Source organism: Dendrobium catenatum, unplaced genomic scaffold (assembly GCF_001605985.2).
Source record: "Dendrobium catenatum unplaced genomic scaffold, ASM160598v2 fragScaff_scaffold_1178, whole genome shotgun sequence".
In the NCBI taxonomy this organism is placed as follows: Eukaryota; Viridiplantae; Streptophyta; class Magnoliopsida; order Asparagales; family Orchidaceae; genus Dendrobium; species Dendrobium catenatum.
The window spans coordinates 742,280-808,772 of record NW_021319640.1 but is presented as its reverse complement, the minus strand read 5'-3'; the positions used below and the strand labels follow the sequence as shown (position 1 = coordinate 808,772).

At 34.0% G+C, this 66,493-nt stretch overlaps 1 protein-coding gene across 1 annotated transcript; it reads right to left on the bottom strand.

The window, feature by feature from the left end:
- Nucleotides 1-18,365: 18,365 nt before the first annotated feature.
- Nucleotides 18,366-33,416, bottom strand: LOC110115213 (multiple organellar RNA editing factor 8, chloroplastic/mitochondrial-like). Its single transcript, XM_020848385.2, has 4 exons — nucleotides 32,925-33,416; nucleotides 24,482-24,579; nucleotides 24,328-24,393; nucleotides 18,366-19,537 (listed from the first exon to the last, which is right to left on the bottom strand). The coding sequence occupies exons 1-4, from the start codon at nucleotides 33,299-33,301 to the stop codon at nucleotides 18,522-18,524; spliced, it is 1,557 nt and encodes a 518-aa protein (XP_020704044.1). The 5' UTR covers nucleotides 33,302-33,416; the 3' UTR covers nucleotides 18,366-18,521.
- Nucleotides 33,417-66,493: the final 33,077 nt, after the last annotated feature.

The window sequence follows — 66,493 nt, the reverse complement described above, 5'->3', positions numbered from 1 at the left end:
TCTAACTCATAATTTTCTAAATCAAGAATTTGCTTTATCAATATGATGGATTTACTTTTGTTTTTAAAGATTTTGGAAAGGTATCATATTAAAAAAAATTGGCCAATGATGCCAAACCAAAAGATGCGCAATGACGCCAAATTAAAAAAAAAATACACAAAGTGTATTAAAATCATAAGATGCTCAAAGAGTCATTCAAGTGATAAAGGGCATAAAATGAGCCCACAAATATATATATATATATATATATATGCTTATCTTTTTTCTTATACTATTAAAAACTTAAGAAAATCCTTGATATGTTTGAAACTTGTGCTTGAAAATTTTGGTTCCTGATTCAGAAATTCGTCCATTGATCTTCAATTAGATATGTTTTATGGAAGGAGTTTTGAAAAATTGATGTTTCTTTTTCCCGTTTATTCCTTGATTTGGATATTGGATTAAAATGTTTTTGAGCCTTTAAAAGAACGAGTTCGGATTATCAAATTATGAATTTCTAACCTTTTCTGGGCTATGCGTTGTCAATCCAATTCTACTAAGTTTTTGATTAAAACCAAGAGGTAACTTTATCATTTTAAGAATATTTTTTTTTCTCACTAGATTAGGGAACGTTCTTTGTGTTTTGTTTTTTCGTACCTCCACTCTTTTTGATAATGTCAAAAGGGGGAGAACATACTTGTATATTTTGTTTTTCTTTTCAAAAAATTTTAAAACAACAAAAATATGATTTTTATCTCCCCTAATTTTATTTTTAAAATTGTTATTCAAGTGAGGGGGAGATTAGGAGAAAATAATCTTTTTGAAAATTGAAATGTTTTGCCATCATCAAAAAGAGGGAGATTGTTGCGGATCTATGGTTTATGATTTTGATGATAGCAAACATTCCTTATTTCTCTACGATTGCCTTATGTGCTAACGTTTCAGGTTCACACGATCGGACTACATTTTGGAATCAGCTCAAGATTGGGTAGACTAGGTCTGAGTCACTTTGTAATCTTTTTTCCTTTTTTGAGTCTGATGTATTTCGTGTGGGACCTATTGTTTTGTAACTTGGAAGATTTCCTGTTTTTCCCTAAAAGATTTCTATTTTTGGTAATATCGACCGGGATGATATTTATATCATCCTGGATGATATGTCCAAAAATAGAAACCCTATTTAGGGCATCCTCATTAAGGCAGCCGTCATTAACGGATCGGCCTGGATGATTTGTATCGGCAAGGATGATAATCTCAATTCAGAAAGAATCAACCGCCATAATCAGTTTAGGAATTCTTTGTTTTAGGAAATTGGACAGGATGATATTCTTATCGTCTAGGACGATCTAACTCAATTATGCCTAAATTGATCTGGTATCTTTGGAAAGCATTAATGGTTGATTGATACGATCACATCGTCCGGGACGATCGTGGGATCGGCCAGGACGATGTCCTTGACGATTGACTTCGGCCAGCACCAAATCAGAGTGATGATCAGGACGATTAAAATCGGTTTTAAACTAATCGGCCCGGACGATCATGAGATCGGCCAAGACGATATAACCAATTTTCTTCTGATCGTCCCAAATCGTCCCAGGCCATTGAGCTTAATATGAACTAATCGGTCAGGACGATATGCCTATCGTCCTGGACGATAATGTCGGCAACTTGCATTAATGAGCTCGTTTTGAGAGCTTCTATTTAAGCTATGGCAAGGCACTTTGTAAGTGTCTTTGGTAGCCATTATAGCTTCATTCTTGTGGGGGAAACTTGAAGAGAAAGCTTGAAAGGGAGTGAGGAAAGGGTGGAGTTTGAGAGAGGGAGAAGATCCTATGAGGGGGGACTCAAGGGAGTGTGGTGGGGGATCCACACGGTTTCTCCGGCAAGCTCGCACCTAAATATCGTCAGATTCAAGGCTTGTCTCGAGGGAAGTTCACCAAAGAAGAATATCTCTTTGGTGTCAAAGGACCCGGCGACTCCGCCGCACCGGGGAAGGTGGAAGTGATTTTGTTAGGGCTTCTCCGCCTAACTGTGGGAGCTAAAGGAGAGTCACGATTTTAGTGCAATACTTGGAGGGTGCCTCCAAGGAGTGGACGTAGGTCAAGATTTGATCGAACCACTATAAATCCGATGTGTTCTTTTCTTATTATCGCTTCCACATTTTTTTTTGCATTTTTTTGTGGTGATTTTGGTTTGGGTTTTTGTCTTTGTTTAAAAGATTATTTTTTTCCAAATCACCTCTCTCTTTATTAGCCTTGGGCCTGTTCATATAGGGCCTAACATCCCTAACGAACTTTCAAGTGGTATCAGAGCACTTTCTAGTGTCATCTGAGCACCTTCACGATTAAATGCACTTTAGTTAGATTATGGCTTGCAATAAGAAAATGTGCATGTGTTAAAAGAACAAAAAATATATAGTATCTCTTTTAAAGTATTAACTGCTTTTGCACAATTTCAAGTTATCTACCTAGATTTAGTTTACAAATTATTTTTATAGCAAAAACAAAAAATCAATATTTTTGTTTAGTATTTGACTTATAAATTATCAATTCACCCCACCTTTTGGTGCACCTTGGGCTAGTTCATTGAGGTCTCACAACCTCCTCGAACTTTCATTCCCTTTATGCTTAAATTATAATTTTCCTAAAATTATTATTATATTATGATTAATTAATTAACCTTTATAAAAATGATAAATAAAAATTATGAAAAAATAGGATAATAATAAAACCTGAGATCCTAGTTTAAATAAACTCTATTTATACTTTATGTGATGGAAAAACTAATAGTTAACTCATTCAATCATTTAAGCTATTATCCTAATTTGAATTTATAAGCTATACATTTATGAATTTGAGTTTTAAAAATTATAAGATGAATAATTAATATTAAAAATTAGATATGAGTAGATTAAACTTTAAAATCATAGTTAATATGAAGATGAAATTAGTAATCTCATTAAGTCCATATATTAAAATTATTAAGACTATATAAGAATCCTAAAGCAAAAGTTGATATTTAAAATCATTAATTATGTATTCCATAAAAGAAAAAAGAAAAAAAACATTAAATAGTTCTTAAAAAGAAAAAAGAAATAAAATAATATCAAAAGAAAAAGAAGAGTACATTCAAAAATTTGAATCAGTGAAAGTTTAAGATTTGAATTACAATATTATATAAAAACTATAAAGGATAAGATGAGAAAGAGCTAATGCAAGGGATGGTGAACTAATGAAAGTGCACTTTAATAATAACCACATCCAATTATTAAACTATATTATTTACTTCAACATTCAAAAGTTAAAGATTAAATCTATAACCTATAGTTTCAAATTAGATAAACACAAGAATGATTGATTAATTTTAACTATTGGTATTTTTTTAAAACTAGAAGTATAGCTTTGATTCATTTTTACTAATTCTAGAGAGTGATATGTTATTCAATATTTTAGTAATTTTAAATTATCACTTTTTATTTTTGTTAATCACTTAATTAGAATTATAAAGTTTTATTTTCTTGAGGATAAACTAGAGTTTAAGTTGGGGAGGATTTAGTAAGTGTAAATAATATTATATTTTATGTGTTAATTTGTTAGTGAAAATAAGTTATTTTAGTTGTGTTTGTGCAGAAAAATACAAGATATGGATAAAATTTTTAAGTATGGTACAACGCCTCGGCGTCAAACATAATACCACCGCGGCACCATCATTAACAATGCCGGAGCACCTGAATATGGACATGGAGGCACCCAATCCCTGTTTAATAGTGTCGTAGTGTCAAAGGAGTCAGCCCCTTAAAGCTCAACCAGCTATCACTGCACCGCAGTATCAAAGGAGTCAACACTGCAAAGTTCAATCTCTATCTGCATAGTGCCACAATGCAAAATTTTAGCAATGCTAAGTCAAGGGAGTGTCACATGAATATCATTGAGCTCAATTGTCAACAACACTATGGCACTATAGTCATAATTATTTAGGTCATGATCTGCTAGTGAAGCGATGCATCGATTCATTAAACAACGATCCATATTAGCAAGCATCGCATTGGAGGAAATCTTAAGCGTTGTAATATTAATTCATTATATAGGCACAACGGCGCAAGTGTCTCGAGCATCGCTAAAATCCATTTTCTATATTTTTCTATAAATAGTGTATCTATAATGTTAGTAGAGAGTTCAGTTACTTATTTAATTTCAGTTTTCATAGTACTCATTTTTTTAATAGGTGTGACAACTAAAAAAAATTAGAGAAGTACTGGATACATTCCATTAAAGTGTTTGGCTTGTATTTATGGAAGTAATTCTATAAGTTCAAGGAGTAGTAAAGAGGAGATCATTGAGCCATCTAGTGATGTTTAATCTTCAGAACTTTCTTTCTTTTGTGTAATTAATAAAAATGAATATGCTTCACTTGTTCATTATGTCTAGCTAAATTCTCTAATTTTGTATTTATGGTGTAAATAAAATATGGAGTACTAATGAGTTCTCTACATCAATAATTTCATGATATTTTAAAAATACCATGTCTTCATTTAATGCACATAGTAGTCATATGTGTAGTTAATATCATGTATAATATGGAGCCTAGGAATAGGAAAGCAGATACAACCAGCTATATTGGATTGGTATGATGTAAGAGTAGACATAGTGCTTGTCATATACCAAATTTATAGAGATGAATTGTCATGAGAGAATTTTAATTGTACACGCTTTACTTACTCTTTTATGATTTTTATAGGATGACAGACCTTAGGAGTTTACAGTAGTATTGAGAATGGAAAAGTTTAATCTATAATTTGTCTCTTCACACTTGAATAAGTGGTTGGTGATGTATATGCTCTAAATAACATCAATATATAAGAAAATCATTAGGAAGCATATTGTATTTACATCCCATCAATCCAAAATAATGTATCTCAATAATATTTCATTTAATTATTTTTATTTTAAATTAAGTGATTAAAGTTTCATCAAAATTTATTTTAATTGAATAGGATAATTACTGTAGTTGAGGTAGGCAGTACTAGTATTTGCAAGTAAACATTCTTCCTCATGGGATCAATACTCTACTCTATCACTATATTACTTGATTTGACACATATACTTGTGTATATTAAGTGAGATTTTTATAATTTTTATATCAAAAAAAAAAAAGATAAGCATTATTTAAGGATTGATAAAGCCCTAAATAATTTACTTAATTCTTTAGGTTACTCCACCCCTACCCCCAATCACACACCTTCATAAAAAGAATTAAAAGATTAGTAAAGATGGGGTCATTAGTATTCTACATTCTATTGATTTTTTAGACTTTTTTATATATTTTTACTTAATGCAACCTTGATACAAGATAGGGAGTTATAAGAGGATAAGATACACTGATGATTATGAGTGATAACTCTTACAAGTTAGCCACTTGAGCCTTGATACCTAACACTAACCAAAGATACAGGAAAACATCATGTACCTAACTAGAAGTCCTACCTTGTTATTCATAATTGAATTCATATTCATGTATTTATTATTGTAGTCCATGACCCCTAGTCTGAGATATTAATGATGACAAATAATATTATTTGAATTACTATTCATTGAATACTTTTAATTTCTACTCTTATCTGTGAGTACTAACATTTCAAGAAAATTACAAGTTACTCAGGACAATAAGAAGACTCAAGATTGGATAGAGTAGGAGTTGGAGTTCATAACATTATGATTTTTTATTTATTATTAATTTTTATTTTCTTGAGTCTGGCCACAAATTGTATGCAAGACTGACCAACCATGCACACACACAGGGGGAGAGGGTTTTAAAAATGAAGAAAATTTTTTTCTCTGTTGATCATATTGTACGAGTTTAAATTGTATTGCACGATTTGATCTGGCACAAATAGTTATCTATAAACAAGTCGTATTATACAATGTATATCATATTATACGATGTGTTTATAATTAAAAACCATAGCCACCAGATAAATTTAAGTAAGTTCTTAATTCATAAATTTTGAATTGATCGTACTATATGATCATACTATACGATATTTTGGAATACTTACTTAAATTAACCCCATGATTAGTGTGTAAATCAAGGATTAATTTTTTATTGTTTATCATACTATACAACACTATTTATATTATACGATCAACCAAGGTTATTTTTAGTCGTCCCAGACATCATACCAGATGATCCCTTGATTTTGAACTAATCATATTATACGAAGTGGTTCATACCATACGACATACAAAGATGAGTTTTCATCATCCCAGCAATCATCCTGTACGAACAGAAGGATTTTATATATCGTATTGTATGGGTTTATATCATACTGTATGATAATATTAAAAAATTTTGCCTGTTCGTAAACCTTCGTACCAGGATGAAGGCTATTTTATACTAATCATAATGTACGATCATGATGGCTAAATTGAAATTTTTAGGGTTTCTTGGAGCCTATTTTAAGTATCAAAACTTTTATTTTTTTAGAGAGAATCTATGAGAGAGGAATGTGATTAGGGGGGGATTCCTTTAGAGAGAGCTCTTGAGAAGATTTTGGGGTTTGTGAGAGGAAGGAGAAGGTGGGCTTTATGAGGGAGAAGGACTGTGAGGGAGATAACATGATTGCTCCTAGCTTGCTGCACATTGCTCCTCCTATGGCCCGAGAAGATCTTATGGGAGGCTCTCTAAGGGAAAGATTCTTCTACATCCGGGTCCTCTAAAGTACTTTGCCTTCTCTAGGAGGGAGAAAAATGAGAAGGTGCGCTATAGTTACTAGGAGGGTGATAAAGCGCTTGGCACTTCGCTAAGCCGGGTTGGTAAAAGTGAGGTTTGAAAAGGTTTTTCCACCTTGCTGTGGGAACAAAAGGAGAACTACTATTTAGTTGTGAAATTCTCAAAGTGGAGGACTTCGGGGAGTGGATGTAGGTCAAGTGACCAAACCACTATAAATTCTCTGGTCTGATTTTTCCCTTATTGCACTTTATTTACATTTTGCATTTTATTTTCGTTAAAATTGCTTAGTGAAAATCATTGTGAAATTTGTTGTTGAGCAAGTTAATTTTTCACTGCCTCTTATTGTAAATTATGTTTTAAGCATTCACTTCTGTATCAATTAATTTTCTTATTTAAATTTTAAAAATGTAAAAAAAATTAGAACACCTATTTAGGATTATCTTTTTATTGCAACAAATTTCCAATTCACCCCTCCCCGTCTTGGCACATCTCGTAATTTCCATTGGTATTATAGCAGGGTTTCAAAAATAATGGTTTAGAAAATCTTGAAAAATTGATCTTCTCATTTTGGTAATTGTAATACAGCAGAGGGTTATTCAATAACCTGTCCACCTCTGTTTGATAATATTCCATTTGATTTCTGGAAAATTATAATGTCTAATTTTTTACAATCTATAGATTATTGTATGTGGATGTTGGTTAAAGAAGGTTACATTGCACTGTTTAAACTTGTGAATGTTGTAAAAACTCAAATACCTTTTAGTGAATGTAGCAATAAGGATAGAGATTTGGCGTAATTAAATGCAAAGTGCTAAACTGTTTCTTTTGTGTATTAAAATCTGAGGACTACATGAGAGTATCTACATGTGCTATTGATAATGAGATTTGGGATATACTGTGCATCACGTACGAAGGAACTAGTGAGGTTAAATAGTCTAGACTTAATATTTTATTGCATGATTATAAACTCTTTAGTATGAAACCTAGCAAAATAATATTTGAAATGTACACTAGGTTCACCCAAATAGTGACATCCTTGCATGATTTAGGTAGAGAAATTTCTAATTCCAAAAAAGTTAATAAGATTCTTAGAAGCTTACCGAGTTCCTATGATGCTAAAATTACTACAATCATTGAATCTGAAAATTTAAACATTTATTCTATTGACAATTTTCTTGGATCACCCATTAGGAGATAAGAAGGAGCAGATAGTGGCATTAAAGCAAACAACTCAGAAAGTGAAAGTTCTGCAGTGGAGGAAGAAGATGACATAGCCTTGATGACCCGACAGTTCAAGAACTTTTTGAAAAGAAAATAAAGGCATCATCAAAATAACTGGAATAAAGGTAAAAGCTTGATAACTACTAAAGTTTCATCTGACATGATTTGTTTTGAGTGCAGAAAACCAGGTCACCTCCTAAATGATTGCCCCAATTTAAAGAGTCAATCAACAAAGGAAAAGGAGAGGAGAAAGCTAAATATAAGAAATAAAAGAAGAAGATACAAAAGGCATTTTAGGCCGACTCTACCTTAGAATTGTTGAGAGAAGAAGAGGAGGAGTAGATATAAATTTGTGTCTATTGGTTAACGATAATCTTGATAAATTGGATCAAGATGAGGTATCTCAACTTTTATATGAAGATTTGTACCTTATTTTTTATAAAATTCATGACTCATATAGGAAGTTTAAAAAAATTCATGCTAGTCTTAATATTGAGTTTAGTACTTTACAAACTAAGCATGCTAACTTATTTAAAGAAAATTTTGATTAAGATTGAGATCATATGTCCCTGCTTAATGAGTTTGATGCATTAAATAAGAAGCATATTGAATTAACTGATGCACATGAATCCTTGAAAACATCGCATGTTGATTTAGAAATCAAGTATAATAGATTAGGGGAACTTGCATGGGAGTTAGATAGCACTGAACATCATTTGAAATTTTAGAATGCAAATCTTAAACATGCAAACAAATTTTTACAAGTTAATATAAAGGCTTTGAATGAAAATAAAAAACCATCTTCACTTGAAGAATTTTGCAATCCATCACAGTAGCATGAATCATTCAAACCCCTAGCATTGTATGCATCACACAACTTTAGGAAGAGGCATCACCACCTATATAGATTACTGAACCCGTTTCACGATGTTAGGTGCTTCTCTTGTGGAATGTTAGGTCACATAGCCTGCTCATGCATGATTCACCGTAGGACACACTTGGTATGGAGACCTAAATTGCATTCATCATAGCATTGCATGTATACATCTCATTCATGCAAGCATAACGAGGAACCCAAACTCACTTTGGTTTCTAAATTTAACCCTTGAATGACATTATAGGGATGCTCTCACAAAAGACCTAGTGAGAGCATGTGGTACCTAAACAGTGGCTACTCGTGACATATGACTAGAGACATGAAGAAGTTCATTATACTAGAGACCAGGACCAGAGGCAAAGTAACGTTGGGAGACCACCACCAGGAAAGTGGTGGGCTCAGGTATTATTGGAAATGCTAAGAATGTTTTAATTGAGAATGTTTTATTACTTGATAGTTTAAAGTATAACTTATTAAGCGTTAGTCAATTATGTGATAAAGTATTTCACATAAAATTTATTTTCGATAAATGCCTGATTAGTTTTAAATGACAAACTTGTTTTAGAAGGAAAATGAATGAATAATATTTATATGTTAGATCTTGATTTCATTAAAAATTCAATTTTACTTTGATTAAAAATAATAATAGATGACACATGGCTATGTCATAGGAGATTATGTCATGCTAGTGTGAAAACACTTAAAAATATCACTCGGAAAAAACCTAGTTAGAGGCGTACCTAAGTTAGACTTCACTACGGATCATTTTTGTGATGCTTGCCAATTAAGAAAACAAATAAAATCATCATTTCATTCAATCAAAGATGTGAACACATCTAGGCCACTAGTAATCCTTCACATGGACTTATTTGGACCCATTAGCATAAATAGCCTAGGTGGGAAAAATTATGGATTTGTAATTATAGATGACTTCACTAGATTCACTTGGATAAAAGTCCTAGCACACAAGAATGAGTCATTTGAGGAATTTAAGATTTTCTCCACTTGGATTCAATAAAAATTAGGAAGTGAAATCTCAATAATCCATAGTGATCATGGTGGAGAGTTTCAAAATGAAAAATTTAAATAATTCTTTCAAGAGATATAAATAGAGTATAATTTCTCAGTCCCTAAAACACCTCAACCAAATGGAATAGCAGAAAGAAAGAATAGAACCTTGGTAGAAGCTGCTAGGGCAATGTTAGCTGAGAACACCCTTCCTGGATATTTTTTGATAGAAGCGGTAAACACGGTGTGTTATGTCTTAAATAGGATGAACATTAGATCGAAGCTGAATAAAACTCTTTATCAACTCCTTAAGGGTCAGACACCGAATCTTTCACACTTACATGTCTTTGGTTGTAAGTGTTTTATCTTAATTAATGGCAAACTTCCCTTAGGAAAATTTGATCCCAAATCTGATGAAGGTGTCATCTTAGCTTATTCATCTATAGGTAAGGCCTATATAATCTTCAATAAGAGAACCCTAATAGTAGAAGAGTTCACCCATGTAGTGTTTGATGAATCGGATAAGTCCTCTGAATCTAAAATTGAAGAAGATGAAGTAGAGGTAATTCAAGGAGTAGAAACTATAACCATAGAAGAAAGGGTAGAATCTCAGGAAGATTTGTCTAGAGAATGGATATATTCTTCTAGTCATCCTAAATAATTAATTTTAGGAGACACGTCAAAAGGCGTGAGAACTAGGCACAAACTTAGAAAGGAAGTTAGTCATTCTACATTCATCTCTATGATAGAACCCATAAATATAGATCGAGCTTTAGGAGATGAATTCTGGATCCTAGAAATGTAAAAAGAATTGAACCAATTCATCAGGAATGATGTTTGGGAATTAGTTAAGAGACCTAAAGAGTAGAGTGTAGTTGGAACAAAATGGGTCTTTTAAAATAAGGTTAATGACTTAGGAACCATAGTAGGAAATAAGGTCATACTATTAGCTAATGGGTATAACTAGATTGAAGGCATAGACTTTAAAGAAACCTTTGCCCTAGTAGCTAGACTAGAAGCCATAAGGGTGATCTTAGCCTTTGCATGCTTCAAAAGTTTAAACTATATCAAATAGACATAAAGAGTGCTTTTCTGAATAGGGTAATCAAAGAGGATGCTTACGTTGAGCAACCCTCAGATTTGAAAGTTCACAATTTCCAAACTATATATTCAAATTAAAAAAGGCACTATATGGGTTAAAGCACCTAGAGCGTGATATGAAAGACTTAGCTCATTCTTACTGTATAGAGGATTTGTTAAGGGTAGTGTGGATACCACACTCTTTTTATAAAAGGTTAAAGATGATATTCTCATTGTTCAGACTTATGTGAATGACATTCGGTTTGAATCTTCAAATAAACATTTATGTTATGAATTCTCAAAAATAATGAGTAATGAGTTCAAAATGAGCATGATGGGAGAGCTTAATTACTTTCTTGTCTTTAGATTAAAATAAATGAATAATTGAATATTTCTTAGCCAAATGAAATACATTAAGGATATTCTGAAAAAATATGAAATGGATAGTGCTAAACCCATAAACACTCCAATGAGCTCTACGATTCAACAAGACAAAGACCTAAATGGAAAATCAGTATACTAGAAAAAATATAGAGGATTGATTTGATCTCTCCTCTACATGACTGCCAGTAGACTGGACATAATATTTAGCATGTGCCTCTGTGTCCTTTTTCAAGGGATCCTAAAGAGTCTCACTTAATTGCAGTCAAAAGAATCTTTAGATTTCTACTAGGCACCCCGAACTTAGGAATTTGGTATCCTAGGCATAGCACTTCTTTTGAAATCTTATGATACTCAAATTCTAATTTTGTAGGATATAGGATAAATAGAAAAAGCACCTCTGGTACCTGCCAATTTATAGGATAATCTTTAGTTTCTTGGTCCAGTAGAAAGCAAAATTTGGTAGCCCTCTTCATGGCGGAGGCAGAACATATTACAGTAGGAAGTTGTGTTGCACGAGTAATATGGTTAAAATAACAACTTCTTGATCTTGGATTTCCGTTAGGAACCATCCCACTCATGTGCAACAACACGAGTGCAATCTATATTTCTAAATATTCAATTCAACACTCTAGAACAAAATACATAGATATTAGATATCACTTCATAAGAGATCATGTAGTTAAATGAGATATAGAATTATATCACATAGCTACATGAGATCAATTGACAGACATTTTCACGAAACCACTAGCCTACAACACCTTTAGCACTTTGAGGATAAGACTTGGTATCATAGACATTAATGCATAATAAAAAAATTAAAAATATATATTGTTTTGTCATAGGTGTTTCCTGATTATCACACACTCACCACACAAAAATTCAAAAATTGACAAAAAAAATTCCCATTGTACTGTACGATCCATGTTCGTAATGTATGATTTATCAAAATTACACAAATCACAACCCAGCCTCAAGTTTGACTCTGCATATCGTACTGTACTACCCTCATTGTATTGTATAATTCGCATGGCTGTATATTCAAACTGTTTGGTACGACATAATTGCATATCGTACTGTACGATATCTCCTCTTCATATTATACGATCCATGTCAACAATGGATTGGGACGAACTAAAGCTATTTGGTACAATATTATTTAACTTCGTACTATACGATTCATTTGATTCGTATTGTATGATCCACGTTAGTAGAATGAATGAGGATGACTTAAAGTGGGTCAGTATTATATTATTATAGTTCGTACTATATGAACACCCTTTCATACTGTACGATGCTTTTTGTCAAAAGTAGTATCGAGGACCCTCGAGATAATCATAATTCCTTCATATCGTATTGTACGATAGGTATCATACTGTACAATTTGACCACCTTTTCCCAACCGTTCATCCAGATGACATTGTTTCCCTTCATACTGTATGATCTTCGATTGTACTGTACGATATGTCCAAAAGTTTATAAATTGGTTGAATCCAAAGCTCATTTCACTCACTCTTTAGCCACCTCACTCTCTCTCACAAGCTTTCACTAAATGGCAAACTCTAGCAAGTGCGTCTCATCCTTGGAAACTTGTCTTCCTCTCACTGCCCCAACGATCGTTTCCTGACCCCCCAAGATGAAGAAGCCTACCATAAATACAAGGCATGCAAAATTACACCATCTCGGATGCTAAATAAAGCTGCCTTAAATTTTGATGTAATGAGCCTATTTGCATCCACCACTCTGCAATTCCTCCTTACCCTAGCCTTCCCGTATAATTCTGAACTCTTATTTGAATTTCTAGCCAACTTAACCATGAATGTCAAAAACCTGACCTTCACCTGTTTTGTCTACCGACAATGCGTAGAAATCACTAAGGTAGATCTCGCCCAATACATTGGGCTGTCTACTGAAGGTCCTATAGCTCATTCCTTCCTCTCAAATGAGTTTAACTGGAGTGCTACAAATCTAGTCCTTAGAATTGTAGCTTTCTACCAACACCAACCACTTGTGCAATCCCTAATCTGAAATGCCATAATTATTCAACACGTTCTTTGAACTTTAATCATACCCAAAGCTGGTGATAGAATCCGCATGACCCCAATCTTATCTATCATTACCTACCTTATAATGTCAAACACCAAATTTGATGAGATGGATTTAATTATTGACTATATCCAAAACATGACCTTAGTTTGTCTCCCTACCACCTGTAGAAAACAAAATCTAGCCTTTGGCCACCTCATAGGTTACATTCTTCAAAACAAATATCAATTAATCTATCCTAGTGAACCTAACAATCTACCTCTTTTCTATATGGATGCCTCCTTTCGTATTTTGTTTCATCTTGGGCAAGAGCCAGATGAACCAAATTTTGATGAAGAAGAAGGAGAAGCTGCTCCAACAGCAGCTCCAGTTCGACCAAGACAGCATACACCACCCCGAGGACCTACACCATCCTATCCTCATGATGACTTAGTCGAATGATTCGACCAACTACAAATCCACCTTGACACTCACATACAAGAACAGCATCAACAACACGAGGATGACATGCGGTGGTTTGGGGAAGGCTTTTCCTCAATCGATCAATATTTCGCGTCCATCCACCACTACTTTAAACCACCTCCACCTCCACCTCCACCTCCATCTGATCAGGATCCTACTTTTTGACTTGTCTTTATTTTGTGTTGTTTTTCTTAGTGTTGTTTGTTTCTCCTTTTTTTTGTGATGTCAAAATGGGAAGAAGTTTGTTGTGCACTTTAGTTAGTATGTCTTGTCTTATCTATCTTATTATCTCTAATTCAAATGAATTGCATTTTCTTTTTGTTTATGCTTCTACTCATTTTGTTTTATTTAATTAAAAAAATAACACAAAAAATTCTTTGTTAATTTCTTTAATAAGAACATTATTTGATATCATCAAAAAGGGGGAGATTGTTGTAGTCCACAATCCCTACTTTGATATTTTGATGATGACAAATAATATCATTTCAATTACTATTCATTAAATACTTTTGATTTTTGCTCTTATCTATGAGTACTAACATTTCAGGAATATCACAAGTTACTCAGGACAATAAGAAGACTCAAGACTAGGTAGAGTAGAAGTTGAAGTTCATAACATTATAATTTTTTATTTATTATTATTTTTTATTTTCTTGAGTCTGACCATAAATTGTATGCAAGATTGGGCAACCATGCACATACATAGGGGGAGAGGGTTTTAAAAATAAAGAAAATTTTTTTCTCTTTCGATCGTGCTGTATGAGTTTAATTCGTACTATACAATCTAATCTGGCACAAACGGCTATTTGTAAACAAGTTGTACTATATGATGTATATCGTACTGTACGATGTGTTTCTAATTAAAAACCCTAGTCGCCAGATTAATTTTAGTAAGTTCTTAATTTGTAAATTTTGAACTAATTATAATATACAATTCTATCATAATGTACGATATTTTTGAATACTTACTTAAATTAACCCCATGTTAGTGCGTAAATCAAGGATTAATTTCTGATTGTTTATCATTTTGTACGACACCGTTTGTACTGTATGATCAAGCGAGGTTGTTTTCAATTGTCCCAGACATTATACCGAATGATCCCTTGATTTTGAATTAATAATACTATACAAAGTGGTTCGTACCATACAACGTACAAAGATGAGTTTTCATCATCCCAGCAATCTTCTTGTACGAACAAAATGATTTTACATATCATATTGTACATGTTTATATCATAATATATAATAGTATTCATAAATTTTGCCTGTTCGTAAACCTTCGTACCAGGATGAAGGCTGTTTTGTATTGATTGTACTGTATGATCATAGCGGCTAAATTGAAATTTTTAGGGTTTCTTAGAGCCTGTTTTAAGTATCAAAACTTCTATTTTTTAGAGAGATATGAGAGAGGAACGTGATTAGGGGGGATTCCTTGAGAGAGAGCTCCTGAGAAGATTTTGGGGTTTGTGAGAGGAAGGAGAAGGTGGGCTTTATGAGGGAAAAGGAGTGTGAGGGAGATCACACGGTTGCTCCTAGCTTGTTGCACGTTGCTCCTCCTATGGCCCAAGAAGATCTTATGGGAGACTCTCTAAAGGGGAGATCCTTCTACATCCGTGTCCTCTAAGGTACTCTGCATTCTTCAGGAGGGAGAAAAATGAGAAGGTATGTTGTCGTCACCAAGAGGGTGACAAAGGGCTTGGCACTACGCCACGTCGGGTTGGTGAAAGTGAGGTTTGTGAAGGCTTCTTCGCCTTGTTGTGGGGATAAAAGGAGAATTAATGTTTAGCAGTGAAATTCTCGAAGTGGAGGACTCCGGGGAGTGGATGTAGGTCAAGTGACCGAACCACTATAAATTCTTTGGTATGATTTTTCCCTTACTGCACTTTATTTATGTTTTGCATTTTATTTTCATTAAAATTGCTTGGTGAAAATTATTATGAAATTCATTATTGAGCAAGTTAATTTTTCACTACCTCTTGTTACAAATTATGTTTTAAGCATTCGCTTCCATATCAATTAATTTTCTCGTTTAAAATTTAAAAACACAAAAATTAGAACTCCTATTTAGGATTGTCTTTTTATTACAACAAATTTTCAATTCACCCCCCTCTTGGAGCATCTCGTAATTTCATTTTTGATTTATAAATACACATGATATAGATTTTATTGAACTAGCCTTGACACTAGCATAACATGACATAACATATTAGCATGTGATGAGGACCACTGATAGATATTGATACGACATATTGGTATGATGTATCAGTATAATGATAAAAGCAGATAATAGAACTATCAACATAAATATAACTAATTGAAATATAGGTGTATTCCACTGTATAGTACTTATTATTGATCGATGGACTTTTTGTTGATTCTATTGTATATTGGTGGATTTCTTTTGCTTCCTAAGATATTTTGGCTTTATTGATCATGTTGATTTTACATAAATTTATTGATATTCATGTTGATGGTAGAATAATTGATATTGTTTAAACCGGGTATACATATTGATTTTTTGTCTTGCATTATATGTGGTGGTAAGTTTTGGCTACTTGTTGTGGTATTTACTCATTATGTGGTTTAATATGATTTCAAGTAAAAGTAAGAAGCATGTAGATTAAGGGTAAGTAGTAATGATAGTTAAGCTTTTATGATCAGCTTTTTTGGCTTTATATATGTATATATTATTTTGAACTTTAGACAATAATTAGGATGTAAATATTGAGAGTAGTAATAAATTTTTTTTTTTTTTATGTTCGAATTTTTTTCTTATTGCAATTAGCCAGCTCTAGTTGTCCATATTCAGTTGATAATGAATAGATACAAAGATTATCTAAAGAAAAGAAAATGAAATTCTTCCATTATAGACACTGACATGTCACACCTCTATAAAGAGAATTAAAAGATTAGTAAATTATGGGGTCCTTAGTTAGCTACATTCTCTTGATTTTGAGACTTGTGTAGGTTGCATTAAGCAAAAAAACACAAAAGTTCAAAAAGGGCGCTAATAGAAGTTTCAACAAAGGCTGACCCAAAAGCACCAATTGAATTATTCAAAGATTGGAAATCAATTTTTGTGACATATACATGTTTTGGGATATTCTTCTAAAATGAGGATATATAGCCTATAATAGAAGAAATTGGATCCGATGACTATTAATGAATATTTTATTGGATACATCAAAATGTTTAAAGAATATATATTTTATTACCCATCTCACACTACTATAACTGTTAAATAAATAAAAAAATGTTAAATTTCTGAAGAATGACTTCATTAATAGAAGTGATTAGCTTTGGAATAAAGTTTCTGAATATGATCATGTGAACTGAAAACTAATCATATTAAGTGATATTTCGTTATATTTCATAGCACCCTTCAGGTACTAACGATCAATCATTAAGTTCCATAGGGTATTGATAAGATTTCTAGAAATCAAATAATTTAGGAATTACTAGGATGTAATAAAGCTAAATTTAATTCCATTAAAATTTCTAAAAATTGACTGAGATAGTGCTGTGCCACTGAGCCTATTAGGTGCTGCAACGCCAAGCTCTCGGATTTTTTAAAATTTTAGTGTGTAGCAGTGCTAGGGCATTGAGTGCTGCAACACAGTTAAAAAATTTTATTTTTTTTAATAAATTGTCAGAAAGCATTTTTTAAAAAATCTTAATGTAGTACAACAATTAGATCAACAACTACATCAAATTTAAATAAAAATCTCATATATATATATATAATTGTAAATAAACAAATTAATTAAATATAATAATATTATACTACACCTTTTTTTCCTTCAACATTATTTTAAAATATACATACACTTGACGCACTTAGACTCGAAATACAAACAAAAAATAACTGAACAGCTGAAATCACAAGGTCGCAAATCAAATCGGTTTAATCGCTCATACCAAGTAACAGTAACCAGGAAAATCACTTTGGATACCTGAAAATATTTAATAGTATTTCGCCAAAGCCTTCTAACTTCAACACTCAACAGAACCACACCGACCTCTAACGATATTGAAATTAACCAAGCTTAAAATAAATTTCATAAATAAAATGGAATTATTACAGACACATTGGATAGCATTATCATTTGAAGAATCTCTTTATAATATTTAGTAAAATATCGCATTAAAATCTATTAATATGATAAAATTGATCCAAATATAACACTAATTAACTAACAATTCTGACAATTTAATAAAAAAGATTTACAAATATAGTGGTAAAATAAGCTATATCTTACAAAGCATCATCGATTCAAATAATTTATCAATTCCTCTCACAGCAGATAACAGGATCGAAAAGAACAAACACAAATAGTCACATAAGAAAAAATAAATAAATAATCAGCAAAACAAAAACTTATTAAATATAAAATACTTTAACAAATCCAACAGAGGTCAGCATTGTAGAACCTAACAAATTTAGGCTTCGTTTGGAACTTCTTTATTACTGATTTTTTAAATAAATTTTTAAAACAAAATTTTTTTTATTTTAAAAAGTATGAAAACTGCTCCTGGACAACTCACATTAGAAATCATTCCAAAAAAAAAACTTCTAAGTATGTAGTCATAAAAAATAAACCAGTAAGTAGAATTACTTCGGTATTAAAACCATCCGAAAGACATAAATTCAAGCACAAGTTACATGCAAGAGGAGTTCAAGTAGGTTTATATAATTATATTCAAGGTTTTCTAGATTTATATACCGATCTCTCTTCATTTAGATATCTCTACCAGGAATATCTCTGGCAGCGTTAGGAGGATTTCCTCCCTGATATGCTGAAGCGCCAGGTTGACCGCCCTGAAAACCTCCATTGCCGCCACCCTGGTTGTAAGCACCATTACCACCATTACCTTGATTAGAAGGGCTGCCATTTAGGTAATTGGTGGAGCCGAAGTTTCCTTGTGAGGAAGCTGGACCACCACCACCAGTAGGGCCTCCTTGGGACGCTTGATTACCTCCATAATAAGGGGTAGAGCTGCTAGGCTGGCCTACCGGATACATTGGGTTGCGGGGAAGACCAGCTTGATATCCTTGGCTGACAGACTGGCCGGCTTGATATGCCTGACCAACCGGAGGTCCGGACTGATAACCCTGGCCACCAGGTTGACTAGCTTGATAACCCTGGCCGCCAGGTGGACTCACTCGATAACCCTGGCCGCCAGGTGGACTAGCTAGATAACCCTGGCCACCAGGTGGACTCACTTGATATCCCTGGCCATTAGGTGGGCCAGATTGATAGCCCTGGCTGCCAGTAGCACCTGCTTGATAGCCCTGGATGCCAGGTGGACCAGCTTGATAACCTTGGTTGCCCATCACACCTGCCTGAAATCCATGGCCGGAGGGTGGACCAGATTGATAACCCTGGCCACTGGGTTGAGCAGATTGTGGTGGCCCAGTTTGATATCCATATCCAGGCTGAGCATTGGGCGCTTGATTAGAGAAGGAATTTGGGTTTGAAGGCATCGGATTGGGTGAATTCTGTGGTGGCACATTATGTCCAGACTGTGTGGGAGATGCAGCATTCTGAAAATTTGGCATGGGAGGAGCTTCTCTACTTTGGTATTCCCGACTCTGCATATTCTCCCTACGTCGTTCGAAATTCCTTGACCGATCAAAGTTGCGAGGTCGGTCTGGGCGTCTGTTCCTCTCATTGGCCCGACTATTGTTCCTCACCCACTCTTCATGGTATTTTGGGTCATATGGAACAGCTTGCCCATCAATAAAAGGCTCTCCTGTGGGATAAAAGCAGAAAGAGTGCCAAAATTAGTCTAATTTAGAGAACAATGAACTTCCAGCATAGCAATAACACTCACACCAAATAAATGAAAAAAGCGCAATTGCTAAAGCCAAAGCTGTAGATAACTAATAAAAGAGATTATATATACTATAGCCTCTTCACATTTACCCTTCAACAGCATAATCATACTATTTTTAACGTTTTCATTATTGTTTGTTGTATCAATAGGTTTTGGCAGGAGACTAATAATCAGAGTGGCAAACTTTCATTCAAAATGTTCTATAAAGTTAAATTTATATGTAGCTACTAAGCTCAATTGCAACCGTGAAAAGATTTACACAACTTAGCGAACCGAACATGGCTTAAAATTGCACAATTGGATATTGAGGTATTTTTTTATTTGTAAGGCGAGGTATAAACCTCAAGGCGTTGAAGCGTAAGCCTATTAGACATCAACCTATACATCAAGAAGGGTTAGACTACGTAGTTTTTTTGTCATGCATCAACCTATACACCTAAGAGTAGTAAGTCTGTTAGCCTCAAGGTGTTTTTTGTTATGCTTGTTAATCTACATCAATATGGGGAAGGCGCATTTTGAGTAGGTGCAGACTCCTTAAGGAAGAAAAGAAACTAGAAAGGAATAAACCAAAAATCTTACTTCCTGAATTCAATTACATCATTTGGGATCTATTTATAGTATTTACATAAACCGGTTTTGGGTTTAATAAAAAAATAGACCAGCTGGTTCAATACAAAAATAAAAGAACATGCATTGGGTTTAGGACGGGTTTAATACCAAAATAAATATAACCACGAGTTGTTGTAGTGTTATCAATCATTGGAAAGTTTGCTTCGTCTTCTATGATAAACTTTAAATATTTTATTATCTTGATATCAATTTTCTAAATTGTTCATCCATTCTTGACATTGTTGTTGTACTATCTTTGAATCCAAAAGAATATATTATTGCTTAAAACTCCCATCATCATGAAAAATAATCTTACCCTCAAGGTTGAGAGATGGAAAAGAAATAGAAAGAGCTTTCATGTGTAACCCTTGGTACCAACTAGTTGCATGTCCTTCAAGATGAAAGGAAGCTATGCTAACACAATGATAATCAAGTGTTGTGAAAATCGAAATATTCTCATGCTTTAAAGGTCCATGTTTGACTTCGAATCCATTAAAGCAAGGAAGTTTAATTTTCATTGATTTAACAAAAGATAAACTTGTAGGAGATGATGGCGGTTGTGAAGAAGGGATTCGATTGGCAGAACAAAGGATGATGCCGGAAAAAGAAGGATATTGATGGAGTGGAGTAGGGGGTCAGTCAATGAACAAACTATCAAGTTTCTTGTCAATAAAATGCATGAAAGCGTTGAATGGTAGTAGTGATAATAGAGACAATTTTAACATTGGCTTGTTGTAAAGATTTTTGGATTTGGGAGAATTGTAATTCTTGATTGGTTTGCATTGTTCGGAGAGCTCAGGCCAAATCTGCATTTTTCATGTTGAGAGGTCTTTGGTGACTACCGAAAGGGAATAAAAGATGTGGTTCTTGATAGAAAGAATCGGGGGACCTGATGCAGTCTTGAAAAGGGGAAGGAAAAAAAAAAGGAAGTTCTGGCATAGCAACTGGCCGAATTTGTTGCTGTTTGGGCTGTCAAAGGACCTCCTGGTCTTGAAACTGATGTTCTTGATGCTCAAAATGTTGTAGGTTGGTAAAACCGTTGCTAGAATGTGCTGGCTGAAGGTTTAAAGCCGTGGCTGGAACATGTTGGTTGAAGGGAGGCTGTCCAATGGGAAGACGTGAAGGGGGATATTGAGGATCCTTGCAGGAATCTTGAAGTTTACAAGTAAATAAGGTGGTGGAAGGAGCTGGAAGCAACAAACTGCAGCTGGCAGTAGAGATACCAGCAGTTGACTTGCGTTGCAGGCGACAATGAAAGCCCTGATGAAAACAATTTGATGAAGAAGGGCAAGAGTGAAAGACCAGCAAGCGTAGAAATGGCCACTATTTTTAATGCTGCAGGAAGTGATGTTCTTGATGTCTACTTTTAAAATCAGCAGGTCTCCAAATTGCTGGTCTTGATGTTTGCTGTTAAAAGCAGCAAGTCTTCAAACTGTCCATCTTGAAAGGAGAAGAAAGGCTGCCAAATGCTAGAGCGAAGGTACAGAATGCAAGGACTGATCTAGCTACCGAGAATGTGAAGGTTCAAGGGTGCCACATGCAGGTTGGCTGCAGTAGATTTGCAGCTGGAATGTTCATGGCTGAACTGAAATCTGTAGGGAGGTCTCCTGGCAAAAAGGAGAAGAAGGTACAGGGAAGACTTCAAACAACCCAAGTTGGCTGGAAATAGGCTGGCAAAGGCGGGTTGTGGTTAGCTTGTTCAACTGAAGAAAAGTGGCAGGAAAATGAGGTTCTTGTGCAGTTGAAACGGTAGAGTATTGAAGGATAGAAGCATCTTTGAAAGAGGAAAAACATGTACCTAGGTGGCTGGATAGACCTGCAGTTGAAAAGAAGGCTGCAGTCAGATTGGCTGAGGACAGATTGAAGGCGGCTGAAACACGCTAGAGAGGCTGGTGGCCAAGAAACTTGAAGTAGAACCTGAAGGCTGAGGTAGAGCAGTGTTTTCTGATGGAGAAACAATATCTTGGCGGCTAAAATGAAGGTAGGCAGTAGTGGAGGAGACTGGCCAGATGAAGAATGAGGTGAAAAGATGAATTTAGCACAACAAGAGCACCAATTGTTATGCTTCTTGATCTACGCCAAGAAGAGGAAGGCATCTTTTGAGTACATGTGGACTCCTTAACGAAGAAGAAGAGAGACTAGAAAGGAAAAAATCAAAACTTATTTCCTAAATTCAATTACAGCATTTGAGATCTATTTATAGTGTTTACATAAACCGGTTTTGGGTTTAATAAAAGATTAGACTAATCGATTCAATACAATTAAAATAAAAAAACATACAATAGGTTTGGGACCTGTTTAATGTTGAAATAAATATAACAACTAGTTATTGTAACCGGACCATTGTTGCAATGTTCTCAATCTTTGAAAGATTGGCTTAACTCTTCTTCTATGATAGACTTTAACAATTTTATTATCGTGATGTTGATTTTCTAAATTGTTCACACATTCTTGATATTGATATTGTAATATCTTTAAATCCAAAAGAATATATTATTGCTTAACAAAGCCTCAAAAAAAATTTGTGTAAAGTGAAAATAAAAGTTATAAATGATTTTTATATAATACTCAAATAATACAGTAAAGAATAACATATTAACTTTTTATTGAATTTTGAAGTAAAAATAATAGTATACATATAAAATAAACAATTGCACAATACGTAAAGTACAAGTGATAAATTGCATTTAAAAGAATTAAATCCAAATATTAAAAGATCAAAACAATCTTAAATATAGAAATTGCATAAAAGTATCATATAGCATTAAATTCAACTCAAAATTCCTTGTTTCTCATTTCCCGACTCATCAATATTTAATTTCTAAAGAAACTGAAATAATAGTCAATAATTCAAAAATCATATGCACTGTCATCACTAAGAAAGATCATATTTGAGTCATCATTATAACAAATTGGTCTCCCACGTGCCGCATCCTATGGAGTACATTGCCTCCCAGTCTACTTCTTCATTTATTTCAGTCATCTTCCTCTTTCATAAATATTTTTCATCAACTAAAGATTAGATTAATAATCCAAAATTTTAGATGAGGTAGTGGTGGTGTACAGCTTTTGAGTGATCCCCGACGGTGGCTACGACAGTGGTGGTTATGGCGAAGGTGGCGGGCTAGAGATTTGAGGCAATCGAGAAGAACTTGATGAAAAGGATGGATGCATATAAAAGGCAAAAGATTAGAAGCAAAGCAATCTTCCGAAATTTAATACGCAATCAGTGAAGGTCAACAAGATCAGCATATATATATAAGAATGCACTCCGCAACAAAGAAAGTAAGCTTTTCATAAATAATATTTAATCAACTTTTCATTAAAGTTAGATGGTATCAACAAGAAATGCATCACTATTAAATGTGCCGTTGTTTTGTAGAAAAAACAAAGTATAAGCATATAGTTTGGAAAACTAAGTACTTGACTAGAGTAAAAGACCATATTTATCAAACTGGAAATAAAAAAAAAAAACTGATCATAGTAAATCAAATTAATATGAAATCAGATATGAGGTTCGTTTGGTTGATTGAAGTTAGAAAACATGTTTTGAAAAAAAAATGAATTTATCAAATTCCATCGTTTAATGAATGTAGTACAAAATAAATATGACCAAACTGTACAAACATCTTCAAAAATCCTCAATACTAAGGAGTTCAATTCCACACTCAAAATTAGTGAAAACAAAAGTATCACCATCAAAAACATTATTCCATCAACTAACAACCAAATGAACCCCTAGAGAAAAATCAAAAAAAAAAAAAATACATGAACATTATTTTACTCCAACGCCATAACAAAAAAATAATTGCAAATCAAGAAGAACATAAAGCATGAAAAAAATAAACAAAATCTAAAATCTTATAAAATATCTTAAAACTAACCTAACAAGTTGAAATTTGAATTATACTGCATAAAGACTTAAAAAGGATTAAAAAGAGTAATGATAGCTGTATAACTCACAAGGCACGCCATATTGGAAATGTAAATCATAAGAATAACCAGCTGATTGTTCAGTAAATGTTAAGAACTTTTATGAAAAAACTTCAAAAATCAAAACTATCAAGCAAAAACAAATAATCATATAAGAATATCACCTCCATAGTCTTTCTCTTTAACATTAAGATAAGAATCTGGAAGTACCCAGCGGACACCTGGAAGAGCTGCATTGACCACAATAAAGAAGATTAAGAGTATGAGTTGTAATTTTGGCCATACCTTGGGATAAAGAAGCAGCTTAAAAAACCATACCCTTGATTTTGTACGATAGTTCTTCAGAAACAAGAGCTCCAAAGGCGAAGTAATGCTTGGTCGAAACAGAATATATTTTCATTCTTGCCTCCTCTTCGCTGCAAGAAAAAAAAATCTCATGAAACTGAAAGCATGAGAGCTATGAATTAAAAGCAGTACATTTATTGCAGCAAAATAAAGAGTTAATTTAATGGACAAATAAGCAATACTAATGTCTATAAAAAAGCACATATGGCTCACAACATAACCAAAGAAAATCTCCAAGCCACTAAATAGATGATAAATGATATGCCCTTCCCAAGTTTCATCCATTCAAATGTCCTAACACTTATTTTAGGGGATGTTTGGTAGCAGGTTTTAAGCAGGATTTGCTGTAAACCTGCCAAACGAAATAAAAAAACTGCTCATAAATCCCAACTCCATGTAAATTCCAGATCTATCATTTTTTGTAGTAAATCCGGGATTTGGTAAATCCCATCATTTGATGGATATTACGGGATTTCGAATTTCTGAGAACAAACTCCCACATCCTTGTTACCAAGCGTCACCTGATTCGCATATATATAACATGCAAAAGGGTAAAAGATTGTTACCTCGCACAAGCTCCGATCAAACTTTTGATCCTACAAGAAAAACGTTTTCTAAGGAAGCTAAAATCCTTTAGTGACTTTCAAACTATGCTTTATGCAAAGCAGGTGAGGTCAAAGATAGGAGGAGGAAAAGCAAACCCTAGATATGCCTAAGGCTATAGGAAGAGCAAAGACAATTACCAAATAGGATAAATTAAAGAAATAAATAGACAATTTCAGAGAAGAACACTACCTACCCTCTCCCAACTCCAATCTACTTCAGCTTTTCTTGTTTTTACCTTTTTATTTTCTTCATTATGGGCTACAACAATGGTATATGATATGGGAAATACAACTAGTCAATTGGATAATAAAAGAATTAATATCATGGCATTATAAATAATAATTTTTTGAGGTCCTAATTTTTAGGTATTACTCTATCATACAATTTATAATTAATATTTAGGCCTTTATTTAGAAGGTAAAGATTAAATGATAATTTTTTGTTTCATTATTTTTGATATATCATAAAAAAATTAACTTGTTCGGGCATGAACGTCGAGGCAAAATCAAGTTAGAAACTTCCGAAATTAAATATGGGACCATCTGAACTCCGATTTCAGCAAATTTATAGTCCAACTGAACATCTCTAAAATACGAACCCAATGGCACTAAATTCGACTCAATCCGAGCCCAAATGGGTCCAAATTGAAGACCCAAAGCACATTTGAAAAGTTCAAACTATAAATTGGATGACCAAAAATGTGACATGCTTATAGTAAAATCAAGTGGCTCGACGAAATGAATCCAAAGAGTCCAAGATCATTGAATTTTGATATCATTAGAACATTCAAATGCTTAATAAACAGTCCACGATCAATATCGTCCGTACATTCAAACCAGTCTCAACTTACCCTTGATCTTCCTCGTATTTACTGGTCATGCCACTCTCAGAAAACTATAAATAATCCCTCATTCTTCATGGAAGTGGGATCAAAAAAGGAAGGAGGAAGTGGGGGAGAAGAGAAAAAATAGAAGAGATGAAGAGAAACTTGAGATCTAACTTGCCACCAAGCTCCTCCTCAACCACCGCCCGGTCACTAACTATCGCAAGACTTACTCTCAACCACCAATTGTCGCCGGACTTCCGCCAATATTGCCAGAATTACACTCGGCCACCGACCATTGTCAGACTTCTGCCCAGCCACCAATTATTGTTGGACTTCCGTCCAGCCACCGACTATCGTAGAACTTCCCCCCGACAACCATCACCAGAAAACTGTCTTTCTCCATTGCCGTCTACCGACTACGGTACTTCCGGCCTCTGTCGCCATACTATATTTTTTCTGACCTTTGTCACCCGTCGAATATGGTCCTTCCAACCTCCATCACCAGACTATGGTCTTTCCAAACTGACGCTCACCGACTACAGTCCTTTCGACATCTGTCGCCAAATAACCGTCTTTTTTTCTACTGTCGCCAGCCGACTACGGCACTTCCGACCTCTGTCGCTAGACTTTGGTCTTTCCGACCTCCGTCGCCCGACAACGATCCTTCCGACCTACGTTGCCAAACTACGATCTTTCCGACCACCATCGTCCATCGACTACGATCCTTCCGACCTCTGTTGTCAGACTACGATCTTTCTAACCACTGTCGCCCGCCGACTACAGTCCTTCAGACCTCCATTGCCAGACTACGAACTTTCCAACATTTGTCGCCCGCCAACTACAGTCCTTCCGACCTCCGTCACCAAACTACGATCTTTTCGACCTCCGTCACCTGACGACTAATGTCCTTCCGACCTCCATCGCCAAACAACGGTCCTTCCAACCTCTGTCGCCGAACTACGATCTTTCCGACATCCGTCGTCCATCGACTGCGCTCCTTTCAACCTCCGTCGCCCGCCGACTGCACTCCTTTCAACCAACCACAATCACTCGCCTACGGTCTTTTCAAAATCTGTCGCCTGCCGACTATGGTCCTACCGACTAAACGAACATGTCAATACTAATTCTACCAATTCCCACCATGTAATGCACTTTATATGAGGTATATTTGCTATATCAAACCAAGGTCTTCCCTCAAGGAAGAGCCTCATTTGTAACTTACTGCAACACTAATGGATTCATTCAAACTAAGCCGGGCCAAATGATTTTCCCCCTTCTCAGGGATTTCCACGTAAAAGCTCTAGCGTCTTGATAGGAAGTGCTTGTATTCACAAGCAACCTATCCAAAATCGGCGAACCAACAGCAGCCAAATGGCTGTCCACAGCAGGAAAACAGCAGATTTCTGCTATTTACAGCAGGAAAACAGCACTTGTCCGGGAAAATACGAGAGAAAACTCAAGAAAAGACTTGTATTCCACTTAGACGATGAATAAAAGAGCAAGATACAATTGATCCTCAATTCGAGAGGAGGATCGATCTCTCCCAAATCTCTAGACGCCGCTAGCGCCCAAAGAAATCCTAAATCTACGAGATCTCAAATTTCAGCCAAATTCAAGATGCCCAAACCCTAGGAAAAACAACTATTTAATGCATACAAATCAAAAGGAAATCCCTAAACAGCCCCTACATTCAAATTTTCCTCTCAAAACGCTAAAAACGCTTCCTAAAATGCTCTAATGGGCTGGTCGGGCCGCTCGATCTCCGCAGGAGGCGGAGATCTCCGCCTGTTTCGCGATTTTGGCCCGTGAACCGGTCCCGCCTGGACCGGCTGGACCGGTTCAGTGGACCGGTCTAACACGTCTCTTATGAACGTTACACCCTCCTTTTATTAATAATTAATTAATTGATATATATAATAAGTATATTTTAATTAATCTAATTAGGATTGATAAAAAAATTAAATTAAAATTATTAAATTCAATAATATAAATTAGATATAAATAAAATTAATCAATTATAAAATATTAACAATTAATTTGATACTATTAATAAATTATTCGAATTAACATATTTAAATCCTGAAGTAGCAAAACAACTCATTAATAATTAACCGGATTTAACTTCTATCATACCAAACAATTTTCAGGATTTACTAAATTCATAAGTATGGGGCTATTTGGCAACGAGTAGGATTTAACTCTAGCAAGATTTAGTAAATCCTACAAATCCAAATTTAGTAAATCCTAGCTATGTTAAATCTCAAAAACTGTTTGGCACGATAATTGTTACATCTCATGAAACTACTTAAAAATATAATCCAAGATTCAAGGTGGTTGTTGATTCATTACAACAACAACAAGCTTTTATCCCACTATATGGGGTCAGTTACATGAATCCTCTTTTCTCCATTGTGTCCTATTAGGAGTCAAATTCTCATTTAAAACTAATAAAGAAATGTCATTTCTAATATTTTCTAACCAAGTCTTCGTAGGTCTAGCTCTACCTTTCTTAACATAGATAAAATTTAATACATCTACTCTCCAAACAGGTTAGATGTCCAAACCATCTAAGGCGGCTCTCTCTAATGTTATCTATCATTAAAACTACTCCAACATTTTCCCGGATATGCTTGTTTCGCATCCTGTCTCTAAGAGCAAGTCCACTCATCCACTTTAGCATCCTCTTCTCAACAATACTTAGTATTATGCTTCTCTTTTAACATCCAACATTCTGCACCATAAAGCATTACAAGTCTCGCCACCATCTTATAAAATTTTCCCTTAAGATTGAGTGGTACTTTTCTATCACACAACAAACCCGAAGCATTCTTCCACTTCCAACAATCCAACTTGAATTCTACTAATAATATCCATATCTATTTCACCATCACTCTGAATAATAGATCCAAGAAATCTAAAACGAGTATACTTATTAATGACTTGATCGCTCAAAAGTCACAAACCCCCCACTAGATCTATTACTGCTAAAATTATACTCCATATATTCGATTTTAGATATACTCAAACGAAAACCTTTAGACTCTAAGGTTGATCTCCATATTTTGAGTTTACCTTCAACTCCCTCTCTAGTCTTATCAACAAGAAGAATATCATCAGCAAAATGCATACACCAAGGTATATCTCTTGCAAATGTCTAGTCAGAACATCCAAGACTAAAGAAAAAAAGATAAGGGCTTATAAATCATTAAAACTTAAAATTTTTACATCGTAAATTGCTTTTTTAGACACCTTACGAGGCTTGTATATCTTTCTCAATTTTCAAAAATTTTACATCTGAACCAATTATTATGATAAGCTTCTTATTTTTAACTTTTTCTTGCACATTTTGATTCAACCACCAACTATTTTTATTATTATGAGTTTTTTCTTTTAAAACTTCAAGCACATCCTCTACAATATTCTTAATATTATTATCTACTTTATCCCACATAATAATCGCTTCTTCATGCACAGATAAAATGTTAAGATTTTGAATTTTATTCTAAACAATATTTTTGTTAGTGTTTTTTAAAAGCCCCCATCTAATCTTAGAAAAAAATTTTACTAAATTTTTCATATTCTGCCCCTTCATCTTAAAATCAAAAACTAATAAGTGAATTTAAAGTTGGGTTTTGAATTAAATTTTCATGCTAAGTATGCATTATTTATTAATTTCAATTTTAATTATCACTAATAAATTATAAAGATAAATAGTATAATTCATGGTTTAAAATTGCGCAATATGAGGCTCGCCTTGAGGCCCGCCTTTGCGCAATTCCAGTAAAAAGCGCCTCGATGCTTACGCCTCGAGTTTTTGTTATGAGGCTTGCGCCTCAACTTAGTTGAGGCCCGCCTCGCCTCACGAATGAAAAACGCCTCAATACCCGAATACGCAATTTTAAACATTGGTATAATTAAAAGCTAGCTTAATTATTAAATAATTTATTTACTAATTATAATATTAATTATATAATTACTTATTTAGGTGTTAATTTAATAAGTATTTAACTACTAACTATAAGTATCTAATTAATTATTTAATTATTATTTGAAATAACAAATTATTTAATTAATACCCAATATTAATAAATTAATTAATTATTTAAGTGTTATTTAATTACCTATTAATTATTAATTAATTATGTAATTATTATTATTATGTAATTAATTACTTAATTATGTAATTATTATTTACAATGCTAACTATATAGTTATTTCTATTTCAAATTATATTTAGCTAATTAGATTAATTCTTAGGGTTTTCTTCCACTTCGCATGATTTTTAGCTTCATTGTCATTTTGCTTTGGCTTCGCATGCTTCTTTGCTACTTCAACTTCATATGCATCATCAGAAGTAGAATTTTAAAAGAGTTGCCAAAGAAGCTTCTTGGCCCCTTCGACAACATTGCTCCTATCAAAAGTAAGGATGGGATCTTGTTGCATAGGTAACCACCTTTCTTCCATTTCGCACGGGTCTTAGTCCAAGTCCTATAAATCAGCCGAACTCTCAAATTTAATAAATTTGATATTTACGCCAAAAATCGGGTAACAGAGGATTTATCTCACCGTGAGATTGGCAGGATTCTCAAATCCCAATTGGCAAGATTTATACTAAATCCTGCATAAATATGGTTGATAAACAACCCTTATCAGATTTATTAAATCCTATTTGAGTTAAATCCTACTTGCAGCCAAACAGCCCCTTGAATACTTGTTAACAACAAATGGGACAAATGTCTTTTTGGAGTTGTGGCGCAAAGCGCATGCCATTTGAACATGATGCAAACCATACAATAATTGTAAACTTTTGAAAACGTATACAAATTGAAGCATAAAAGGAGAAAAATCCAGTAGGGCGGAATCAGTCGAATTAAGCAATATGGCAATACCTAACTAAATTAATATTGTTGGAGATGAAGATTCGACTAAATCAATCAAAATTAGTGGGAAGAAATATCCAACAACGACTGAATCAAAGGACAACCCTTAAACTACGGCGGAATCAAACGGATGAGGATCCAACAACGACAACGTCAGGTGATGGAGTAAACATAAGAACATAGGAGAGGGCGATAAAATCAAACGAAGGGCTCAGGCAGACCTTCGCAATCACGTCGCTTCCTTAGCGTGTGTCGAACAGCTCGAGAGTATCTTCATTTCATTTGTCACTCACGAATCATGAGGGTTAGGGCAGTAGGATAATAAAACCTAACTAATTATTTTAATAATATTTAAAATTTAAATATTAGATTATCCTATAAATATAAATATATTTATAACTATATTAAAAATCCCTAAATAAAACTGTGTACTATTTGCGCCATTGCGCACAAATAGCACACGTCATTTTGAACATTTGTGCAACGCCATACAAATAGCGCATAGGTGCACCATGCGACGCATTATTTTGTGCCATTAACATATATGACCCCTTAGGCTCTAACTGGGAAATAAATCGTTTTTCAATTGCTTAAAAACACCTGTAATGCAAATTTAAATCGACTCAAGAACAAGACGATGCTCAAAAGGTTAGCCAAGGAAATACTCACGTCACATTTGACAAAAAATTAAAAATATATACATAAAGGTATTTGCAAAATAAGTCACCAATTAGGATAATTCCAAAATTACTGCAATATGCTCATAACTTAGGAAATGCAATACAACAAACGTAAGGGGTTGTTTGGCAACTAGGATTTAACTTTAATAGGATTTAATAAATTCAAATTTAAAAAATCCTATTAAAGTTAAATCTTGAAAATTGTTTGGCAATATGAGTGTTAAATTTTGCCTATTTGGCAATGTAACCCAAAATTTAAGAAAGTTAATTCATTAAAAACACAAATTTAATTTATGATTTAATACAAATTACTTCTTTATTTTAATTTAAATTATTATAAATAAATAAAAATAATAAAAAACATAATTAAAAACTTAATTAATAATATAACTTAGGTATATTAACTAGCTTAAGTCAAATTAATTAGGGGTGCAAACGAGACAAATCTAGCTCGAGTCAGGAATGCTTGAGCTCAACTCGCTAGCCAAATATCGAGCTTGACTCACCAGAGGAAGAAGAGCTCATCAAGCAGCAACTTCGTGGCCCGTGTACGCCCTACGGGCCACAACCTAGCCCACTGCCCGTGTTAGACTCTATTCGATCCCGCGCCCCAATCTGAGGCCGAGACCTAGCTCGTTTCCCGCGTCCGACTCCGTGCGATCCTATGCTCCTACTTTGTGTTCTCGCGCTACTATTTTGCAATACCTCCTCCGAGCTGGTTTGCGAGTAATCGAGCCGAGCTTTGGTTGGATAAAACTTGAGCTCAATAAGCCCAACAAGCTCGAAATCATGTTCAAGCTCAAATCGTCGAGCCCAATAACGAGTTGAGCCCAAGTTGGCTCGCAAGTCAACTTGACTCGGTTGCACCCCTACAATTATTATCATAGATGTTAATAATTTAATTAATTATATAACTACTATTATTATTTTGAATAGTTCTCTAACTTTTATTTAGAATATTAATTATCCGAGTTAATTTTTGGGTTTTCAAGTAAACACATATTTTGGAAACGGGTCAAAAAATCCAAACCCAGACTCAACCCATTTGCCCAATTGGTTGACCCAAACCCGAATTATTCGGGTGGGGTCCGAGTCGGGTTTCAGGTTGATTCGAATATTGACACCCCTAATGAACTAGCCGCTAAAAGTCCTCCTTCGACGAAATTCCTTATTGTCGAATCAAAAGTCACGATAGTTCACCATTCTGCCTATTGGATCAGAAGTAGCGACGTGAGCTCTCTGTTCTCCTTTCACATGCTTCTTCAAACTATATCCACCCTTTGAATCTCAGCCCGGGCTAGGGTTCCAGATTGTAAAACTCCATATTACCTCCCTAATAAAAACCTACAATCTACATACAAAACACTGAGAATAATATGAAGAAAATGTACCAAGAACCAAAAGAAATAAAGAGCAAAGCTCACCTTCCCACAACTTGGGCAAGAGTTTTGATATAGGAATCAATGATTTCATCCCTAGTCAATTTCTCGTCAGGCTTCTCCACGACCACAAGCCAGTGCTCGAAGTCGCAACCATCAAGGAGGATGGTCTCTTTCGGTGGCCGGTTGCTCCAATTCGGGGACGGATCTTGGATGGACGAGGTCGTCGATCGAGTCGAAAAGCAGCGACCAGCGGCACTGCGGCAATCAATGATGAGGCGGAGGCCCTCGCTAACAGGGACTAGATTTCGGAGTTGCGTAATCTGCGAGTGGCGAACGGAAAAGGTCCGATTGGCGAAGACGCGAGAGGCGGGGGTACAAATGGTACGAAAACGAGATAGAAGAGAGTACGCCGTCGCCATTGTAGAACGCGATGTAAGGAAAAGATGAGAGAAGGATTGGAGCAGAGGAGTATTGGAGCAGATAAGAAACCCTGGAGAGAGATTCGGAATAAGAACTAGGGTTTTGGTTTCCGGCTCTGAGCTATATAGCGAGCTTTACTCTGGGCCATATGGATCGTGTCTAGGAAGCCCATTTCGTTTGTCTTACGAGGGGAGGGTATTTTTCTAATTTAGGTATTGCAAAGAAATGCAGTATAAAATAAAAAATAGAATTAAAAAATATATTTTTAAGTTATTTGAATAAATATATTGCGGGCAGCTCGGGCAAGGGCAGGAATCAAATTTTTTTAAATTAAACGGGTTTTCGGGTTGACCCGGCAACCCGTCGGGTGAACCCGAACCCAACCCGTTTTTGTAAACGGGTCGGTTTCCCGGACTCGAACCCGACCAGCTTCGGGTTCGGGTCAACCCAAACCCGAAAATTTCAGGTCGGGTTCGGGTCGGGTATTCGGGTCGGGTCCAATATTGACAGATCTAAGCAATACTAACAGTAAGAAAGTTATAATCGGGGTGGTTGGCGATTGGTGACAGCGGTATCAATGATGGTCGGTGGTGGCGGCCTACTATAGCGGGATTGGTTGTGGTTGCTAGCAGGGACAATTTTTGGTGGTGGCCAGTGGGGGATGCTGCTGGCAGTGGTGGCCAGCAGAGGCGACGGCCAGCAATGGTGGCCGGTAGTAGCGAACAACAATGATAATATTGGTGTGTTTGCAGTGTATTTGAAAATCACCCAAATTGAAGGAATTTCAAATACACTCAAAATGGGGTATTTGAAATGCACTTTTTTACACTTTATATTTTACTTCAAACCAAACACCAAAATTTCTAAAATTCCTACATTTTGAGTACTTTACACCCTACATGCATGCAACCAAATAGCCCCTTAGGTGTTTGGTTTGGTAAAAAAAGTAAGATTTTTTTTGGGAGCAGTTAGGGCAATGCCCATATTTATTAACTATAAAAACATAATTACTGCAAAGCTAACAAAAGGCAAAATTACAACTCAATGAAGAGAAAACTAGAAAAATTCAGCTACAGTAAAAATAAAACATTGCTCAAACTCAAAAACTAAAAGGTCTAAGGTTTGAAAGAATGTAGCATATTTGAAGTGTTTAAAGTTATTTTGATGAGTATAAAAAGAATGTATGAAATTATTATTATTTTATTTGGCTTCACAAAAATGAATGCAGTTTGAAGTTTAAAATGGTAGTGGTCGACTAGCGGCAGTAGTGGTGGTTGGCGGTGACGATGGAGGTAGATGGTGCTGGAGATGAAGTTAGCCGATGGGGACTCCTAGTTGAACAGGATGGCTAGTGGTCAATGGGGACTCCTAGTAGCAAAGGGTATCTGGTAGTCGGTGACAGCAACAATGGTAGGCCAAGTGCTAGTTCCTGGAGGTTGTCCGTCATGGGTGGTGGTGGTCGATGGTGGTGGTCAAATGGAGATAGGAGTGGTGATAAGATAGCGTGTTTGTCGTGAAAATGATTTTTCATTCAAAATTGGGAGAGTTTACTTTATGTGAAAAATGAGCTAGAATACTTTGTATTATATTTAGAATACTTTGCACTACATTCTTTCTTCATCCAATCAAATACCAATATTTTTAAAGCCTTGAAAAAAAAAACTTTAGAGCTACTTTACTTCTAATCACTGAGAGCATTTACAATAACTTTCTAAGTACTAAATGAAAAAAAAAAAGACTTAACGGGTATAATTTCTTCTTTAGTTTGCTTCAACATAAGTTTCTATTAATTTTTATCTTGAATAATTTTCCACATTTTAATTGATGTGGATCATAACTTATAGTCAATTTAATCATTAATAATATAATATTACCTAGTGATCAAATTTGCATGCTAATGATGATTGACCTTTGGAAAACCTTTTATAATATTATAGAGATAAGATGATAAAGACCCTCTAACATCATATTTGTTGAAGAGAATCAATCTAAGAGTTTAAAGATCATTTTTATCTTGTCCAAAATATTGTGATTCATAAGTTTAAGTGGCCATCATTGGAGAGGCAAAGGAGCGCAAAAGAGAAAAGACACAACTCTTGTAGGGTACTCAATTAATTTCTATGGAATTTCATTTTTTTATGAGTGAATATAATATAGCTTGTTATAAATCGGTGATAGCTTTAGATATTTGTTGTTGTGATGTCCTAATTCTCTTTAGTTTTATAATAATTCAACATGATAGTGCATACTATCAAAATGTTAAGGAGTATGGTTTATGCTATAATTAGTTAGAGGATTTCAACTTAGAGAGTTAGACATATTACTTGATTCAAGATTGATCCAATTACAAAGATTTTTAAATTTAAAATGTATTGTGATCCTAAGAGAATGGACTTGTTATCTCATAAATAAAGACATGTGAATTGGATTAGTCTTTCTAACATTTTAGAGACAATTAGGACGACTAACTTATATCATGTAATAAAGATTAAATAGTAGGAACGAATTAGGTTCACAGTGAAATAGTGAGTCTGATCAAATTAAGATATTATTATTATTGTTATCATTTGACCACAAATAAGGTTAATTTAACCCAATTGAGGTTATCCAAGCAATTTAATATTCTTTGACCATTTTTTAAATTCTATTTAATGAATTTTTATTATTTTTGGGTATTTCCAAGTAAACAATTACGGCTTCTACATCTTAAAAATAGACTTGAAAATATTATGAGGAATTAAATATTTTCTTAGATATTTTTGAATTATTAAATAATTTTAGAAATTTTCATATTCCTCGGTGCTTTTTTCCTTTTTAATTAACCTATAATTAATTTTATGCTTTTTTATATTTTTCTTTTGCATTTCTTTAATTTTCTAATAGATCTCATTTTTTATGATAATTTTTATTAGTTAAAAGTTAGAGGCCTTTTTTCTTAAATTTTTCATATAGTTAGTAATCACTTTAAGTGATCAAACATAGGCTATTATGATAAGGTCCCAAGCCCCCAACAATAAGGATGTGAGATCATTTGCTATCATAAGTTAATTAGCATATATGTTAGTTTGAATTGCTTGAGTACAAGCCATTTTATAAAGTGATGGATATGTAGTCTATTATTTAAGATTCTGTAATATAATGTGTGCCCTTGATAGTCTATATAAGATAATCAAGCTATTAAAAGAGAAGAAAGGTGTTTCCAAATGATAAATTGCTTGAATCAAACTAGAGAAGTTATTTGCGAGCTAAAAATCTTTAATACTTTTTTTTATCTCATTTTCAGTCCACATGAACATGGAGGTTAGATGGGATATGCTTAATCTTCATTTTTATTCTATAAGCTCATCTTGTTCTTATTGATGATCGGAGCTTCAAATAATTTTATAATTATCTTTTCATTTCTTTTTTTTTCATTTTTGTTTTTAGAGTCGCACATCTTTGTGCTCAAACTCATGTCCTTTTTCATTCAATTTTTATTCTTGCTAAATACATGCACGCCTATTGTGCGGGCACTGATTTTGTCAATCTCTTTTATTTCTCAAAAAAATTAATCATGCTTCTATTTACCCTTCTAAGATGGCAGTAATAAAAAAGTTCTGGCAACCCAACATATCAAGAATGTTATTTATAAGTGGTGTGTGAATAATCAAGATAAAATTGACCTCCAAACTACCACAAAAAGGATCATATAAGAGCTTTGGAGGATCTAAGTAATGTTGTGACTTTCAATTGTGGTATTAAGAGAATCAAATGTGGCACCTATTTGTTTATGGGTGACAACTTTATCCTACTAGTGAGCTTAATTAGGCAAACATGGCAATAGAAGGATAAGTGAGTGGGGAGTAAGGGGAAGAGCTCTGGAATTTACTTGTCTTAATGAATAGTGAAAATAGCTTTAATGATCCCCAAGCTGACTATCAGCCCCTTATTTATAAAATTAGTTAGAAAGTATACATGAGAGGCTAAACCTAAATAAATAACAAAATAATATATGATTTAATTGATATAGATGCGAGAATAGAACTCTATGGCTATGTGTAGATAATCATCTCTTACATTATTTTTGGTTGCCTTTAAGGAGTAACTATGGTGGGTGCTCTTGATGAGTGTTTCTCCGACGAGTGCTTTTGCTAGTGACCCTGAATGAGTACACTTACTGAGTTCTTTTGATTCGGACTTTAATTTGATTGATGGGGCTATTATTGTTGGGTTGATAGATGTGAATCTCTTGTATTTTAGGTGAGGATTTCTCTGAGGAATGACTGACCTTAGTTGAGGAGACTCCTTTTAGGTGATGTCTCATGAGGCAAGTATGTCCTTAGGTTGAGGTACTCAAAGAGAAATTCATTCCTCAATCAATTCTATCGAGGATGTGTTTTCTTGGGTGAGCTCCTTTAGGGTGAGCTGCATTGTGACGAGTGTCTATCATTATTAGATCTTTCTTGGGTGGGTTCCCCATTTGAGCAAAACACATCGTGAACGATTGCTCCACTTAGCTTAGCTCCTTTGAGGCAAACTCGACCAATTAATCCTCAAGAGTTATTTATGTTGCGAATATGTTTTCAAGGATTATGATTTTGATGATAGCAAATACTCTTGTTTCTCTACGACTGCCTTACCTACTAACATTTCAGGTCAACAAGATCAGACTGTAATTTGGAACTAGCTCAAGATTGGGTAGACTAGGTCTGAGTCAGTTTGTACCTTTTTCCTTTCTTGAGTCTATTGTAATTGGTGTGACTCATGATTCTAAGTAATCTTACACACACACCTTGAAAGAATTTCTGACTATTCCCTAGAGTTTACTATTTTTTGTAACATCATCCGGGATGATATTTGTATCAGCCTAGACGATCGGTTCAAAAATAGAAACCTTAATTAGGGCATCATCCTCATTAAAGCAATCGTCATTAAGCCGATCGGCCTGGACGATACTTGTATCAGCCAGGATGATATGCTTAAATCAGAAAGAATCAGCCGCCATGATCAATTTAGGTATTCTTTATTTTAGGGCATCAGCCAGGACGATCTAAACATTGACTTGAACGATGCAGCATAATTATGCCTAAACTAATCTGGTAATTATGGAAAGGAATTAAGGCTGATTGATACGAACACATCGGCCGGGCCGATCGCAGGATCGGCCAAGACGATGTCCTAGACGATTGACATCGGCCAACCTCTATTCAGGGTGATGATCAGGACGATTGTGCTCAGATTTGAACTAATCGGCCAGGATGATATTGTATCGGCCTAGACGATGTAAACATTTTTCTTTTAATAGTCTCAAATTGTCCCGGCTATTTGAGCTTATTTTATACTGATCGGCCAGGATGATATTCCTATCAGCCTGGACGATAAAGTCGGCAAATTGCATTAATAATATCATTTTGAGATCTTCCATTTAAGCTTTGTCTTTGACAACCATTGTACATTTGTTCTTTTGGGGGAAACTTGAATAGAGAGCTTGAAAGGGAGTGAGGAAAGGGTGAAGTTTGAGAGAGGGAGAAGATCCTGTGAGGAGGGACTCAAGGGAGTGTGGAGGGGGATTCCACACGGTTTATCCGACAAGCTTGCACCTTAGTACCGCCGAATTCAAGGCTTGTCTTGAGAGAAGTTCACAGAAGAAGAAGATCTTTTTGGTGTCAAAGGACCCGTCAACATCGCCGCACCGGGGAAGGTGGAAGTGATTTTATAAGGGCTTCTCCGCCTAGCTGCGGGGACTGAAGAAGAGACAATTGGTTTAGTGCAATACTCGGAGGTGTGGTAAATTTTGGTTTGGTTTGAGTTTTGTTTTAAAGATATTTAAAATACCAATTCACCTCTCTCTTAATTAGCCTTGGGTAGTCCATAAGGGGCCTAACATCCCTAACGAACTTTCAAGTGGTATCAGAGCCGAATTCATAAAAATTAAATTTGAAAACATTTTGAATTTTAATATATAGTTAATTTTTCTAATCATAATATTGCAGAAGGTTATTCAATCACCAGACCACCTTTGTTTCAAAATATTATATTTGATTTTTTAAAAATTCGCATGTCTAAATTTTTGCAATCAATTGATTTTTGTATGTGGCAAATGATTTTAACTAGTAATTCTTTACCGTCACGTGTTATAAATAAAATTAAAACTGATATTCCTTTTAATTAATGGAATATGGAAGAATAAATCAATGCTCAATTGAATGCAAAATTGTTAAAGTGTTTATTTTGTGCTTTAAATTCTGAAGACTTTATGTTAGTTTCCACCTGCACTACTGGTAAGAAAATTTGGGATAAATTACACACCATATACGAATGCACCAGTGAAATCAAGCTATCCAAGTTAAATTTTTTAATGCATGATTATGAACATTTTTGGATGAAACCTTATGAGACGATCTTAGACATGTATACTAGGTTTATTCAAATTGTTACATCATTACATGCTTTAGGAAAGGAGTTTTCAAACTTTGAAAAAGTTAATAAAATTTTTCATTGTCTACTTGATAAGTTCGATGCCAAAGTTGTTGCTATTTATGAATCAAAAAATTTGAATGAATATTCTATTGATAATTTGATTAGCTCACTCATTGTCTACGTGAAAAATTTGAGTCAAAGAATTTTGGATGCAGGTGAGATGATAGTACTAAACGCTAAAGACTCGGAGAAAAGTGACTTAGTTGGTGATGAAAGTGATGACTTATCAAACAAATTAAAAAACCCACCAAAGCATAAGCATCAACAAAAGTGGAACAAAGGTAAAAATGGTAAGAATGTTAAGATTTCTTCTGACATTGTTTGCTTTAGATGTAGGAAGCCTAGACACATGAAATATCAGTGCCCTAATTTGAGAACTCTTCCTACAAAAGAAATGGACAAAGCTAAGCAAATTGTAAAAATGACAAGTGGTGAAAAGCAAAAAAATCTCCTAGGCAGACATAGCTTCTAAATCATCAGACCAAGAGCAAGCTGATGTTTAAAGGCATTGTTTGTGTGTTTATTTATTTGTGTTGTGTTTTATTTTTTTGTTATTTTATGTGTTTTTTTTCCTTCATTTTTGTTCATTTTTGTTATTGCTTTGAAATTTTAAATTAACTTTTATACTTAATTTTGTGAAATTCTCTCTGATCAACACTCATGTTCACCTTTCTAAAAATGAAAAACCTACCTTCTAATTTTTTTTAAATTCTTATGTAAGTCGTGATTGACTTCTCTAAAAATAGTCAAAGAAAGAAAACTTATGATTTTGTCTCTCTATCTCTTTTCTTAAAAAGGTTATTTTACTTTTGATTTAAAATTTTCATCATATTATAAATTGAATCTTGAAACTGATCTTTTTTCATCTCCCTACTTTTTATTTATCACATAGAAATCTTTTACAAATTGTTGAATCTATCTCATAATTTTCTTAATCAAGTAATTCGTTTTGTTATTAGAATGAGTTTACTTTTATTTTAAAAAATTTCAGAAAGGTAGCATATTTAATTAAAAATAAGACCAATGATGTCAAATAAAAAAAATGGTCAATGATATCAAATCAAAAGATACGCAATGATGTCCAAATTAAGAAAGATACACAAAGTGTATCAAAAAGTAAAAGATGTGCAAAGTGCGCCAAAAACTGACAAGATGTATAAAATGATCCCACAAATAGTATGGTTACTTCTTCTGTATTACTTAAAGCTTAAGAAAATCCTTGATATTTTTTGTACTTGATTTTGAAAATCATGATTCTTGATTCACCAATTTTTGCATTTATCTTATATTAGATATGTTTTATAAAAGGAGTTTTAAAAAATTAGTGTTTTTTTTTCTAATTTGTTCCGTGATTTAGATATTTGATTAAAAAGTTTTTGAGTCTTTAAAATAACTTGAGCGTGGATTGACAATATATGAATTTCTTATTTTTTCTGGATTATGCATTGTCAATCCATTCCTTACTAAGTTTTTGAATAAAATCAAGAGGTAACTTTCTCATTTTAAGAATATTTGATGTCTTCACTTGGTCAGTGATCGTTTTTTGTCTTGTAATTATTTTTTTTTATTATTGTCCTGATTGTTTGTGCCCCTTCTCTTCTTAATAATGTCAAAGGGGGAGAATGTATTGTTGTATTTATATCTTTTTTTTCTTCTTTCAAAAATTAAAAAGCCAAAATTTTTTTATTTCCCCTATTTTTTTAAAGTTTTATTTTAGTAAGGGGGAGATTAAGAGAACATGATTTTTTTTTAAATTCAACCTGTAATGCTTGCCATCATAAAAAATGGGAGATTATTGCGAATCTATTTTCATGGATTATGATTTTAATGATAACAAATACTCTTGTTTTTCTACGACTGCCTTACCTACTGACATTTCAGGTCTATAAGATCAGACTGCAATTTGGAACCAGCTCAAGATTGGGTAGACTAGGTCTGAGTCAGTTTATACATTTTTTCTTTCTTAAGTCTATTATAATTGGTGTGGCTCATGATGCTAAGTAATCTTGCACACACACACACACACCTTGAAAGAATTTCTGACTGTTCCCTAAATTTTACTATTTTTGATAATATCATCCGGGACGATATTTATATCGGCTTGGACGATCGGTTCAAAAATAGAAACCCTAATTAGGGCATCATCCTCATTAAGGCAGCCATCATTAAGTCGATCGACCTGGATGATACTTATATTGGCCAGGATGATAGGCTCAAATCAGAAAGAATCAACCCCTATGATCAATTTAGGTATTCTTTATTTTAGGACATCGGCCAGGACAATCTAAACATCGACCTGGACGATGCAACATAATTATGCCTAAATTAATATGATAATTATGGAAAGAAATTAAGGCTGATTGATATGATCAAATCGGCCAGGCCAATTGCAGGATCGGCCAAGACGATGTCCTGGATGATTGACATCGGCCAACCTCTATTCAGGGCAATGATCAAGACGATTATGCTCGGATTTGAACTAATCGGACAGGACGATATTGTACCGGCGTGGATGATGTAAACATTTTTCTTCTGATCGTCCCAAATCATCCCAGCTAATTGAGCTTATTTTATACTGATCGGCCAGGACGATATTTCTATCAGCCTAGACGATAAAGTCGGCAAATTGTATTAATGAGCTCGTTTTGAGATCTTTTATTTAAGCTTTGACAAGACACTTGGTAAATATCTTTGACAGCCATTGTAGTTTCGTTCTTTTGAAAGAAACTTGAAGATAGAGCTTGAAAGGGAGTGAGGAAAGAGTGAAGTTTGAGAGAGGGAGAAGATCCTATGAGGGGGAACTCAAGGGAGTTTGGAGGGGGATTCCACACGGTTGCTCCAGCAAGCTTGCACCATAGTACCGTCGGATTCAAGGCTTGTCTTGAGTGAAGTTCAAAGAAGAAGAAAATCTCTTTGGTATCAAAGGACCCGACGACTCCGCCGCATCGGAGAAGGTGGAAGTGATTTTGTAAGGGCTTCTCTGCCTAGCTGTGGGGGCTAAAGGAGAGACACTTAGTTTAGTGCAATACTTGAAGGTTAACTCTGAGGAGTGGACGTAGGTCAAGGTTTGACCGAACCACTATAAATCTGGTGTGTTCTTTCCTTTATTATTTCCGCATTTAATTTTTACATTATGTTTTCTTTGTGGTGAATTTTGGTTTGATTTAAGTTTTGTTTTAAAGATATTTAAAATATCAATTCACCTCTCTCTTAATTAGCCTTGGGCCATTTCATAAGGGGCCTAACATCCCTAACGAACTTTCAATTTGTACCTTATATTGGAGTGTGCAACACCAATACACTTAGCTATATGAATGCAAGAAGTGCACGCACTTGAAAACTAGTGCGATAATATAAAACAATGAAGAATAAAAGTGAAGTGAACAACTTATAAAAGCGATGAATTCAATATCATAAATATATGCTATATGATTTCAAGGAGCTTATTCATCTTCTTGAAAACCTCTCTGACATATATTTATATGGTTATAATGGCAGAATAGATGGTTCCTTCGATATGTATGACTAAATGGAAGGCGAGGAGAGCTAAGGGTAGGGAAGAAATTTGATTGTTGGAATAACATGAGAGTTTCAATTATTATAACTATTTGAATTGATTTCAGAGCTTATTTATCTTAAGATATTTCATTTTATTCCATTCCTTAATTTTTACTATTTTTATCAATTTATTATAGCAACTAAAATAAGAATCATCTTCTTTTTCCTAATAAATGATTAAGTGGCTGACCTAACTCAAGCTTACATGTGTCAAAATGGGTATTCGGGTCTGGTTCAGGTCGAACTTGGAACTAACTCGGGTCAAATTCAACTATACCAAACCTGACCCAAATTGCAAAACGGGTTAGATACCTAGACTCTAACCCGACCTAGGTCCAACTTGGGTTGACCCGACCCAACTAGCTAACCGTGAGGCCACGAGTGCGTGTGTGCCGTGAGAGCAGGGGCAAGCAGGTGAGTGGGCGAGCAAATGCCACTAAGCGTAGGTACGATTGGTAGGTGCGAGTGTGAGCGAGGGTGCGAATGTAAGGGTGTGAGCTCGAGCGTGGACACGAGTGAGGGTGCAAGCGAAGGCATGGGCTATAGGGCGGGCGCGGGGGGTGGTAGGGAGTGCACGACCTGGGTTAGTTGGGTTGAATTCAGGTTTTTGGGTTGACCTAAACCCGACTCGAATTTTCAATTGTGTCAGAATTTGTAACACGAACTTGACTCATTTTTCGAATAGGCTGACTCGAATCTGAAATATTTAGGTCAAGTTCGAGTCGAGTTTTCGGTCTCGACTCGAACTTGACTCCTTTAATCAAGTTCATAAAATTGAACTCAAATTCAAACTCAAAATCAATTAATTAGTCAAACCCAAGCCCAAAAATTGAAATTAAGGTTTCTCTTGGGATAGCTTTTTTACTTCTTTTCAAACAATTTTTTAGTACAAAAATTTTTTGAACAAAAACTTTTTATACTAAAAAATTATTTTAAAAAATAGTAAAAATATTATCCCAACTGAAGTCTAAGTCAATCTCAACTCAACGTAGTTGTTTTTGACAAGACAAGAATAGAAGCTTCGATCACTGCCTTAATAAAAAGCTAAACTCATCTCAAAAAGTTATTTAGATCTTTGAAATATGAGCAAAACATCACAGTCGAACAGCTGACTTATGCAGTACAACCTTTGATCAGCTGCGAAATTAGCATATATAACTGAAAATTTCAAAGCCCCTACAAAGTTAGCTTAAGGTTTTGTTTGTGATGACTTTATTACTGCTTCTTAAAGCAGTTTTTTGATAAAAAAATTAAAATTTTTATACGAAAAAGCTACTTTAAGAAGCAGTAAAAAAATGATCCCAAAAGAAGCCAAAATTTCATGCAAATAATAGCTTTGCTAAATATGTAGTGATATTTTTAGCTTAATTTGGTGATGGCTTTGATAAATTCTTTAGCATACTTCTGATCTTTATTGTTACTATGAAATACAAAACATTCAAATAACTGGAATACAATATTATTATCATAATGAAGCAATGAAGATCCACCACTTAGAGAATTAAATGTCAATCATGCTATCACAATAATTTTAAATTATTTATTTCATCATAGAAGGTTAAGGACAACATTAAACGACAACTCTTATGAAGGACAATATGCCATTGACAATATAAAAAGGAAGAATGAGTTTTGAGATTTGTTATTGCCCTTTCAGCTAAAATTACATCATAATATTGCTTTATGGGACTTTGAGCACATTAAATCTCAAACTCACATACACTATATATGTAAGCTTCAAACTCGAAATCTCTTAATTCAGAGCCTAAGATCTCAACCAACTCTCTAAGACGATGACATACAAAACCGACTCTATCATATAATGGCAAGCCTCTCATACCTCATATCCATCGAAAACAACTCGCATGATAGAGTTTTATTTTATTTATTCTTATAAATAAGCACTACTAAACTCACAAAAAAGATATATTATTACCATAGAAAGGCTTAGCCTTCCCTTTGCCTCTATAGACTTGCCCTTTAAAGGAAACTCCCTCTCTAGTAGCTATCAAATGCTAGCTACCACAGAGAGTTCCTTCCCCCATTTCTTCTTTTTTCTCATCATCAAATTCCGCAGATAGATCACCAGCCTGAATTAATCAGTAAAAGGGATAGAAATTTCAATTGCATTGAAGCCCTGGCCTTTTTATAATGAGGGTGGAGAAGCTTCTTGGAAATTGCTATGATCCATTGGAGATAAGCTCTAATTATGTGAGGCTTACCTTTGCATCTTTATCTAACTTGTTTGGTTTTAAAAACTCTAATTTTGGGTCCTTTTGATCAATAATAGCGGGTCTAATTAATGAATGTCATCACTCTTCACTCAGTATAATTGATATTGGATGACAACTAAGCTAGCTTTGTCATTTAGGGTGGGGGAATAAAAATAAAAAATTGATATATCTTTCTTTCTATTTATTTCAGTTAAAGTTGTTAATAGCTTTTGATTAATAATGGCCATCTAAATATTGCAGTAGTTGAGGAACTCTTTTTTTTTTAAGGTAATCATTGCTATGTATTAAGCTGTGGAGTTTAATTTCTATCTTATTAAAAAGATGACTTACAGATATTTCGGCTTCATTTATGAAAACTTTTTTATTGTTTTGTTTTTCTGATATCAATCATAGTCTTTATCTAGCCACCATTTTTTCATTGTGCGCTTTCAATAAATTTTTGTGCTAGCAAGTTGTTTTCTACAGCAACTTAAAAAATAACTTTCTTCACAGTAGCTTTGCAATTATTTTTATAAAAAATTGTAACCGTCTTAAACAGATCGTTAGCGAAAAGTCGAACTTTGCGGTTAGGCCATTGCAGGAGTTACAAGGAGGAAGACGGAGCCTTAAAAGGCATTCAATATTTGTGATTATTTCATTAATATTATTTTAGAGAATTTTATAATATTTTTAGGGGTTGTTTTTTTTGGAAAAGGAGTGATGGCAACATCTTATTTTGAATTATAGGAATTAATGTTATAATATTCACAATAAAATCACAATGAAATTTGCTAATAAACCCTAAACATAGTAAATTATTAGGTCAATTGATATAAGAAAATATATAATTTTTTTAAATTATTAATCCTATTTTTTCTATTTTTTCACTTTTTAATTTGAATTAGACTTCTCTTTTTAATTATTTTTTTTTTCTTTTTTTTTTCTTTCATTTATTAGGCCAAAGATATTTGCTTCCGGACTTTTCGCTTACATTTTAGAAAAAAATTAATAATAATGCCAAACTTAAAAAAAATTCAGATAATACATCTCATATAATACATATATAAGATTTTTTTTCTTTCTTCTTTTGTACTCTAAAGAGTAAAAACTTCTCATAGATAACTGGATATAGAGGCTTGGATTTTGCAATAAAATAAGGCATTGAAAGTGCTTATCATTCGTGTAGTCGTGTCAGTAGCTTAATGAGTTATTTATGCTCTCCACGTATGGATTATTAAATCCACAAAAGCTCTTTTGAACGCCAAAACCGACATTTTGTTCTTGTTAATGTATTTATAGTAGGTGGTGAATAATGATGCGAGCAATGCAAGTGTCACTATTGGATAGAATAAACACTTTGGGATACTAAAAATTTCTAAAATGTCGTCACTATGAGCTAATTTGGTTCAATAATTTGTATTCGGGTCAACTTGTGTAAAATTCGGATAAGCTTAAATGTCTTTAAAAAATAGATTATCGGGTTGAATTTGGGTCATATCGGAAATATTATCATAAATATTTAATTATTTTAGAAAAAATAAATAAAACTATAATTTTTATTTTTGAACAGTCTTTCGGAATTGAGTTATCATATTCATTTCGAGTTAGGTTGATGCTAACTCGTCAATTTAAAAATCTTTTGTCATGTTGGTTTAGGTTCGAGTTTGATCAAGTTGAGTTCATGCTGAGAATTTAGACTCGATAAGAAGTAGACTGGTTTTAGATTGTTTATATTAGTATTAGATCATTTTCGGTTTGTATCCAAAGTTGACCTGTGAATCCGAACTAACACCCCTACATAAACCTCAGAATAAAGTGTTGAAGTTTGGTTTAAGTTCATGCATGAATACTTGAATTCCACTTAGCCTAGTCATTCAAGTCTCTTCTCATTGTTCAAGAACAAACCTAGGCATGATAAGGCTGATGATGATGACATATCATTTGTTGGAGTGATTTGTTGCATTCATTTGTAATTTCAGTCGATTTCTCCTCTTTTATGGTTGTCTCATCAACCACTTTGTCATGATGGTTGTTTCGACAACTTGGGAGTTCTTCTATGATGTGCTAAGTTTTGGAAAGATTTTTTTAGCAATTTTGGCGGCCATTGTAATTTCTTCTTCATTTGCTTATTATAGTTTTTAGCAATAGCTTGGTGAGTTATGGCTAGCTATTTGGTTTTTGTGGATTATTGTACCTTATGTTCTTGTGGCTTTTCGGTGTTTTTAATGGACAATGATGATTAGTTTTTGACATGAAATGTTAAAGTCGGATAATGAGCTTAATGATTTCTCTTACTCTGCTTTATTGCATGCATGTTGTTGTACTAACATTATGTTGATTGGAGAGCACATCCATACTACTATTCATGGTAGCTCACCGACTATGTATTCTCTAGGAATATTTTTATGAATCATTTACCAAGGCAGCTCAGATCTTCTATGCTAATTTTGTGCATCATAATACAAGTTGAGTTAGAAGTATTTTGAGTGTAGAATAAAATAAATATGATGAAGGTTTTTTTGTCCACAAAATGAGGAATCAATCACATTCATGACAACTCTTCAGTTGCTCGTTAGTTTTGAAAGATTTGGCCTCTCATTAGCTTCCTATGTTCTCTGCTTTATTTTTCTATAATAAGTGCTATTTTTTTTTATAGAAATTGTGAGCAGATTTAGAGTGAGTTTAAGATAAACATTTTGTAAGTTGCTTATATGTGCTAAGTATTATTGTCTTTGAAGTCTAATCATTCTTTTATATGGCTATTGTAGATTTATATTTGTACTGAATGTGGTTGTTATAACTACTTTTTTGTTGTGTTTGTCATCAAATATCTCTGGTAAGTGCTTAGATTGTTAAGTTTTTTGTACCTCAATCTGATAGTGTTTTCTCAAATTGTTATTATTTTATGTTTGTGTCTTTCTCTATCGCATAATCACTTATATATTTTAATTTTTTTAGCATATCATTCATCTCTAGCTTGTTCTTCTTCTCCAAGAAAGACAATTGTACATGATCGTGTTTTGATTGAAAAATATAGTTTGAAAAGTATTAATTTTCTTTGGAAAATTTTAATTTCGAATTTTAAAATTGAACACGTCATTACGAACAGTATATCGCATCGAGAGGTGATCATATCGTTCTCTAATGGGTTAAAATTTCAGAACTTTAAATTCATCCGAATTATCGTAGTCAAACTCAAGGGGGAACAACATATGTTCTCGAAAGATCAAAATGACGTTCAATCAATTGTTTAACTATAATAATTCGGATAAGAGATCGTTAATTTCATAATCAAAATAATGATAATAAAATAATATATTTTCCCGAAGAAAGATGATATTACCTATTATCGATTATTTGAATATGATGATAACGATCGCTATTTTTGTTTGAATTCCCAAAGATAATTAATTAGAGGTTTTAAAAATTTGATTTTAAAAATCAGGCCTGGATTTCTAAATCTCCTACGAGCGCAAGCCCTCGTAGTTAATTACATCGTAGGAAATAGAAGTTTCCTACAAAAACTCTCGATTAAAATAGCGGTAGAAATTTTATTTAGATTTTCAAAGATCGATATCAAAGGAGGTTAAGGGTTGGAATTTCAATCGGGATTAAGTCAAATTTGAACATTTATTTCTAGAGTCGAAGGAAGAAGTGTACGAGGTGTTTTGAGATTCTGAATTACTTTAGAAACACCCCAACCTATCCTAAGTGTTGGGCTTAAATTTGATGGAAAAAGATTTAATATTTAAGTGATCATTTTTATTAGAAAATTGGGGTTCAATTCTCGGAGGTTGAGGTCTTATAGCCCGAGCTTGCCTCAGAACCTAAGTCTAAATTGGGCACTTAAAATTGGCCCGAACCTAACTAGTGCAATGTAAATCTGGCTTACTCTAGCCTGGATTGGGGAGCCAGCTAAACCACCTAGGCGCTTTAAAATTATGAGTCCGGTCAATTTATGTAGAGTGGTAGGGATGTTAATTAGGTTGAGTTTGAAGAGTTGGGGCCAACATCTAGAGCAGATCCTAATTGACCCCATAACTTATATTGGGTATTTGATGTCTAAATAAATACAATTAAAATGTTAGACTCGATTTAATTTATTACTAATGTAATGCATGCTAGTCGACTCGACTAAATGATTTAAATTTGAAAGAAGAGTTTTGAAATGAGAACTCCCGGCGGTCCCGGGCTTACTTCTTAAATGTTAGAGTTTCTATGTGAGCTTAAATGTTTTAATTTTTGTTTAAGTAGAAATAGTTTTGAATGAGTCCTTAAGAACCTACAATCGAATTCCAGGTCAAATCAAAATCGGCATGCAGGTAAAAAAGACTAGAAAAGCAAGTAGTTCTACTGCGCAATTAATTAAATAAATCAATTAAATCAATAGCTCAAATTGAATGTCCATATGGCAAGTGCCACTTATTATTACATCCTAGAATTTGCAGAAAAGTAAAGTGGCCGGGCACCACTGACAACAACCCGGATTTCTAATCCTAAGACTCAAGTGACTTTGAGAATGGGTCTTCTCGTTATCCACTTCTTCGTCCTTCTGCAGCTTCTTGGATCGTCGGGTCCGTATATCCAAATGAAAAGAAACTCCCCCTTGGAAGGGGTGTTATCTTTTCTCTTTGGATATTTTAAAATCATCCTAATTTGGAGCTCCAAATGGATAGGGAGTCTCCCCTAAGGGATGTCTATTCCTCTTTGGATTCCAAATTGGATGTTATCCCATCTCAAATCACTTGAAATTACAACTCAAATCAAATCAAGTTTACATTAATCAAAATTGAAAAATATAGACTCGATCCTACAGGGTTATCCTAATAATCAACAGTTGTGTATACAGTCCCAAGCAGTTAATATTCAATCTCAAGCAGTTAATATTTAAAATTTGGAATGCTCAATTACTTATAACACAAAGTGCAGAAAAGTAAATAATCAAACACATCAATTCTAAGCTAACAACCAGCATGCAATAAAAGCTCAAAAACCCGACACATAGCAAAAAAGTAAACACCGGCCTAGCCTAAAACTAGAGTTGGTGCTCCTAGTAAACCATCTACAGTGTGTGAGGTAGGCTGTGTGGTTTCGATATGTCCTAAATAGGATCATTAGTTAAAGTTGATTAATATTTGATTGGTTGAAAGGCTCAAAGGGAATTTTAATTAAAGTTTAAGTATTAATGATTTAAAATTGATTTTAAAAAGTTATTCAATTGTTTGTTGGATAACACCTTTGTTTCACACTGAGGCCTTGAAGTTTATTTCACCTTCCTTGGGGCTAACTTAATAGCCTCGTAGTCTTGGGTTACCTAGTGGTGTCCGATATGATTAAGTGAGTTAGATTGATTAAAGGTTAAGGGTTAATAAAATTTATTAAAAGTGTTTGATTGCTGATTTTAAGGGTTGGTTAGACATTTCTGGAGTTTTCAAAACAATTTTGAATTTTTTTAAGAATTTTTGGAATATTTTAATCATTTAATTAAGGGGTAAAAAATTGACTTTTTGATTAAGAGTTTTTTTCTAAATAATTAGCATTTTATTAAAATACTAGACTTTAATACGATCAGTTAGACAGTAAGTACAATGAAATTGGATTTTTCTACATTTTATTACGAAGGTTTGAAGTTTTGAACTGATTTTGACTTGGTTTTGACCAAAAGGTTGACTTTTCAAATCTGATGGTTTTATGGAATTTTAATATTTTTATTAAATATTAGACATTATTATTAGTTGAATGCAAGTGAGTTTGACTGATTTGGATTTTTCTTGAATTAGTTATGAAGGTTTGAATTTTTGGGTATTTAATGAATTTTTAAATACCTTTAATCAAAAGGCCTTTTTGCAATTTTGCTCCAAATGAGGTCCCAACTCCTTGAAATCAGCTTCAAAGTTCAGGAATGACCTAAGAAGAGATTCCCAAGTGTTTGAGAAATTTTTGAAATTTTTAATTATTATTAATTAAATAAATTAATAAAATATTGATTTCCAATTAAAATTAAATCAAGGTTTAATTTGTTGTTAAATCAATTTGGTTTTAATTTTTATTTATTAAGGGTTCAATTATGGTCAGTTAGAGGGGTTATTCATAATTTTTGGGTTTAAATATGATTTATTACATTTTCTGAAAGGTTTAATGGCTTAATTAAAGTTTAATCTTAACAAAATAGATTAAGGGTCTTAATAATTTCTAAAACCAGTGAAAATTTTCCTGTGGGTTGTATGTGTCACTATGTTCAAATGTTAAAATTTTCAAATAAAAAGGAAGTGTATCCTAATTATTAGAATTTCTCTAAGTTTTCTACACATATGTCCTTAATTATTGTCCTTAGCGATGTCACTAAGTTTGATAGGTTTGAATCAATGTTTTAACTAACCCTTGACTAAGCATGAAATAAACACACAATAAAAATCAATTCCTAGATCTAAGAGAGCCTTAGACTAAGTGCAAGTGTGTGCTTCCTAAGCATACACATAAATAATAATGAGATTAGTGAATAATAAAATCATGATTATTCACTAATCAAATCCCCATTAATTCAATTCAATTATGCTTAATCTAGATTCAAAATCTCAATGTATCTCTCAAAGGAAAAGATTTAAATTCACATAGTTTTAAAATAGGTTTTAAAATAGACCTATATATGTATATATATAAAGATAAACTTATATATACATAAATATATATTTTAAAATAAGATAATTAAAAATATTATCAAAATTATTTTAAGATATCAATGAGAGATCCTCTGGTTCTAAAGTGACTTAAAAATAAAATTTTTAATTTTAAAATAATCAATATAATTTTCAATTAAATATTAATTAAATATTAAGAATTATTTAACATATTTTAATATATAAAAAATTAAGTTAGAAAAATATTTAACTAAATATTTAATTAAATATTATCTAAAATTAAATGTTTTATAATTGCCAAAAATATATTTAATATTTTAAAATAATTATAAGTTTAAATTAAAGAATTTAAATTCTTAAATATTTTAATATAGAAAATTAATTTTTTGAATTTTCTATATATAAAAAAGGATTTAAAATAGATATTAAATAACAAAAAAAAAAAGAAAGCCCTCGGCTGCCACATGGCGGGCATGAATTGGGCAGATCAGACCGGCGGCGACAGGCTGCACATGTGGCCGGTCGGATTGGAGGGATCCGGCGCGGGCCAATCATCAGATGGCGGCGTAATCATTGCGCCGCCGCAGCAATCATCAGGTGATGATTAAACCGCGAACACGGTTTCACTAATCCGAGTCAGCTCGGATCATCCACTGTTCGATCGTCCGTGTAAAAGAATCAACGATCAGGATCAAATCCCACGATTTGATCTCACAGAGAAAGATCAAACGGTGGGAATTTGATCCCATGGCCTCGAACCAACGGTAAAGATGTGGGTAGACCGTCATTCGAGCATTGAATCAAATACACGATCGCAGCTTACCGCGGAAGAGCCAGATCTGGATCGTTGATCAATTAATCGACGTTCCAAAAAACGTGCACCTGAACTAAGCTGCGAAAATGCCCTAGGATCATTTTTTTTGCTCGTTCAGATGATACAGTTAATCAAATGACTTAAAATTTTAAATATAAATCAAGATAATGAACAGAAATGATGGGGATCTGTTTATTTGTCTTGGAAATCACTTAATAAAATGCTATTTAGCACTAAGTGTACTAACTAGGGTTTAAGTTTTAAGGAAATCTAACCGATGGATTTTAGATTTTTTGATTCGGTTGCAGTTGTAGACTGTCCACGCTCCAATTTGTAGAAGACTCCTCGAGCTGGTATCGCCTGGATCAAACGGCACAGCTCCTTGAACAGATTAGGCTAGATCTCGCCGGATGATCGTCGGCCACCACTTTGACCTACTAGATTCGACTTGGGAAGTGTGCAAAAGTCTCTGGGGAGCTCAATGGCATAGAATTAGGTTTGAGAGGCTGGGAATGGAGCTAGAGAGATTGATAGGGTTCAAATGAGGCTCATTTTGAGCCTTTTGCCCTATTCAATCCCCTCTAGATTGAATGAAGGGCTGGGATCGTTTGAGTGGGCTTCCAGATGAGTGCCATCTATCCAGGGAGTAGGTGGGAGCAGAAGTATCAAAGGACAAGGGTACATCCTAAGTGGAAAGGGGTTTTGTCCTTCTAAAGCATGTGGATTTAATTTAAGCCATTGGATGTTGATCCAAGGGCTGGGAAATATCCTAAGAACATTCTAGAAACTGGTTAGAACTAATGGAGTGGTTTAATAAAACATAGGATTAATTTTAAGCAAGTTTTGACCCATGTTGACCACTCCAAAGGGTGGGTTTGAGTGTTTGACTGGTCCCCATGCCACATGGCAGCTGAGGTGGCATGGGAAGGGCCTTGGGAATTAAATAAAATTGCTGGAATGGGTTGAGGGGGAGTGGGTTAGCTTGGGTCAGGTCACTTTGGGCATTTGAACCATTTAAAAGGCTTTGTTGACCAATTGTTGATTGGTCAATGGGTCAAATCCAATCTAAATCATTAAAGGGGTTTGAAGGGATTTAAAGTTGATTGAAGTTCATTTGGTTTTGAAAAGCCCATTCAAAACCTTAAAGGGTGCTTGGGTCAACTAGGTTGACTGAGTCAACCAGATGGGTCAAGGGTAGATCCTGAGGTCTAAAGCCTAGAACAGTCCTAGGATCTAGAGTAGATCCTAAGGTCTGGAGTCTAGAATGATCCTAAGGTCTAGAGTAGATCCTAAGGTCTTGAGTCTAGAAGGGTCCTAGGGTCTAAAGTAGATCATAAGGTCTGGAGTCTAGAAGGATTCTGGACCTAAAATGGATCCTAAGGTTTGGATATAGGAGAATCCTAGAGTTTAGTTTGATCTGGAAGCTAGATTGATTTGGGTCATGATTGATCTAGAGTTTGGGAAAAGTCCTAGTGATCTCATACAAAAAATGAGGTCAACAGACCGTCGATTGGAAGCGGGTTTGTGCCTTAAGAACTTGTTCCTTTGCAAAATTAAGCTATATGTTGTAAATGTAGGTATATTTCTCTTATTTAGATTAGGAAGATTGGTACCTTGCTTTGCTGCTCTTGATTGTGGTGTTTCGTTCCTTGGTACTTGATTTTTTTGCTTTCCTTTCTTGTGATTGGAAGTCTCTTGTTGTGCTTCTTATAAAGATATATTTATATCTTGTTGGTGAAATTGATTGGGGTTATTAACATCTATTTCTTGTGGCTATTTTAAATACCTATTTAGATCTTTTGTGTGGTGGAGCTATTTATTATTTTAAGAATGTTTTATAATTTTTGGTTCAAATGAGAATATTTGAGCAAATTTTGTATATACAAGTATTGTATCCATTTGGTCCATATATTTGAATAAAAGGATGATGATTGAGCTTGTCATTTGGATATAGAGTTCATAAGAACTCGAACCATGTAAATTATTTGTGTTCTTTTTTTTTTTTTTATTTCTTCACAAATGTTATTTAGAATTAGTTCTTTCATGTTCGTGGTAAACAATAAATCTTAAATTATTGTTTTGCCTTTGAAATTTAATTTTGGTAAAAGTTTAATTTGCAAATAATTTTAAAAATTACGATCAAGCTAAAAGCTTTGAAAGGTTAGGTGGTTGAATCTATTTCTTTTGTTTAACCTTAATAGATTCGTATTTGATCTATTTCTTTTAATAAGTTATTTGTAAAAAAATGACTATTACAAAATTTGATATAGAGAAATTTGATGGAAATAAAGATTTCAATTTGTGGAAAATGAAACTTGAAGCAATATTAATTTAATAAGGGGTTGAAAAGCCTTTATTACTTAAATTAGATTTGCTGTATCAATGTAAGATCAAGAAAAAAATAATATACAGAAAAATCTTTTAAGAACATTTTTAAGATAATTCTTTTGAGAAAAACACAAGTGTCATTTTGTGTGATCACTTAATATTTCCATTCCAAGAATTTTCTTAGCTTCATCAAAGTCCTTCATCCCACATTCAGATCTAAGAATATGTTTAAGCTTCTAAATTTTCAAACTATTCTTACAAGCCAACAACATATCATCCACATAGATTAGTAAGTAAATCAAATTTCCATATATCAAAGTACTAAAATAAAAACATCCATCATAAATTCTTCTTTTGAAACATATATTCTGCATGAATGCATCAAATCGGTTGTACCACTAACTTGGAGATTGTTTTAATCCATATAAAGATTTCTTAAGAAGATAAACTTTTTTTCCTTATTCTTTGAAACAAAACACTCTTGTTAAGCCATATAGATATTCTCTTCTAGTTCACCATACAAGAAAGTTGTCTTAACATCTACCTATTCTAATTCCTAATCAAAGAATGCCACTAACCACATTAATATCTGAATTGATGTATGCTTAACAACAGGAGAGAAAATCTCAGTATAATCAATACCTTCCTGCTAAGTGTATCCCCTAGTAACCAATCTAACCTTGTAACTTTTTGGTTCATTTTCAATGTTCCCTTCTTCGATTTTATAAATCCATTTACTTGAAACAATCATATCACTTTTTTGTAACTTAAAGGTTCATAATCTTCATATTCAAGTGCTGGAAATAGAGCACATTCAATTAATTCTGCATAACAATATTTTGATGGTGGCTTAATGTTCATTCTTTCTTTATCACATGAAAGTAAATAATCAATGTTATTTTTATATGTATTTTTTGCTTTTGATTTTAGAACACTAGATTATTGTGGATTTTCAAAATTGTGAGTGTAAACAGGTTGCTTCACCTCAAACTCATAATAATCTTTATTAGAATATGTAATTTCAACTAAACTAACTAATTTATTTTTATTTTCTGTCTCAAAAATATAAAATATGTCCTCATTAAAAATAACATCTCTACTAATCATATATTAACTTTGACACTTGAAGGATAACCTAGAAACACGTATTTAACAAATCTAATTCCAATTCTTTTGTTTTGATGAGAATAAGAAATACAACCAAAAACTGTTAAATATGTAGAACTAGATTTTTTTGTAGTCCATAATTCCTGCAGAGTTTTAAAATAAATAGCACAAGAAGGTGTTTTGTTTACTTAATAGCACACAATAGAAAGAACTTTGCTCTAGACAAACAAGAATTGTACAGAAAACATATGATTTTATCCAATAGATATCTATTCATTCTTTCTGCAATATCATTTTACTAAGGAGTATGGCTAACGGTCTTATGTAGGGCTATCAAAATTGGGTTACAGGTCGGGTTCGGTCCAACCCAAAATTGACCTAGCACTATTTGGTCCGACCCGAACCCGACCCATTTTTAAAAAATGGGTCATTTTCTCATACCCAAAACTAACCCTCTTCAGGCTCGGTTCAACCCAACACAACCCACCAACCCGGGTCCGAAACAATGAAGAGCAGGTAATATGTTGAGATTTTACATATCAAAATGAACAGCAAGTGATAACTAAAAAAATAATTTGTTGAAGTTTATGTTGAACAGGTAAAAACAAGGCTTTTAAAACCAGACCGGTCAATGAACAGGAAGAAGGAGGGGTTAGTGGTTTAATAGTTCGACCGGTGTTGAACCGGGGTCGAACCGGATGATGTAATAAATAATAAAATTAATATAGTAATATGATGATCTAACATTAAACTTAAACACAAATTCATCCTATCATACAAATCAAATATCTAAATTAAAAATAAGTTGGAGGTTATTTTATAAATAATATAATTCATATTTAAAATAAGATTAGTTCACATATATATGTTTTAAATTTAATATAAATAATTTCTATTTTATTTTATATGTTTAGGTTTACTTTATACTTATGAAAAGTATACAAAATTTTCATTATAAGATTATATCTATATTTTTCATGTTATATTATTTAATATTAAAATAAAGATAGAATTTTTTAAAAATATATATTAGATAATTAAATAAAATGAAAATAGGTTGAACTGACCGGTCCGATCCGATTTTCAAAGCACGGGGTAAAAATGAATAGAATATAAACAGTAAATAATATATTGACTATTGAGTTGGTAAATTTAAAACAAAAAATAGGGAAATGAAAGAAGCCCTAACTAGCTAGTATGCTATGTTTTTCAAGACAAACTGAGACAAGATTCGACAGAACAACAACAAATTAGAAAACCCTAAATGAAATATTCCTTTGGATCTCGAATGTAAGTGTGACAAATGGACATGAAGAAATGTCAAAATCCTTCAAAAATTTTTAATATATACCCATAGATGCTCATAGGTGAAGCTTCTAAAAGTTAAAAATAGAAAATAAAAATGAGATACAAACAACAGTTTAAGTGTTCTTCTTGAGGCTGAAGAGATGGCTACGATGAACACACCATACCAAGAGTATGACAGATAAGGATGTGGACCTCCGAAAGGGATTCGCCATGGCAACAGAGTGCAGAGAGTATACGACCGCACCACCCCGAGGGATATAATCATGAACTCCCTCCTCTGTGTGTGCCAAAATTAGAACAAAACTTGTTAAAGTTTTTATTACAAAATTCTAATCCATTATCAGTTCTTAAAATTTTGAGTAATCTGTTCTTATGATTCTCAACCAATGATTTCCATTCTAGAAATTTAGAAAAAGTTTCATCTTTTGATTTTAGAAAGAAAATTCAAAACTTTCTAGAATAATCATTAATAAATAATAAAAAATATCGATTGCCACCATGAGTAAGAACTCTAGCAAGACCCCATAAATTTGAATGAATATAATCATGAACTCACTCCTCTCTCTGTGCTGACAATCTAAAACTAAGTATGTGAGATTTACCAATTATATAAAATTCATAGAAAACATTCTTTATAATTGAATCATGGTCAAATAAACCTTATTTATATAATTCAATTAAACTTCTTTCTCTTAAATGTCTTAATCTATGATGCCACTATTTAGTTTTATCCATACCTTATTTATAACACCCTGTAACACATAAAGCCCATTCTATTTTAAGCATTTCATAATTATAAGAGCTCCTTTTGAAATACTCAACAAACCTCTTTCAAATCTAAAAATATACCCAAAGTCATCCAAAGTCACAAGAGAAATTAAATTTCTATTTAAATCAGGAACATGTATTACATCTTTGAGAATTCTCAACTGACCATCACGCATTTTAATAGCATCACGCATCTTAATAGCAATAGATACTATACCAACAACATCACAAGCTTTGTTGTTTCCAAGTAAGATCTTCCCCCATTCAGACTTTGATAATTAACAAACTACTGTCTGATAGGATTGCATATGATAAGTGCTCCCTAAATAAAGAATTTATTATGTTGAATTCTTATGATTACTAACATTAACACTATCAAAATTTTCCCCAGCAACTGTTGCATCCCCTTGAGATTGATATTTATCTTTTGAAATCATTTCAGGACAAAAATTTTCTAATGTGGATAGCTTTATTGCAATGCCAACACTTAACACTTTTATAGTCTTTCTTAGAAATTGACTTGCTTCTACTTTCTGAATTCCATTTCTTGAAACTGTTTCCTCTTTTTTGAGATCTACCACCAAACATGTAATCATTTTCCAGAATATTTTTTAGAAGTTTTCATGTCCAAAATTTTGGAGGAAAGAGCATTTTAGACTTCATATGCTATTATAGTTTCTCTTTCATATTTTAAGGTTTCTTTGAAATTCTTTAAAGATTTTGGCAAAGAATTTAAAAGAATAATAGCTTTATCTCCATCCTCAGGGTTTCAAGATATAGGATGAGCTTATTGAATTCATCTAAATTATCATCAATGGATTTTACTTCATCAATCTTATAGTTAAAAAAAAAAAAAAATCTTTCAAATAAATCCTATTAGGAAGAGTTTTTTATGTATAAAATTCATTCAATTTTTTTCATAATTTAGATAAAGTTTTTACATGATATACCTTTTTCAAAACTTGATATGTTAAGCACAATATGATAGAACTAAAGGCCTTTTCGATAATAGATTGTAAAGTAGTTAGTTTACCTCTTGGGAGTCAGTTTAAACTATCTGCAGCTTAGTGAAGAATAAATATAATTGATTTAAAATTAAAATTATTCAGTTAATTAATTTTAATTAAAATATATCTTTTGACGATTTATTTTGATTATTTTATTTTAGAAAATGAGACTTATCTCATGCTTTCCTATTTCTTGCTTATCAGTTAAATATTGTTAGCTTCATAACTTTTATTAGTTCCTATTTTCTAAAGTGGAGAGATGGACTAAAAAGAATTTAGCCTTCAGTGCTTAAGTTCGAGTGTAAGAGCAAGGGTTTGCAAGAAAGGACTATGGCTTGGCAGTGCTGGGCTTATTGTGCGAGAGAGAAGAAATGGGCAGTTGAAATCAATGGATTTGTGTGTGTGAAGAAGGTGAAACCTTCGTGTTCCTCACTAGCTTGTTCTTCTTCTTTAAAAAAGACAATCATATGTAATTGTTGGTTGGAAGCTGGGCTTGCCCCGTAAGAATTTATTCCTTTGTAATATTAAGCTATATGCTGAAAAGGGAGGTATATTTCTTCTACTTAGATTAGGAAGATTGAGGGATCTTAACAAGAATAATCCCCTTTCGGCTGAGTGAAGAGAGAGAGAGAGAGAGTGTCCATTTTTCATGCTAAGATTTTGGTTTTTCAAAATCCTGTTCCCTCGGTTTTGTTCACCATCTAGATGGTGGATGGTCGCCGGCCCTCCGGCGGCCAGCTGGTTGGTCCTGGTAATGATAATCGACCTTCAACGGAGATTGTTCGTGATCAATTTCGAACAAATTTGAAGTCAACAGCTCGTTCTTTTGGAAATGCTTTCGATGGTTCCCGAAAAGGTTCATCACTGCTGAACATTCGTTCCAATTCTTTCAAGGAGAAGCCTTTGGTTATAAATGAAGGTAGGTTTTCTAACGTTAAGCCTACTGCCCCTATTGTTGGTGAAGGTAAAGATATTGCTGTGGAAGGAGATTTCAAGAGCCCAAAAATATCCCTTAAATCTAAAAACCCAAATGGTTTTTCTCATTCTGGAGCGTCCTCTTCTACACCTCTGAAGATAATGGTCAACAGATTTGGTAAAGAAATGTCTAATATTGACAATCTTAATGACATTCTAAGGAATTCTAAGAATGATGGAGATAAGGTTTCATTTTCTGTGAAGGGAGATACTATTTTGGTGAAGGATACCAAGGATGATTGTAACATTGTTCGTGACGGTAATACAGGTGACCAGTCTTTAGCCCACTGCATATGTCCAATTTTTTTTAACTTTAACTAAAGGATTACAGGTGACGAAAGGAGGTCATAACCTTCATGGTGAGGAGATGGTGTCCTGTAGTGGGCACATTATTACATCTGGTAATCGGATACGGAGATAGGTCCGGATATTAATAAAATATTATTTTAAATTAAGCACGTCAAAAGTGCAGGAAAAGTGCAGGTAAAGCGCAGTTAAAAGCGTAGTCAAAGCGCAGTAAAAAAGCACAATCAAAGCGCAGGTGATGTGACAAGTTTTAATTGGATGTCCGAACCTATTTTTAGGTCCGGTGACCGGACCTAATAATTTGCCGGAAAAAAGGAAATCAACAACGGCAGTGAGGGCTGGACCAGGGGATGCTCGGCTGTGGATGCATCGCTCTCTGCTCTCTCAGCTAAAGGAAAAGCATACCACCTCACAAAAAATGTAAGCCCACCCGATTCCATCCATAATCCTAGTCATACAGACGCACAAAATGGAGCCTGATCGCCATGTTCAAGATCACAAATATACATGAAAAGCCATGTAGCTGGATGCCTCTTCGATTATAGCCATTTGATTGAGCTTCCTGACTTAGAAAAGGATATAAATTGATGGAAAAGTTGATTGAAGTTTAATTGGAGTTTAATTATATTTATAAACCAAAATTGGATCCAAATCATACTCAATTCGGCTCGATTTGGGTTAATTTGGGTTCAATTCGTTTGATCGAGCCAATTCAATGAAATTAAATCCAAATCGGCATCGACTTGAGTCAAATTGGGTTCAACGAGGCTCAATCGAGTTGGTCGAACACAATTGAGGGGAAACATGTGAATATTGCGGTAGCAAATAGACCCCCAACATGTGTGATGAATGACAAGAGAGCTGCATGTGTTGACGTTGACCTCGCCAACTCTGGGAAGATACAACCTAATAACCTAGACACAAATGTCTATTTCTCATCGGGCCATGGGCCCATAAGGGTAAAGAAAGGACATAGAAAAATTTAATAATAAATCAATTATATAATAATCACCCAATTATATAATAATCACCAAATCATACTAAATAGTGGGACAAAAGGTAGAAATGAGCACAATATTCACTTGAATGGATCGAAATAGCAAATGGGGATGAATATATGCTTACCCTTACCTGATTGAAATAATGAGGAAGAGCCAAAGAAAACTTAACAACCACCCTATGCATATGCATTGCGGTGAAGTAAAAAATAACAACAAAATCCCCTTTGCCCGATGCATATGCCTTGGGGCGAGGTGGGTAAAGCAGGAATCATCCTTGCCTCACATATATGCCTTGAGGTGATGTGTAGAGGAAAGAAAATCACCTTCGTTCGATGCTTATGCCTTGCGATGATGTGTCTAGAAAATGAAATCATCTCCGTTTAGTGCATATACCTAACGATGAGATGGAAAGAGCATGAATCACCTCCGCTCGGCATATATGCCTTGTGGTGAGGTGGAAATGTCATAAATCTCCTTCGCTCGGTGCATATGCCTTATAGTGACGTGGAAAGAACAAGAATCCCCTTTGCTTGACACATGCCTTGCGGTGAGTTGAAGAGAACACAAATTATCTCCGTTCAGTGCAGATGCCTTACGATATGGTGGAGAGAACATGAATCACCTTTGCTCAGTGCATATGCCTTGTGGTGGGCAGGAGAGAACATGAATCACCTCTGCTCGGCACATATTCCATACAGTGATGTGAAAGTGGAAAAACACTCAACAACCACCTGGCATATATGCGTGATGGTGATGTGAAGAGGAAAGAACACTCAACAATCTCTTGATGCATATAATTGACGATGATGGGAAGAGGACAAGAGCAAACTCTATCCGACACATATGCATGTAATAGAGTCCTTACCGAACGCATATGCTTGCCAATAGAGCAAAGAAGGAACTCAACAATCCCCTAATTAGAAGAAAGAAATAGGGGAATGAAGAGGTAGTGAAGTATATTCCCCATGACACTATAAAAAAACCTACTAGAATACTTGATATCCACCTGGCACATATGTCTGCTGTACGACAAAAGGGAAGAAGCCACCTCTAACCAACACATATGACTGCAGCATTGTCCCTACCCGATTATAAGCCTTATGGTAAGATGAAGGGGAACTCAACAATCACCCACTCATAAGCCTTACGGTGATGTGAGAAGAAAATAAAAAGAGATGACATAAGGACTTCTTGAATATATGAATCCACAAAAAACACCTCATGTAGGCCTGTCCGTAGACAAGTGCCATCACATAGATAACATTAAGACTCTCATGCAAAATCAAGGCAAGGTTGTCATGACCTTAATAGGAGAAAGAGCATGACTGCACAATAACATATGAATGTTCGAAAGAATAAATCCACTAAAGGTGATAAAAAGGAAATATCAAGTGATGAACTATCCAAGAAATCCTAAACTTGCACCTTAGTTGTCACATGATAGATGATAAATCATCATAACCATGAGTATTTAAATGCAAACAAAATTTCATAGATAAAATTAAGACTACCCCATACAAGTTTATCAAATAGTAAAGGAAGTAACAAAATGGTGCATCTTTTCTAGATTAGAGAATGAGATGCAAGTAGTAGAAGGAGAAAGTGATCTCACAGTGCGGAGAATAACACTGAAGTAGAGAGCGAGACACGCTAGCAATAGGGAACAAAAGCTCTGCAAAAACCAACAATCACTAGATAACCACAAAGTTAATACCCATGCTAAATAATGGGACCCTATGAGAGATATAGGTCATATATACGTAACCAAAGAAACGCTCTTGTAGTTAAGGGCAGGATTCCAATGGGTGAACTATATAATCAAGTATGAAAAGGAGTGATTTTCCAATAGGAAACCATAATCTACTGAGAAAAGATGCTATTGCCCATAACAAGACATACCACATCAATGACGGGGAACACACAACCCCTATCATAAAGGGAAAGGATTGCAAAGTCATTTTCTAAATAGTCATAGGATGCCTAAAAGGACAAAAAAGTGATAGCACTGTTGACCCGTAAAAGCTGAGACAAAAAAAAAATCAAAATCTCACCTACCCTCTCCCGAACGCACGATCTCGACACGATCTCGCACGTCGCACGACCTCCTCCCACATCGTTGCTGTTCTTCCCACGACCTTCGCATAAGGCTCGCACGACTCATTCGAGTCGTTAAATACTGAAGTAAATGAGAGAGAAAAGCTCTCGCTGCCTCTCTCCCTCTCCGACTCCTGCGTAGCTGTCCGACGCCGCTCCCCCGACGACTTTCCCTTCTGTTGGATCGGAACTCCCCCGCCGAGCTCCCCTCTCCTCCAAGCCCAGCAACCGAGCTCCCGTCGCCTCCTCCCTTTGTCCGATCCCCTCCATCCCGAGAGAGAGAGAGAGAGAGAGAGAGAGAGAGAGAGAGAGAGAGAGAGAGAGAGACTCCGAATATAAAAAGAAATCGCGCGGCGGGGAGGCCGGGGCCGAATTTTCGGAGCCCACAAGCACTATAGAGAAATATAAGCTCTTGGGGCATAGAACCAGGTTTTGCCTGTGATAAAGGCAGCAAATTTCACTTAAATGAGAGCTCTCCTCTCTTTTTATTTTTTTGTTATAATTATTTTATATTTTTATATTATAGTCAAAGTTTTTTTTTTTTTTTTGAAACAAATGCAAGTAGCAATCTTATTCATAAAAAAATCGTAACTAATTGATAGCTAGTCTATCACATTCTTGCTTCAATAAGTAAATAAAATCAGAAGGAAGATTATCCTGAAAAAAGTCCCAAAGGAAACTACCATTTAATGCATAGGTTGTACAATAAGCCACAACCTTATTCTCGTCTCTAAAAATATAATTAAAAATAATAGGCTTAAAATCGTTCAAAAAAGATAAATCTAAAGAGGTAGAATAAGCAGCTAGCCAAAATTGAGGAATTAATGATTTATGAAAAGGCTTGATAGAATTGGCATTATCCCCTTCGATCCAAACAACTTCAACTTCAGTCATCCAATCTTGAGTATATCCTTTAAAGAAAGGATAGAAATGATTTCAAGCTGAGCTACATCCCAATGATGTAATTTCTTTTCAAAAGCTGATATAAATATTCCTTTATCATCCCTTATTACTCCACCGATTCATGTGCAATTAGAACTAAGCAAAGCAGCATTAACATTAACTTTAATCCATTTTGGAGGCGGGGGATGGCAAAATTTAGAATTCAGTTCATTGAACTGGTTAGCCCATAGTTATCCAAAATAGGATTTAGTATTGGCTTGATTGAAATAGATAATATTTCGGCTAAAATAAACATAGAGGAAGATGAAGTTTTTCCATGCTTGATAGAATTCCTATCCTCCCAACAACAAAAAATTAATGAGTAATAAATTCTTCCAAGAACATGATTTTTAATAGACAAAGATTGAGGATGATGTCATATTTAAGAAAATGATTTAAAAGAAGGAATTTAAATTCCCACTTCTTTAGAACAGTAAAAACTTCAATCAGCTTTTTGCAAGAAATTACAATATGTAGAATATTTTCCTTAAGAAGACAACCTCTCGTACAGAGATCTGAATTTAATAATTTTATGTGACTTAGTCAGCTGTTATTAGGAAGAGCATTTCTTCCAAGTCACAAAAAAAAAAAAAAAAAAAAAAAAAGAGTTGCATCTTCATCTTCTTAAGCTAATTCAAGTCAGTGGTTTTAAAAAATTTGAGCTTTTCCCCAAAGGATAAAGTTGCAATCATCATTCTTGAATGTTGATGAAATAACTCCATTTTGCCTTCTAAAGGATATAGAAAGAAATGAATTTGCTTGATTACATTGATCAATTCTTCCCCAAAAGAATCTTGCATGAAACTTAGAATTAAATTTATGTCATCAGACAACAGTTTGTCAACATATAAATGTTCAAGTTTCCTAATATTAATAAAAGTTGGCCAAGCACAAAAGGGTTTATCTCCTATCCAATCTTCCATCTTCTGCTACATTTATTTACTGTTGTTTAGCTTCTTGTGAAGTAGAGTTCTAAATGGGTTCAAGCTTCTTCGCCTCCTCCTCTGTCGACGTTGTTCCTATTGGATCAAAGTTCTGAATGGGTACAGGCTTCTTCGCCCCCTTCTCTAACGTTGTTCTTATCAGATAGGAGTTTTGAATGAGTCCAAGCTTCTTCTCCAATTTGATGGCTCCTATAATATTGTTCCTATCAGATCGGAGTTCTTAACAGATCCAACCTTCTTTGCCTCCTCCTCTTACATTTTTCCTGTAATATCAGATTTTTTAAAGGGTCCAAGCTTCTTCGCCATTTCGACTCCTCATTTGACGTTGTTCATATCATACTAGAGTTCTAAATGGGTTCAAGCTTCTATTCCTCCTTAATCGACTTTATTACTGTCACCTCAAATAGTCCTTAAGCATATATCAGCAGATGTGCTACCAGAATTCCAGTTTGAGGGTCAGGTCGGGTCAACTCGACAACTTAGTGAGTTGGGTCTGGTTTGAAATTCCTGACCCATTTGCAAAATTATTTTGGGTTATGGTCAACATGTTTGGACCTGAGTCAATTCAGGTTGGACCCAAACCTGATCCGTTGACTCATTTTGACTCCCCTAATAAATATCCTTCAATCTAGCCTCTCTTATATACAATTATTATATTTTTATCAATGTCATGTATAATATAATAATTCATAAAATACAGAAAAATCTATCAAATTTTTCTATTATTCA

Excerpts from the sequence above, each read along its gene's own strand:
- LOC110115213 (XM_020848385.2), bottom strand. The coding sequence starts at position 33,301 with ATGGCGACGGCGTACTCTCTTCTATCTCGTTTTCGTACCATTTGTACC. Across the intron at positions 24,580-32,924 it reads CTTGCCCAAGTTGTGGGAAG|CGAAGAGGAGGCAAGAATGA; the intron begins GTGAGCTTTGCT and ends TTTTTCTTGCAG. Across the intron at positions 19,538-24,327 it reads TAAAGAGAAAGACTATGGAG|GAGAGCCTTTTATTGATGGG; the intron begins GTGATATTCTTA and ends TTTATCCCACAG.